Consider the following 72,089-nt stretch of genomic DNA (forward strand, 5'->3'; position numbering starts at 1 on the left):
CCATAGTGTCTCTTCACAGCAATAGAACAGTAACTAAGACAACAAAAAGTAGCTTTCCATGTATGGGGACCTTCAATCTATTATCTTAGACCAGAACGCTTGTGCTACCCACAGTGAGCTCAGAAATTCGAATGGTAACATCTCACTTAAGGGTAGGAATTTTGGAGATGAAGAAGAAATCAAGGACAGTCCTGTGACATCTGGTAAAGGCCTTGCTGCCATTTACTAATGTACAGGTATGCTGGGAAAGAGATGTGCTGGTCATTCCCAGGTAACCTAGATAGCCCCAAATCATGCCTTCTGGTTCAGATCAGACTGTAGAGCCAGGTCTGGATTGAAACCCTTCAAGGAGGCACAGCTCTCCCTCTCTCCTGACTAATCAAATTATGTTTTTGGTTCTTTAAAGAGTAGGTCTTAGATGATAGCTTAGTTATCACAACCAGGCCAAGCACATGCATACCAGCACTGTTCTAGGCATCCCAGCTTAGATGTAACATGTAATCCATATTGGCAAACTCTTCATGTGTTAGCTGCCTTTCTGCTGCTGTGACAGAAAACCCTAACAAAAAGCAACTTTGGGGAGAAAGGATCTGTGTTGGCTTATAGTTCCAAAGGCTTCTACCATGGAAGGGAAGGCATGGAGGTAGGAGTGTGAGCCCTGACTGCTAGTTAGGAAGCAGAAAGATCATTGTGGTGGTTTGAGTGAAAATGACCCCCATAGGCACATAAGGAAGTGGTATTATTAGGAGGTGTAGTCTTGTTAGAGGAAGTGTGTCAGTGGGGCTGGGCTTTGAGGTTTCAGATGTTCAAGTCAGGTCCAGGGTCACTTCTTCTCCAGCACCATGTCTGCCTGCTGTTGCCATGCTTCCCACCATGATGATAAAGGACTAAACTTCTGAACTGTAAGCCAGCCCCAGTGAAATGTTTTCCTTTATAAGAGTTGCGGTGGTCATGGCATTTCTTCACAGCAATAGAAACCCTAACTAAGACAGTCATATTTCACTTGCATAGAAAGGGAGAGTGATGGGGTAGAGTTGGGGTGCAGGCTATAAGTCCTCAAATTCAGAAAAGTGGGAAGAGGCATACTCCTTCAGCAAAGTTCCACCTCCTAAAGGTTCTATAACTTTCTCAAACTGTGCCACCAACTTGGGACCAAGTGTTCAAATACATGAAGTTATAAGGAACCTTCTCATTCAAATAAGGTAGTGACTATAATTAACCGAGTTATACTGATGTGGAAATGGAAATGTAGAGACAGTAGGTGGTTCATAGCATATCCCTCAGCTAGTAAAGAATGGAGCCAGCGTTCGAACACAGACTTTCTCTCTACAGCATATGTATATACTGCTTAACCCTACTTTCCATCACCCTTGGAACTTAAGTTCTTGACCATCACAATGTGCTGAAAAAAACCATGATAAAGGAAACACAAAAGGCACAGCATTGCCTTGGAAGTAGGCACCTCCATTGACTTAGTACCTTTTCATTGTTCAATAGCAACTACACATGTAGAACAACTCATGTCCATAGGAGCTCATCGGCATGTTGGAGATCATTGGAAAAGCTGGCTATCACCTGGCCTGAAAAGCCAGCCTCTCGGACTTGTCCAGCAACACAGCTGCTATTACTTCTTCTAGAATGCCCAAGTAAGCCATTCAGCAAAAATGCCACAGCATCTCTAAGCTTGTTTCTCAAGTTGTAGCAACAAATTGCAGCAGGCCCCACAGCGCCTGTAATTACTGTGGCCACCGACTGTAAACACACCATTCTGTTTTTGTCGGTGCAAATAGACGGCAGTGCACAGGCACACTCGGATCCCTTTGAATATGTAAAGCCTTTTTCTGGGACTTAATGCTGCCCGAATGTCAGAAGAGTTAATGGCAGATGTGGTTGTGGAAACGTTCTGTATTTTTAGACAACCTTTAATTAAAACACTTTGTATGTCTCGGGACCAAATCATATGCTGCCACTTGAAGGCTGTCAGAAGGGAAAAAAAGTATACAAAGCTTCTAAAAGCAGCTTTGCTTATTTTTATCTGAGATGGAGTCTGGGAGCCTCTGCAGGGACAAAGTTATCTCTTGCTTCAAAAGTACGTGACTTTAATACATTGGAGAAAATATGTAAATCATTTAACACTTCCTCTCTAGTGTCTCCAGTCAGGGCAATCTGGGAGATCAGACTGAGGTCAGTGAGCTCAGCCTGGATCCCTTCAAAGGCTTCTGATCTGTAAGACCTTTATAATAAGTAGATGAAATTGCTCACTGGCTCTGGATAAGCAAACATGATTTGCAAAGCTGCACAAATGCAGAGTCATAGATTACCAGGACTGGAAGTCATACTGGTACGTCTGACACATCTGGCTATTTGAAAGCAACTGTGTTAGAACAATATAATAAAAAAAAAACATATAGTAATTCTAGTGCAAATAATGTACTTCACAAAATTCCTTGTCCCCTATCCTCTCTGTGGTGATTTTAAGATATGTTCATATTTGAGAAGCACTCCTGTAAAATGTAAAGTCTCTTTCCATCCCTGTGAGTATGGGCTAGACTTAGTGACTCATTTCTTTTTTTTTTTTTCTTTTTTTGTTTGTAATCTATGTAATTTTTTATTGGATATTTTATTTATTTACAATACAGATGTCATCCCCTTTCCCCATTTCCCCTCCCTAGAATCCCTTATCCCATCCCCCCTCCTCCTTTATGCTTTTCTACCATTTTGATTACATGCGTGTATTAAGGTCAGTTCTAGGCTGAGGGTCTAGCAATACAATAGATGCATATAGTCGAGGAACAAGCAATACAATAAACACAAATAGTCAAAGAACAAGCAAGGAATTAAATCCAATTACGTGGTCACTCCTGTGATCACTGTTTCTAAGGGCTTATCAGGATGACCAAAGTATCTGAGCCAACTTCCCTGTCCTAGCCCAAGGTCATTTTCAAGTCTGAAGCCTACTTCCTTGTTTTAGTCTAAAATTTAGATTCCTTTCTGAAATTGCTTCTTTGTTCTAGCCTAAGATTTAGATTCCTATGTGAAATTACTTCTTTGTTCTAGCCTAATGTCAGATTCCTGCCTGAAGCCTACTTCCTTGTCAACAATATCAACCAACCAGAGCCCCCAGAGCTCCCAGGGACTAAACCACCAACCAAAAAGTACATACACATGGAGGGGCCCATGGCTCTAGCTGCATATGTAGCAGAGGATAGTCTTATTGGGCATCAATGGGCGAAGAGGCCCTTGGTCCTGTAAAGGCTTGATGACCCAGTGTAGGGGAATTTGACCAATGTCATATTCCTGCCAAACAGCCCATTTCCTTGTCCTTGGCCCATGCCAGATTCTTGCCAAGCAGCCCCAAATAGTCTCTGCCTCTCCCCCTTTTTTATTTCATTGGCAAGACTGAGACTGTCTTAGGTCTTTCTGACAAGAATCCCTTCCTTACCCATTATGGAATATGCATTATCCAAAGCAATGCACTTATGTCTTAGGTTGGTAAGGCTCTGTGCAGAATCTTACCCGAGTGACTCATTTAATGACTAGGGTGATGGTGTGATGTTTGTGAGACTAGGTCAAAGAAATTCCTTGTCTTCTTCCCACCCCCCTTTTAAAAATTGAATATTTTCTTTATTTACATTTCAAAAGTTATCCCCTTTCCAGGTTTTTGCCCTCAGAAACCTTTATCCCACCCCCTTGCTTTTATGAGAGTGTTCCACCACCTACCCACCCATTCCCACATGGTATGCCTCTGAATTCCCCTACACTGGGGCATTGAGCCTTTACACGACCAAGGGCCTCTCCTCCCATTGATGTCCAACAAGGCCATCCTCTGCTACATATGCAGCTGGAGCCATGGGCCCCCTCCATGTATATGTACTCCTTGGTTGGTGGTTTAGTCCCTGGGAACTCTGGGGGGTCTGGTTGGTTGATATTGTTGTTCTTCCTATGGAGTTGCAAACCCCTTCAGCTCCTTCAGTCCTTCCTCAAACTCCTGTATTGGGGACCCCATGCTTGGTCCAATGGTTGATTGTGAGCATCCACCTCTATATTTGTCAGGCTTTGGCAGAGCATCTCAGGAGACAGCTATATGAGGCTCTTGTCAGCATGCATTTGTTGGCATCCACAATAGTGTTTGCTTTTTGTGACTGTATGTGGGACAGATCCCCAGGTGGAGCAGTCTTTGGATGGCCTTTCCTTCAGTCTCTGCTCCACAGTTTGTCTCTGTATTTGCTCCTGTGAGTATTTTGTTCTCCCTTCTAAGAAGAACTAAAGCATTCACATTTTGTTCTTCCTTCTTCTTGATATTCATGTGGACTGTGAATTGTATCTTGGGTATTCTGAGCTTTTGGGCTAATATCCACTTATCAGTGAGTGAATATCATGTGTGTTCTTTTGTGATTGGATTACCTCATTCAGGATATTTCCTAGTTCCATCCATTTGCCTAAGAATTTCATGAAGTCATTGTTTTTAATAGCTAAATAGTACTCCATTATGCAAATGTGCCACATTTTCTGTATCCATTCCTCTGTTGAAGGACATATGGGTTCTTTCCAGCTTCTGGCTATTATAAATAAGGCTGCTATGAACATAGTGGAGCATGTGTTCCTGTTGTATGTTGAAACATCTTTTGGGTATATGCCCAGGAGTGGTATAGCTGGGTCCTTAGGTAATACTATGTCCAGTTTTCTGAGGAACCACCAGACTGATTTCCAGAGTGGTTGCACCATTTTGCAATCTTACCAACAATGGAGGAGTGTTCCTCTTTCTCCACATCCTTGTCAGCATCTACTATCACCTGAGTTTTTTATCCTAGCCATTCTGACTGGTGTGAGGTGGAATCTCAGGGTTTTTTGGTTTGCATTTCCCTGATGACTAAGGATGCTGAACACTTCTTTGGGTGCTTTTTGGCTATTCGAGTTTCCCCAGTTGAGAATTCTTTGTTTAGCTCAGTCCCCCATTTTTAATAGGGTTATTTGATTGTCTAGAGTATAATTTCTTGAGTTCTTTGTATATCTTGGATATTAGCCCTCTATCAGATATATGATTGGTAAAGATCTTTTCCCAATCTGTTGGTTGCTGTTTTGTCCTACGGACAGTGTCCTTTGCCTTATAGAAACTTTACAATTTTATAAGATTCCATTTGTTCATTTTTGATCTTAGAGCATAAGCCATTGGTGTTCTGTTCAGGAAAATTTCCCCTGTGCTCATGTGTTCAAGGCTCTTCCCCACTTTCTCTTCTATTAGTTTCAGTATATCTGGTCTTATGTGGAGGTCCTTGATCCACTTATACTTGAGCTTTGTACAAGGAAATAAGTATGGATCAATTTGCATTCTTCTACATGCTGAATGCTAGTTGAACCAGCATCATTTGTTGAAAAATCCGTCTTTTCCCACTGGATGGATTTAGCTCCTTTGTCAAAGATCAAGTAACCATAGATTGGGTTCATTTCTGGGTCATTAATTCTATTCCATTGATCTACCTGCTTGTTTCTGTCTTCTCTTCTTACATTCTTCCTTAAATCAGTCTGGCAGAAGTCAGCTGACACATCACAGGGACACCCAAAGAAGCCTATGGAGAGGCCTTTGTGACACAAAGCATTCTCTTAAGTCTTCTGAGACTAGAGATTCTGTCTCTAGGAGAAAAAATTTAAAGTTGGAGGGATACTTCTCTAGCGTGCCCTAGAATATTTGGAGAAGACTCATCCAGAGTTATGAAACATCTGTTTGTGTGTGTGTGTGTGTGTGTGTGTTTGTTTTCTTGCCCAATAAAAACAAAGATATCCTGAACCCAAAACACAACACTAAAGAAATAACTTGAGAAATGCACACTAACAGATCTGAAAGGATATTTTTTTAACTTATAAATTTCATTTTTAAAAGTTGGTCTTCAAATTCAATTTCCCTCTTCCCCATTCTCCTGAGTTCTCAACAGGAGTAAAACGCATTTCACTTGCTGATTCGGGGAGGCTGATGAGGAAAGTACTGCCATTGTGCTTTCACCAAGGACGCCGAGTAGACCATGCAAAACTTTGATGCTATTAATCTTTAAGCAGAAAAGAACTGAGTGGGGTTCACTATGATCATCAGTGGAACTTTCAAGAAAGTGGGATGGGCCTTGTAGAAACTATAAGCACATCTCGTGTGTGTGTGTGTGTGTGTGTGTGTGTGTGTATGTGTGTGTGTGTGTATGTGCGTTGGTGGGTGACATTCCCTCACTAATGTTAAGTGCTAGCACTGGAGTTTGAAACCTTGCTATGGGGCTAGTTACCTCATGACAATCTAGAAATGAACAGCCCCAATCATACAAACAGCTCAGATGCCTAGCCCTCTGAACAGTGGTACCTGGACTTCACAATGCATCATCAGATCTGCCCTTGATGAGGGCAGTGGAAAGGTGTGAAAGGAGAGCCAGCTCAGAGATGAGGCACAGCTGTGACCCTCAAAACCATGCATCCTTAGAGCGGGCACCTGACAGTAGGAGGAGCCTGGAAGCAAGCAGTGGGGATCATTACCCAGGCATGAGTGATCCACCTATTGCTTATGAATATATAACCAGAGTCAACCTTACACACGACCAAACAAAGTGTTGGTCAAATTATATATCATAGTCACCTTTATATTCTATAAATATAGAATGAGTGTTCTATTGGCTCATTCAAGTTCTGGCAGACTCAAGCAAGACTAGATAAAAAGCCATGTTGACTTGGAGGACACTGGAAATGTATTGCATCAGGCAAAAATAATGAACTTGGCAGCAGCGGGGGGAACAGGAGAGAGTGGGTTGTTGATAATTTGCCTGTAGTTTGGAATGCATAGATGGAGTAAAGGGTGGTAGAGTTGCTTCCCTGCTTTTGGGATAAGATCAAGTGTGGAAATGGTGGTAGAACAGGAAAGGGGTCTGATGTGGTGAAGGGTTTTGAGAAATAGTAAGGCATGTGGGTGTAGCTTTAAAAACATCTGGTAAGTATTGAAGGCCTTTGTCCAGGAAAGTAATGTCACCTATTAGCTAGTTTTTCATCACTATGACAAAATGTCTGACAAAAACAACTCAAGGAAGGTGAGTTCATTCTGTCTCTCAGTCAGAGATAACACAGTCCATCCTGGTAGGGCAGTGGAAGGTGCTGGCTGTATCATGTTCAGAGTCAGGAAGATGGATGCTGGTGGGTCACTGACTTTCTCATTTCAGTCTGGAACCTCAGCCTATGGGATGGGGGTAGCACCCACATTCAGGGTGGGTCTTCCCTCCTCAGTTCAACATTTCCAGAAATTCTCACAATTACTCTGAAAATTGTTGTCTAGGTGATTCTAGATATAGCTAACAACCACGACCAACCCTCACTCCTATAAAGTTGTAAGTCACAGCAGAGGCTGGAGGCCATAGCCCTGATGGTGAGCAGTACCATGTAGGACATAAGAGAGAACCCACTTACATGTGGTAAAATTAACAGAGGGGACTATCCACAGAGGTGACAACTCAGTAGTTGTAGGAGAAGTTAAGAAGGTGCTCAAATCACAGGCCTTAAAGGCTGAGCCAAATGGACTGTGGGGTAGCAGAGGTCAGAACTGGATGCACTGATTTTGAGCCATGGGCAAAGCACTGAGGTGCAGATGCTTAGCAGACTGTGGGAATCTCCAGAGCATGAGGGGAAAAGCTAGGGAATGTGCACAGTCATGGTATGAAAGTAACAGACTGACCCAAGTGACTAGAGGTACCACAGGGCTGGTGGCATGAGAGAGTAAACATCAATGGCATATCAGGCTCTTGAGATGGTTTTAGTGTTCAAGGCAGCTTTGTGAACACAACCTCATGACCATGTTTTGTAGCCAAGAAAACAGGCTCAGGACCACTAACAGCACAGGCAGCAAGCAACATGCCTGAGACTGAAATTTAGGTGGACCTATATACTCCAAATCCTATTTCCCACCCCCAAAATTCTATAAAGTAGAAATAATTTGAGAACCACAAGCTAACCAACCAAACAAAAACAAAAACCAGGGAGGAAAACGGCCCTCAGCATAGAGGAGCCTTTGTTGTTCTTACATTTACATTTTAAAGTCATTCATCTATGAATGAAGGCACTCTCACCTGGGAAATGATGGATGAGTTACAAAGACCATAAAATCTAAAATTTGTTTAGATCCTCTTGCTTCTGAGTTCTAACTGTAACTGCTTGCTAACCACTCTAAACTATCAGAACTCCAGTCTAGTCATGGGAAAATGGTGATCCCAATCACATCTTGTGGGATTCTGTGTGTAACAGCTTCTGTGATGAACTATGTGACCTGGCAGCTAGCATATGAGCTGCCAATAATGTCGACGTTATCTCCTCCTCCTCCTCCTCTTCTTCTTCTCCTCCTCTTCTTCCTCTTCCTCCTCATCCTTCTTCTTCTTCTTCCCTTTTCCCTCCTCCTCCTCCTCCTCCTTCTACTTTCCCCAGTATCAACTGTTAAGAAAGCTGAAAGCTGAAGTATTCCTTCCTAATTACATGAAATTGTTCTCCAGGCTCCAGAGAAGTCAAGAGTAGATGACTGGACTCAATTATGATAGAAACATATTTTTGTGATTGATGTGGAAACAGTACAACAGTGGCTCCCAAGGGTGCTCATGTTCCAATCCTCAAAATCTGTGAGTTTTCCAGGTTGAACTGCAAAGGGTAACAAGCTAAGGTTAGAGATGAAAGGAAAACTGCTCATTAGTTGATGTTCAGATAGGGAGACAGCTGAGTTCTCAGAGTTCATAGTATCACATAGGCATGTTGAACTGGGCAAAGAAATCAGAAGAGAGATCAGAGAGATGGCAGATTGCTGGGAGAGACAAGGGATATTCTGGAACCTAAAAAGAGACAACAAAACAGCTTCTCCTTCCTTAGTCTGTGAGCTCCTAAACAATCTCATCCTTGCTAACAGGACAATCTTGACTCAGTGAGACCCATTTCAGACTTCAAGACATGTGGATGAGAAGTTGTGTTCTTAGGCCATTGAGGGCTTGGCTATGATGAACTATTATAGGAGAAATAGAAAATCACATATAATTATATAATGTGGCTCAGATCATTTGTAATAAAAGCAATCTGTGGCCCAGAGATATGGAGGTACACGGGATAGACACCTGGGAAAGAATAACTGCATCCTGTAGGACTTAGGCCACTGTGTTCGTTGCCTGTGCAGTCCAAAACCTACTGTGCCTGTCAGTTGAGCCCAACTAGGCCAGAAAGGCATTGTTTTGATGATGCTCTTGGGCCTCCTTAACAAAGAACTCATGAGCAAACCCACTCTTTGGAATAACACCCCTCACTTCATTAAATGTTAAGCCCAGTATAATTATCCTCAATAAGTTTCATTTGCTGCACTGATGGGTCTGGTACTAATAGCTAAGAATGTCGCCAGGGAACCAAGGGCAAGTCTAACCAGGTGTGGCTGAGGGAAATGGCTCTCTCCGGGGCCCATTTTGGTTCTTCATTTGGAATGAACCAACCATGAACAGCTCCTGCGCTTTCTCATGAGATCTTACCCATTCCCACACGCTGAAGAGCTTTGTTTCAGACATTTCCTTTTCTTTGAGCTTTAGAACTAGTTCCCAGTTGTTGTTGTTGTTTTTATCTGCATGGACTCAAATCCCTTTCCTCTGCTGAATCTTTACTGGCTATATTTGTTTAATACTTGTATCTGTGTTGTTCTGAATGGGTTCCCTTTAGATCTGAGTGAGTCTGAAACATTAAGGCTTTGAGGATGCTTTTCAAAATGGTAAGGCTCCAAAGATGATTTTCTTTCTTTCCTTCAGTTCCTTGCCAAATCCTAAAGCTGACCATGCCTTTTATGTATGGATTGTCTGATATCACACTGTTGTCTCTCCTGCTTGGACCTGGCCTTCTGCTTCAGTTTTCAGCATCCTGAACTTAGAACACAAAAACCTGTCCATGGCTTGGCTTGGCTTTTAGAGTCATACTACTTGATACAAAATTCCATGAACTACCATGGCTTAACCAACCCAGGCTTCTTCTGTGTCACCGGCAGTACCTACCATGAGTGCCCTTCAAAAGGACTTGTTTATGGGGATGCAGATGTAGCTCTGTTGCTAAAGTGCTCAGTGAACAAGCATGAGAAACTGAGCTTGATCCCAGACACCCAGATGAAAAGCTGAGAATGGTGGTGCATGTGTCTAATATCTGTGTTGGGAAGGCAGAGACAGAAGATCTCTGGGGCTTGCCTAGTCAATCCAGCCAGCACCAGGTCCTGTTGAAAAAACATGTCTCAAAAAGAGGGTGGATGGTTCCTGAAGAGTTAATTAATGTTAACTTCTGGCTCCCATGCACACACATACATGTGAACGGTATACACATGTGTACCCCTGTATACATGTACATCACACACATTCACACACGCACATGGGACTTCCTTAAACTTTTATTTAAAACTGATTTCTGAGGCCCCTCCACATTCGTCTTTTTATCATTTTTTCTATATTTTTACTGCTTAGAAAACAATTTAAATTTAAATATACTTTGCTCATACTCTTTTCCTCCACCAAGACTTTCCAGATGCTCTCCTCTTTTCTACCCATCCAACTTTAAGTTCCTTCTGAAAAACAAACAAGAAGTTAATACAATAACAAGAAACCCCCAAGCCAAGAATACAAAATGCCCCTTCTGCCCTCCTCCAAAACCGACCCACCAAGCTGTAACCAAAGGCACGAACACACACACACACACACACACACACACACACACACACACACATCTGTGGAGTCCATTATATTGGTCAATTATTTCTGAACATGAAGGCTGTCCTAGAGTGGTTTCTATACCCAGTGTCACTCTGTTGGAGAAAACTAATTTTTGGTTTCCCAGCAGGTTTAGTTGAGAGTTCAGTTGCTAACTTTTACCCTAGTGGCTAGATTGTACTTCATTCACTCATTTATTCCAAACTAAAAACAATCACATCAAAGTTGGACAAGACAAACTAACAGAAGGAAAAGAGCCTAAAAGAAGGCACAAGAATCAGAGATCCATTGGTTTACACATTCAGGAATCCCATAGAGACATTAAACTGGAAGTTATAATATTTTTTATTTTTTTTTTGGGACAGGTGTGTGTGTGTGTGTGTGTGTGTGTGTGTGTGTGTGTGTGTGTGTGTTTGTGAGTGTGTGTGTAACCTTGACTGTCTGGACCTCACCTGGTAGAACAGGCTGGCTATGAACTCACAGAGATCCATCTGCCTCTGTTTCCTGAGTTCTAGGATTAAAGGTGTGAGCCAGCACCGCCCAGCTAGGAAGCTATAATATAAACAGAGAGAACCCAATGCTGACTATGCAGGCACTGTGCTTGATGCTTCAGTCTGTCAGCCCATAGGAGCTTTGCTAGTGCTGATGGGTGTCCTCTACCCCCTCTGGCTCTTATACTCTTTCCATCTTTTCTATGGGGTTCTCTGAGCTGTGAAAGGACGGATTTATAGAAACAGTTTTCATGGTCACAGCTGTTTCACAGCTGGCTTGACACCTCTGCATTCCTTCCATTCACTTCCCAACAGGGACAGGCATTGAACTTGCATTATCAGGGTGAGGCGTAGGTCTAGACTTTCTGGAGGTGTGCTGTGGTGCCTGCTGCTGGTAGAGCTCCCTGCCCCAGCACTGTTTGGACTGTGATAAAACCGGGGTGCTCCTCAATGTTTCCACTGTCACTGGATTCCAAGGGGCTTCTCCAAGGATGCTATGATGTGCTTCTGCCCTATAAGGACAGTAGGGGACCAAAATAAGCAATTTAATCAGATGCCATGAGAATGAGTCTTTATTATATATGAGTTTAATAAAAGACATATTATTGGAATGTGAATTTTTAGCCTTAATCACCAAATCCCCTAGTCTCCCTCCTCTGACCTTTCTTCAGTGCACAGGCTGTATGACTTAACAGTATTAAATGGTTTTGTTTTGTCCACTTGAAAAAATGCTCTTGACCATTTTATGTATGTGGATAGTGTATCTATCATGTATTATCATCATTATATTCTCCACTCCCCTCTCAGCCCTTCCCATTCTTGCTGAATTCCTCCTTCTTCCTAACAAATCTCCTTTTCACTTTCTTTTGAGAGCATGGGCCTAAGTGGCACATCTGTGTTGTTGGCCCCAACTTCCAGTTCTGAGGAACCCTGCAGAGCTAAGGGTGGAAAGGAAGGACTGTAAGAGCCAAAGCATGGGATGGAGCGCCGAGAAACTGTCTTCTGGGTATGACATGGCTGCCAAACTTATGAACGCACATCAGTTATGGTTACAAGTCTTGCACCAGGCAGGACTCGTCAGGATTTCTTCAACTGTGGCAAAGACCTCAGTCCATTCTGGAGGAACCACTGGCAGTTAATGGTTGCTGGGCTAAGGGGAGTCTACTTTCTTCAGTAATGTAGCCGGTATGATCCCTATGTGCCACTTAAGAACTCCACCCCCATGCCCATGCAAGCAGCCCCAATTAAACTTGGTGACTCACCAAACAACAACAAACAAGCAAGTGTAAACTGCATGTTCCAAAGATGTAATGTATTTCTCTAATTATTTCATTTTGGTCCCCACCCTTCTTCTGCCTATGTGCACAGGTACTGAAGGCTCTCACTTAACCTGAGAGAAGGAGAAGGCGCTTAGGATCCTTCGAGGAAAAGGGTAGGTGTCCAAGCTACTTTATTCTTCTCCAAGGTGGATTTCCTCCTAGATTTTTCTTTCCTCTCTTTTGTGTCCAGCACCAAGGCAGTAGCTCTGTTGTGTAGCTTTGGAGTCCAGAGGCTTCTAGCTCCTTCCTTCTTGAGGGTGACAATGTGGCATCAAGGGCTATGTCAGACTCTTAACTTTGGAGTGACCTTTGGCTTTTGATTTTGCTTCTTGGTTCTGGGACCATCAGGGGATCTCTAACATTTTTTAGTACTCTGCAAGGGAAAATAGCTAGCAAGGCACACATGCTCTGGGGTCCTCTCAGCTTTGTCTTGTTTCTTTTTTGGGTTAAGAGTGCCCTAAGGGTAAGTGAAGACATGGGGTTAACAAGAGTTAGAAGGGAGGGGGGGGGGGCTATGCAAATGGATGTGTGGCTATTCAATCTCTGGAAGATAAGGAAGTCCTTTTCCCAATACCTGTGGATTTGACCTCATTTGGAAAGACAGTCTTTGCAGATGATGAAACTAAAGTGAAGTCATTTGGGTGGGCCCTGACACCATTTGATTGGCATCCTTAAAAGTGTGGGGGAAGGATATTAAATGGAGCATGACATGCACAGAGAAAAGATATTGTGAATTCAGAGAGAATGCTGTTTCAAAGCCAGGACTGTCTGAATCTGTGAGAACATGGGAGAGCGCAGGGAGCAGACTCACTCACAACCATACAGAAAGAACCATTTCTGCAGACATCTAAGTTCCAGACCTCTAGTCTCTAGAACTGAGAGGTGGTTCATTCCCCTAGTCTAAGGCATCTTGTTACAACCATCCTAGGAAATGAACTCCAAGGCTAAAAGTAAAATAGAGATCCCTCTATTTTAGAGCCCCCACCCCCCAGATGAACAGAAAATATTCTTAGAAAGAAAGAGGTGTAGCTAGGAGCAGAGAGGGAGGCCAGCCACATCTGAATAACAGTGCAGAGTAAAGGCCAGGTCGCCAGCATACATGTTGCAGAGGTGACTGAGAAAGATGCATAGTACATAAAAAGAGAACTCCCTTCCTTATATTGAGCATGACAGGAAACATCTTAAGAGTTACAGCCTATGGACAGGGAAACATGATCCAAATTATGTGACATTTAGTGAGACACATGGAAGGAGTGTTGACATTGGATTGGGGACAACTTCTGCCATAGTCCAAGTGGGAAGTGACTAGACAGTGGTATGGGGGTAATAATTCACCTTGCCATCAATAGGTACTAGACATTAATTAAATGTGGGATCTTAGAATGATTCCCAGATTTTGAACATGAGATACCAAGGGAGGAGCAAGGTGTGTGTGTGTGTGTGTGTGTGTGTGTGTGTGTGTGTGTGTGTGTGAAAGGTGTATCAGGGGAATGGGGTAGGCCCTGACTTCATGTGGATGAGATCATTCCCTCCTCCACACCCCCTCCCCTGCACCTTACGGATGCTTTCTTGAAAGTGAAAATTTCTGGAACCTTTCTAACACTACTGTTAGAGGCATGGAACTGAAAGGAGAGATGTCTTTTAGGTGATGGAGATATTAGGGGCTGGGAGGAATGGGCTAGGCCACTCAGAGGACATAAGTAGAGCACAAAGAGAAGACAGCAGAAGGTAGGACTTGTAATCATAGTGTTTAAGTGCTGGCTAAGGAGAAGAGCCAGGAAATGACTTTGGGCTGGGGTCAGGGTGGGGCGAAACAGGGAGAAATGCAGGTGTGTACAATTTGTATTTCTCATCTAATGATAAAATTTAAGCTGCCATAGTCAAAGGTTTATGTTGCAGAAGACTTGAAAAGCATAAAACTCTGTGTGTGTGTGAGAAAGAGAGAGAGAGAGAGAGAGAGAGAGAGACAGAGAGAGAGAGAGAGAGAGAGAGAGAGAGAGAGAGAGAGAGAGAGAGAAACAAAATTAACTTGGCAGAAAATCTCCAAGTTGGCCAAGCTTAAATCTAGTTATTGGTTATTGGTGCTCAGAAGCAGGGAAGGTTTAGAAGGAAGTGGTGGGATGGAAGCCAGCTAGGGTGTGGAGAGGTGGTAAGGAAGAGAAGGTGGAGCATCTTGCATGGGCTACAGTTTCAATAAACATGGTAGAGTGAAAGTAAGAAAATGCAGCCAGGAGGGAACAGAGAAGGTTCATCACTAGAAGGTCAAAGTGAGTTCAGTGACTCAGAGAAACAGATTCAGGGTCCCACAAAAGGAATGGGGCAGCTGGCACTCTCCACTTTGTCTTTCCCAGTGGTGTTAATGGAGCCAATCTGGACTGGAGAATGCTGATGGGCTCCTGTAACCCCAGTACTCAGGAGGCAGAGGTAGTACAGTCCTGAGTTCAAGGACAGATTGGGATACATGAGGTCTAGTCTCAAAACCTCCAAAATTTATAAATCGAAACCCCAACTTCCCCTTCCCAACTCTTGTTGTTATCAGAATCGTTGCTGTTATTGTTTTACATAAGTAAAACGGCTTCTGATCACATTGGAAGCAGATCCCCTTCTGATTTAGGACTCCCAAATTTGGGCACCTTATCTTGAGTGGCTGTTCATGTCTGTGCTTTCAGTGCAGAGAAAGAACCCAAGTGGCTTGGCAAGGTTGCTGGTAACAATGGGAGAATAAAGTCCCATTTTGATCTGCAGACATTTTCTAGATAATTACAGAGCTACATTGTAGCTGTCGGGATCTTGGCTGGGAGGAGAACAGTGTTGTTTTGATAAATCCTCTACTTCCTATGTGGCATGTTGCTATCCCCTGTACAGAACCCATCTGGTTCACTCCTGGATTATAGGGTTTCACAGAATGAAGGGTGGCCTCGAAAAAATAGGATTTGAACTTAAGGCTTGACATTTTCCCCCTAAATTATCTTCCAACAAATTATTTACATAGCTAGCAATTAGTTCCCAAATTTGACAGCATTAACCCTTGGAGGCAGAGGGCCTTGTCGTCTCGCCCTCACCCTTTCCCTCCTCTATCTTGGAGCTCAATAGAAGGGAAAGTTAAAGTTGGTTATTGAATACCCTAAAAAGTGTGAAATGTTCAGTAAGTGCCCTTACACTCACATGGCTTGTGATGGAGGTTTCTTGCTTTGTTTTGTGTAGATGAAGATATGGTTTTTCAGATAAAGGTCTTATAAAGAAGAAAGTGTGTGTGTGTGTGTGTGGGGGGTGCTAGAGAGATGCTTAGAGGTTGAGAGCACTGGTTGCTCTTCCAAAAGTCCTGAGTTCAATTCCCAGCAACTATATGGTGGCTTACAACCATCTACAGTGAGGGCTGATGCCCTCTTCTGGCATGCAGGCAGAACATTAATCAATCAATCAATCAATCAATCAATCTAGAAGAAGAGGAAGAAGAAGAAGAAGAAGAAGAAGAAGAAGAAGAAGAAGAAGAAGAAGAAGAAGAAGAAGAAGAAGAAGAAAAAGAGGGGGAGGAAGAAGAGGAAAAAGAGGAAGAAGAAGAGGAGGAGGAAGGGGAAAGGGAAGGGGAAGGAGAAGGGGAAGAGGAAGAAGAGGAAGAAAGAAGTGGGGATCCCAGGCAGGTAGTGCCTATCCCTTCTTGTTCTCATTCCCCTACTCCTTGCTCACTAGCTTGCTCACTAGCTTGCAAGATCTGTGCAAAATCCAGGGCAAGGCCACTTTGCATTAGAATGTGTTTCCTATTCCCAACTTCCCATGGAAAGTCGGATTTCATCTGAAATAGCCAGAGAAAACTCTGGAAATGATATATTTCAGGAAGAAGTTGTGTGGTACTCTTATATACCCTGCAGATATCTAGTCAAAGGAGGGCCCAGGGGTCTCCTATGTTCACAAGGACTTCCCTTACGTCATTGTGAAACTTGTGACTTTGGAGGTCAGACATAATGATCTAAGCACCCCCAGCCTTTACCACAGGAGTAGAACCCTGTAGACCAATAGGGTGCAGCCACAGTTCTGTGAGATGGTGAGGAGGCTGGATAATAAAGATGAAAATATCAGGCCATTCATGTTTGGTCCAGTCAGTCAAGAGTGGCTTAAACCCAGTGTGAAAGGCAGCAGGGAGCTGGGAGAGAACATGAACAGGGATTGCCTCCCCCTCCCCCCTCCCCCCCCCCCCCAGTCATCTACCTGACCCACAAGCATGCTGCTTGATAGGCAGAGATAAATCCTGAAGCACGGGTGTCTGAGATTCTCAGAGGACTGAAAGTAAAGAAACCGGAAGGGAAAAATTCAAAAGAAAACATGGAATATTTCTGTATCTGTGTCTTGTTCCTTGCTATCCATTTTTAAAGGTTCTGTCTCTAAAGCTGCCTTCCCCATCAGGCCCTTCTGACTGGCTATGGTTTCTTAACTATAAATTGTGGTTACTTTTGAACACATCCCATCTCTTTAGCTGGATGATGAGCTCAGAGGAGGCAGAAGATGTGAGCAATTTATAAATCTACTTATTCAATAAATAATGTTGGAGTCCAGTAAATAATTTTGAGGCTCTACTTCATGTCAGCATAGGCTGGTTGCTCAGAGTTCAGGGATTTTTGTTGGATGGGATCAGTGTAATGAGATTTCCTGAGGTCTATCCTCAATGTAGGGGTTCATGCACTTCTGATTATGATTAGGTAAAGGAGACATAAGGCTTCAGAGCTAAGTATCCATGGAGGTCGTGTAGCAACGCCAGGACGCTAGAGATACTTGCAGTCGGGATGTTCGATGCCCAGAGGAACACCCTACAGAGGAACCATGTGTTAATTAACTTCCTTGCTACTGAGACCTGATACCTGACAAGAAGGAGCTTAAGGGGTTACCTTGGCTTCTTACTTGAGAGGATAAAGTCCATCTTCGAGGGGAAGGCATGGTGGAAGGCATGGCAGGAACGTTCAGTTAGACCGCCTCACCTCCGTCTTGAAGAAACAGGACGCAGAAAGCTGACAGGAAGTGCTGTCAGGCTGTAAAACTCCAAGCTCCACCCCCATTGACTCACTTCCTCTTTTGAGGGTCTACCTTTTCTTTAGTCTCCCTCAAACAGAACCAGCAACTGGGGACTAAGTATTCAAACATGCAGGCCTATGTGGGGTTGAGGTGTAGGGAGTGCATTTCATATTCGTGGTACAACAACCCCCAGGCCATACTTAGAGGCAATAACACTTGGTATGTTGGACACATGAATAACTTCAGCGCCCTTCTGTGTGAGAATCTCTTCATCCCCAATGCTCGGAGTGGCCCTTTGAACGTGGTGAGCTACACTGCCCAGCCTGTGACTACAGTGTGGAGGAGAGTTAGTTGTGTTAGTACTTTTGAGGTCATGATTCCCCATGGTCTGTTGCTTTTGCAGGCATCCCCCAGTTTCTTTCCCTAAGAAGCCTAGTCTCTGAGTTTATATTTAGTTCACACACTGATAAATTCCTGTTTAATGACTGAAAAATTCCAGGAGAGCCTCTGCAGAGATTAAACAGGTAAAACTGGACGAAAGAGCATCTCTCCCAGGCATCTCTCAACGTACAGTTGCTTTTTTATCTCCTCGGAGTTAGCTACTGAGACAAAAATGGAAACATCCTAACTTCTTAGTCCCCGAGACTGTCAAAATTGCAAATGTTGAAACAGACATCATGAGATTGGAATTTGCTAAAGATGCGTGTGCCGTCGTCCATTAACCACAGTGCCCGTCGTCCATTAACCACAGTTGTGTGACAATTTGGAAACACCTTAAGCAGTTGAAATGATACTTCTTGGATTTGCATTAGCCAACATGCTGCTGCTACTGCTTTTTCCTCTCCCTGGCCCCATTCCCTCCCCGTCCCTCTCTTCTTCCCCCTTCCCCTCCTTCTCTTCCTGCTACTTCTCCTTCTGTTGAACTGGAGAGTGCCTGCTCCCCTATTTGAATGGCAGACCAACATCACACAATATTCATAAAAGTCGCCAATGCTGTGGGTTTCACATTAGCAAGCTTCACACAGGCTCCCCCACTCAACAAATGCATTAGCTCCAGTTTTTCTAAAGCCCCATTTATCTGTCAAGTGCACCTGTCACTAGGTGTCCTCCATCTGCTTAATTGAAGATATTTTTCTGAGGTCATCTGTTTTTCTTCATAAGGTTAAAGGTTCTCCACGATCTTCCCTGTTCAACTCCATCTGTGGAGGTTCTCAGCCTGCCTGCAAAGAAACACTGCAGGCTCTGTTTTAAAGTCTTAGGTGATCTTCCCCCTGGGGTATATACATTGACTTCTTAAGGTCTTGTAATTCACTTGAAAATTCACATTTACTCACAGTAATAAAATTTCCTTCCCGCTATATAGTTCCCGGCATTACATCATCTCATTGAGCATTAGACTCACTCAGGGTTGGATTTCCCCCAAAGATTGTGGGAAATTTTTGACTGGCTCCATGAAATGAGCTCTTATTCTGCCATGCTCTAAAAATAGTCTCACCGCACTGTAAAAACATATTGCAAGTGACTTAGATTAATGTCTTTCTTCTGTACTCAGGAGCCATTAGATGATGGGGTGGGAAGGGGCCTTGGAGATCATCCGAGCAAACCTCGAAGCACACAGATGAGAGAGTCCACGGCATGCCAAGAAGTGATTGGCTTGTGGTTCACTCCGAATCCCTGTTGCTCCAGACCTAGAACTCACAGACCTGGATTCCCTCTTAGAAGGATAAGATATCCAACTTTGATACTTTAGAGTACAGGAGAGTTCTGTTTTCCTACAGACACGAACGAGGATTCTAACTGGTCACTTTGTGCTAGGTTGTCCTTGTGAGATCTAGCATACCACATTCATTCTCTTGTCTCTAAAATGGATGCAATAGTTATAGTCTCCCCATAGAGACTTTATAATAACTGAGCAATACAGTCTGTGCAAAGATACCAGGGCAGCATCTGCTACAAAGAGATGGCTTTCAGAAGTTAGCAGGCATTGTTCTTAGCATTTTAATATCTAACTGTAAGTCTCTGATAGAGATTGGATGTTTTAATCAGTAGGTTGAAGCCTTCTGGGGGAAATGATTGTCTTCTACAAACAAGTTCTTGGGAAAGAAAGAAATCCATCCCCTTTTGCCTCCCTCTCCTCTCCCATCCCCCACAACACTCCTCTCTCTGTGTAAGCTTGACCTGCCATTTTGAATCCACAGACTTGAAGTTACTTTAGGTATCTGGTCCTGCAGTTAAGGCAAGTTGCTATTAAGTGTCAGTGGATTTTTAGCCATGGGTCTGTAGTTTCAGTTATGAAATAGGTAACAAAATAAAAGGTCATCAGAACATGTTTCCAATTATGTCCCTTTAAAAGTGGAGCACATCATCACCACATGCCTATGGTTTGCAACCATATTATGATTGACAGGACTCTGGTGTCAGATATATTTGGGATTGCATCTTTTACTGTATGGATCAATTGGGATTCAGCCTTGTGTGACCAACACCCAGTTGGGGAAACAGAACACCATAGTAACCACACCCCACATGCCTGCTTTGTTTCTTTTGAGCCAGTATGGCCCCTCTTCTCAAGCTAACACTATTATAACATTTTTCCATTGCAGATTTGTTTTGCATGACTTTACTTTGTGTCTATCTTCTGCCTTCTATTGTGGTTTTGAGATTCATCCATATTGCTGTGCAATCATAAAGCACTGGAGTGTAGTATGTTTTAAATGATTTCATAATTTTTTTATCTAGTCTAATATTGATGAATAAATAACAGCACTCACAATATTCTTCTGGAACATACATGCATGCACCTCTTTTGGGTTATACAGGGATAACTTGGCTCAGAAGCTGGAATATATATATATATATATATATATATATATATATATATATATATATATATATAGCTTTAGTACATACTTACAAATAGTTTTATTAAGTGGTTATATTGGTTTGTATTATATCAGTAGTTGTCCACAAGAATTCTAGATTCCCAATTTTTTTAATAATAAGTGATATTATTATATTAAATTTGTGTTTTGAGTCAAGGTCTCACTATATAACTGGCTCGGTTAGATTTTTTTTTATGTGGATCAGGCTGGCTTTGAACTAACAGAGATGCAGCTGCTTTTGCCTGCCAAGGGCTGGAATTAAATGCAAGAACCACCGTGCCTACTTTATGTTAAAAAAGGTTGTAGCTTGCTCACAGAGGAATCTCATTGTAGTTTGATGTGTGTTTGCTTGAGAATTGATGCCATGGGGAACATTTTCATGTATTTGCTAGCCATTTCAATGAACTGTTTTGTGGAGTTCTGTTCACAATGGTTGCCTAGGGCTGAGTAGACACCTGTTGTCTCTCTTCTGACAACTGATATATAGGGAGTATATACGATAATAGATTCTAGATGAAAAATCTCTTCTCTTATTGACACTCATAGTAGTGTCTCTTGATAAACAAAAATTCTTAATTATTCAAGTCTAACTTGCTAATCTTTTCCTTAATGTTTATGTGTCCTGCGTGTATATTTTAACAAAATGGACTGCTCCCAGATGTGTGGATTTTACTGTCTTCTCTATAACTTACTGATCTGAAGTCTTGTTTTACTTTTCCTATGACAATTGCATCTATAATCCATGTGGAATTGCTTTTTTTCTGTTAAGAGACATAGACTAAGCTTCATTTTTACTTTTCTGGATATGAATCAGCCCAGCTCCAGGATGGAGAAGGCCATCCGTTTTGGACTGTGTTCAGAGGTTGTTCTGGCTATCACTCATGTGACTCCCATTCAGCTCCCTTAGTTCCTCTGTCTGGGACCAAGCCAGATGTGTGCATTCTTAAGTCCCAGGGCCTTGTGGGAAGATGGGGCGTCTGCAAGTTAATTTATTAAATCCTTCTATGCCTTCAAGTTCAGTTTGGAAAGTTTTTGTCCTTTTGCGTTTTCAAATGTATTTTAGAATCGTCTTGTCCATTTCTATAGGAGGACCTGCTGAATTTTATTTAAGATTACATTTATACTATAGATTCATTCAGGTAAACTGATATTTGTAGATATTAAGTCCTCAGATGTTAATTATAGTAATAACTCCAATTATCTTAGGTCATTTAAAATTCCTCTCCATCACTTTGGGTTATTTTAACTTACTTGTAGAGTATGCAGGTGTGTGTGTGCATGTCTTTGTATGTGTGTGTATCTGTGTGTGTGAGAGAGAGACAGAGAGACATAGAGACAGAGAAAGAAGAAGAAAGGGAGGGAAGGAAGGAGGAAGAGCAAAACCACCATTTTTAACATTTTGCGCAATCTTTTGAACTCTCATATTTTTTCTTCCTTTCCATTGACTAGAATTTCCAGAACAATGTACAGAAATGGTGACACGGCATCTGTCCCAAGATTAAGTATATGGAGTTCAATCTATTCTATTACTGTTAACTGTGTTATATATTTGTCTTGCGGGTAGCATGAATTAAAAAGATTTCCCTTGCTTTTTAACTTGCTCAAAGTTCACTTAAAACAAAACAGTAACAACAAACAAAACAAAGCAAAAATAATGAACAAGTGATACATTTCCCAAATGTGGCTTTTCTTACCTAAGTCTGGGGATGGGGTGGAGGGAGGGATGGCACTTTGCATAAATTAATGGTTAATATTTTAAATTTTGAATGTTAAACCAAGAGTTCATTTGTGGAGTAAACTCAACTTGAATAAACTTTATTAACTTTTCTTTTTGCATATAACTAAATTTGATTTGCTAATATTTTGATTTTTACTTCCATGTCTATACCCAAGAGGGAGGTCAACTCATGTTCTTCTATAACAGATGTTTGAGTTTATGGTTTTGCTCTCAAGGTGTGTTGGAAGAGAATACGATACTTGGAAATTATTTCTACCTTTAGAGAAGTTTGTAAGCTAGATGTTCTCTTTTCAAATGTTTGAAAGTCATTCACGATGGAAGTTATGCTAACTTGCAGCTTGTTTGGAAGTCACCACAACATGAGGAACTGTATTGGACTGCAGCATTAAGAAGTTGAAAAACACTGGTTTAGAAGAATAGACTACATTTCTTTCATACATAGAAGGATACCGTAACTTTGTATTTCTTCCTTTGTCAGTTCTGGTTAAGTTTTGATGTTTCAAAGACTGAAAGTTTTCATTGGTATATGTGGTGTTCCTGATACAACTATCTTGTTGTCATCAAGACTATTAGCAGGGGTCATATCTCGGTTGGTAGACTGCTTGCCTAACATGCAAAAACATGGGTTTCCCCTCCTTATATGGGAGCCTGTAAACTGAGGATGGTGGTGGTTGAGCATGCTTGTATTCTTACCACCTGAGAAGTGGAGGCAGTAGAATCCGAAGTTCAATAGCATTGTCAGCTACTTACTGAGTTTTAGACCAGCCTGGGCTACATAAAATCCTATCTCAAAACAAAACAATCCTACCTCTATGCCTAAAATTCTCTACTGGTGATCAGCTTTAGAAAACAGAGCTCTATTGTAACTGTCTTTATTTTTGAATTTTCCTCCTTGTATCTGATTTTTATTTTTTGCAGTCTCTATTCTATTGAATATTCTATTTGAATCACATGTCACTAAAGTTAAGCATATTTTTTAAAAAAAAATTCTGCAAGAGGTGTTCAGATTGCAGAATCATAAACTCAGTCTGTACATCATGTTCTCTGCCCACAATGCTTTGGAAACTGGCAATGCCACCTGTCTTCAGTCAGGCTACTTGCTCAAGCAGCACAAATAATGGGCAGACACCATTGAAGATACGAGGAACAATGACAACCAAAACTCAGGCATGCGGGAATAATAGTGACCATTAAATCAATTCAATTTTATCTTACTTTATTTGTTTTTTATGTTATACATATATTTAAATTTCACTTTGGTATACAAACTAATGTTTTTATCATATATACATATATATGCTATTATACTTTGATATTATTTTTTCCCCTCTCCAACTACACAATTCTGTGTCCCCTCTTTCCTCTAAGTGTTTCTCCCTTTTTCTCCAGGTCACTCTGCTTTCCTTTTATCTGTATTCTGTTACTTTCAATTTTTCTTATTTTAAGGATTCCTTTCTCTCTTCTCATGAGCTCCTTTCTGTCATACACATGCACGTACACACACAAATTATTTTATTTATTTGGTTTATTTATTTATTTTTTTTGAGACAGGATTTCACCATGTAGGCCTGGTGGTCTGTAATTTGCTATGTTGACTAGGCTGGCCCCGCTATTCATCTGCTCTTACCTCTTAATTCTGGGATTAAAGAAGGCATGCACAAGCATGCTCAGATGACAATTTTATTTATTTATTTTTAAAGTCTTATCTTTCTTTTTATCTTTCTTTCTTCCTTCGTTTCTTTCTTTCTTTTTTCCTTTCTTTCTTCTTTTCTTCTATGTGTGTGTGTTTGAGCCTGCATGTGTGTATGTCTGTTGAATCATGCGCATGTAGGAACATGTAGAGGTCAGAAAAGGTGTCTGAACCCCTGGAAATGGAATTACAGATCATTGTGAGCTACTATGTGAGTGCTGGGAAGAAAACTCAGGTCCTCTCCAAGAGCAGCCAGTGCTCTTAACTGCTGAGCCATGTAAACAATTTTAAATCTAGGTTTCTTTGCATACAAAGAAAACATCCATAGTTTTTCTTTCAAGTCTAGCTTATTTTGCTAAAGTGATTTCTAGTTATATTAATTTTCCTGCAAATTTTATCATTTGATTTTTTCTTTATAACTGTATAAAATTTCATTATCTATAAGTATTGCATTTTCTTTATCCATCTGATGATGGACCTCTGGGCATACACACACAGGCATGTACACACATGTACACATTTGTATACATATATGCCCAAGGCCTCAATTGCCTTCTCCACAGTCAAAAGGAAAATGTTACTCTCATTTGTTGTGACTCATTTTAGGCAGATTGATCTGTAGCTTGAAGTATTTGGATTACTGCTTTGTGAATTATAATAGGGGGAAATGAAAGATTCTTAATGTGTCCCCTGCCCACTGGCATAAGTTTGGAAATAGAGAAGGGGTTCATATTTCCAGTACAGCTGGAAACTTTTACTTAGTAACTTGCCAGGAACCAGAGACAACTTCTATTTTACAGAACTTAGAGGAAACCCTACATCATAAAGTAAGATAATTCAAGTAAAATAAGACCAAAGGCAGTCCTCTTCCCATTGTAGGATGTCTGTCTGTCTGTCTGTCTGTCTGTCTGTCTGTCTGTCTTTTTCCATCTCTCTATCCTTTGATTCTTGGTCTATGATTACTGGATTATGCTGATGAGGAGTCAACAATATGACAACTGGACAAAAGGCCTTGGCAAGGATGTCAGTAGAGACAGTTTCCAAGTAGAAAGTAGCCAGGCATTCTTCCTCAGGCTGCATCATTGCAAATCCCAGGGAAGTTTGTTGGAATTGGGCAGAGTCATAGGAGGCAGGAAGGGATGCTGATCCAAGCCAAGCCACACATGCTGTTTATGAGCAGCCAGTGAGAGTAAGATTGCTCTCTCCCTGATCAAAGGACCAACCATAGAAAAGAGAGAACACGGGATTCAGGAGGCAGTGAGCAGTATTCCTTGGGAGACATTTCTTTATTATAAGAACCAGTGAAATTGTTGAGAAATATCTGACTGAAATGCAATAAACTCCAGGAAGTCAAAGATGAGATGAAAACACAACTGACTTTGATGAAAAGGGAGATGATTATGATAAGACAAGCTTTTAAGGAAACTAAAATTTAATGACTTTTTAAAATGGTTGATAACAGATCTGAAAGAAAGAACTTACAAAAAATGTACAGCATCTTGAATTCCTTCTCAATTGATGTGGTTCCCAAGGCTGCCTCTCCATCCGGCACCCCTCCCACCTGTGGACAGATGTTTCCAGTCGTTCAGAATATATTTTTGAAATGTGTAATTAGGCAACTTCAGCAAAAAGATCATTGTAAATTTGGGCTTCTTCTCAAGTTTGGCTTTTCAAAGGGAACTACAATCAATGAATTTCAAATGTGCTATCCACATGACAGTAAATCCCAATAAATATGGCCTCTTTATGAACCGTTGCCTTTTTAAAAACCACAAGCTTTCTATTGACAGGTGTGTGGAAGATTGAAGCACAGATTGAAGCACATGACATTGGGAAGGGTAGAAAGGGTACCATATGCAAAACATGAAATCATAGATCTCAAAGCAACATTAGAAGTAGCAAAGACACAAGTCTACCCTGCGAGTAATTTAATCAGAAATGCCATGTTTTTCATATTTCCCACCCTAAGGGCATATGAGGTTTTTCTGAAGCTGGCATTGGGGTGAAGTAAATCAGACAGTATTTAGGGCCTTTTAAAGCCTCATTTCTAGGACAGTGGCTTCTTCTTCCCACCTTTTTCTTAAAAGGGAATTCTTCGATATTTGGCCTTTTTAGCTATTAAAAATAATTATTGAAAACATTGTAAAAATTAAGTCCTTCAATTCTTGTTAAATATGAAACATTTGTATCGTGCAAATAAAGACATCCTTAAATTGGAAAAAAAAAATAATTACTTTGATTCAAGTCATTTCTGATGTTGTACCAAACTGAGAAAGGCTCTCAAAATAGAAGAAAAAAGGGTGAGAGAAGATGAGAAGGAGTTCAGTGTAATGTTAAGACAACATTAGGCAGCAAAGAAAGAAAAAAGAGCAGCAATGACAAAAATGTACAAGACAAGTTGTCAGAAGCCAAAGAAGTATCAAGTGTAATTGATAACAGACAAGAGAAGCTCACTATCTTCTGGTGTTGTGCTATTTTAATAGATAGTGTATTCACACATAAATTTCCATCCACACAAATACCTGAATCTGTATCTATATATCTGTATATGTCGCTTGTAGTTACTCAAGCAGGAGAAAAATCCTATAGATGTTTATTTTATTTAGCTTAAAGCTGGCACTGTACCTCTTCAATTCAATGACTTGATGGGATCAGAGGTGTCCATAAACCACTGTTTTGAAAGATAAATCTTTTTGTCACTTTCAATCTTGTTTTAAAAATAAATTTATTACATCTGTTTATCACTGTCTACCTATCATCTTCTATCTATCTATCTATCTATCTATCTATCTATCTATCTATTATATCACTTATCAATCTATCTATCTATGATGTATCCATCTATCATCTATCTTTGTCTATATGTATATATGTGTGGACAAGCACACGACATGCCACAGTGTGCATGTGGAGGTCAGAGAACAACTTTTAGGAATGGTTCTTTCTTTGTACTGTGTGAGACCTAGGGATTGAACTCAGGTTGTCAGCCTTGGCAGCAGGCTCCTTTACCTATGGTGCTATCTCGCAGGCCCACCTTCAGTCTCATAGCAGCAGAAGGCAAATCAGTGAACCTTTGATCTTTTTCTTATCTGCCTTGGGCGATGGATAGATAAAACCAAAGAGCCCAAGGATATAAAGACAACATCAACAATAATAACAACAGCAGCAGCAACAGTAAAACTTTTTGAACTCTCTCTCAGAAACATTATCCAATAAAACAATTAAGTTGTCTAAGAAATGAATTAGAAGAGACAGAAGTGGGGTTGTTGTACTGCTCAAGAAAAGACTAGGAAAATTAAGTAGCTACATATAATTACTTCCATATGCTCTGAAAACAAAGTGCATCTAACATGACAGTGTAAAATGGACACTTCCATTACACTGGAGTTCTGATTATACTGAGTAGGCCCTACAAGAGACTAGGGAGAGTGAACTCAAGAACAGAGGTGCATTAATTAAGTATGTCCCCTGACCACACAGCTGTTCTAGACATTTTAGCTTTGAGTTTTGATGTTTCAGAAGTCTGTTTTCAAACTTTTGATGGTAAAACTTATGCATAAGACTTTTTGAGGCTTAAGTCTAAAATCAAGAATGTTCGTGGGCATGAAGTTCACCATCAGCCAGTGGTCATATCATTACAGAAACTAACACTGGCAATACAGTGCGAAGTATAAGAAAACAGGGAAAATGTCTCCTGGGACTTCATACCATGAAACAGGCATCAATAAATTCACATTATTCATGACAGTGAACATAAATAGGTTATGATAGTTAAATAAAAATAATTAACTTTACTCTGGGGTTAAAAAGTCCAGAAAATACATTCTAAGTGTAGGTTGTTTCTAAAAGGCACGTTATCTAAAACATAGAGAAAAGAAATAATAATTGTTTTAGAAAAGACACAGAATAAATAAAACCAAAATATTGGGTTTAACGTGCAAACAACTTATTTAAAAATCACAAAGAAAACACTTTTGTAGCAATATATAATTAAGAATGAAAGGCACAAACATAAAAATTGATGTAGGCATATTTTAATTTAATTTGATAACCAATACAAGTTACACTGTAGACAGGAAGAAATATTCACTCAATGAATAACATGTCAACTCTAATGTTATTTTCTTGATGATAAAAGATTATTGCATAATGACCTCAAGAAGAAAAGAATTATAATCTGGAAAAGAATGACTTTAGCCAATCTTTCTACATATTAGAAAGATTAACCAGCCTAAACTAAGAATACAAAGAGTTTGCATAATTATGGATTTTAATTAAATAGACTAAGTTGAAATTTGTATCTTGCAATCGTGAATCAAATTGAGAAATTCAGAAGAGAAGGCCCAAACAAGATTGAAAAACGAAAGCTCTATTTCCAGCAATGTCAAAGCTTGCATTTAAGAAAGAACACAGGGGTCTGTGTAGGTGGTTTTATTTATTAAATATACACAAAACAGAACAAAGAAATATATAGGGATTTTCCTTATTAATTTACTAAGATCCTTAGCAATAGAATTGATGTATTCTATAATACTGCAAGTGCATTTCCACAGTAGAACAACTATTTTGCATATATTAGACCTGGATTCTATACCCAGACTGTAAAAAATAATCATCCAAGTTATGAAAATAAGCAAGTCTTGATCATACTCTGGTAAATTGAGACCAGCCTTCTTGAAGCAGGGTTGAATTTAGAACATTTAGAACATTCCAGGAATGCAATAGTGACTTATTATTAGAAATGTCTCGTGATATGTCCTTGGATCAAAGGAAAATATTCTTGGTGGTAAAATGGCATTTTCTTAAAATTTGAATTCAATTACTAATAAATAATAATGAGCCAAGAATGGAAACTCTGTCTTGACACCATCAAGTTTTTCTCTTGTTTTTTTGTTTCAAGCTGGATTCTAAGTGTTACTGTCATCCAGTTCTAGGCCTCTTAGTGTTAGTAATCCCATGTGAAGTTGGTAGGACCACAAAGCAGAGTTAGCGTGGCATAGACATCTGAACTTCCAATAAGAAGAATATCAGAACAGAATGGAGTCACACAGGCCTGGAGTATTAAGGAAAGCACACATGCCTTTGATAGATTCATTACATCTGTGAGTATCAAGCAAGAAGGTGGGAGATTCATGGGGCTGGCCATATCCACAGAGATGAGGGAAAGATGGAAAATCTATCTGCCTTTTGAGGTCCTGTTGAGTGGTAATGGTTGAGTTCTGTTGACTGACATCAGTTAAAAGAATATTTTCCACAAGAACCTGAAAAACTTCATCTATGGGAATGAATAGAGAAAAAACAAACAAATAAACAACAACAACAAAAAACCAAACCCCGGAAAACCCCAAACAAACAAAACTTGGATTTACCAGTTTCAGCTAGGTTGCTTTTCCCAGGTAGCTTTCTATTTTTCTATGCATGTGGCCACTATTCTTGAGATATAGCTAAGTATTCTCACACACCACTCCAGAAGTATGCAAAAAGAATTTTTTCAATAAACATTGCTGGGTGATCCGTCATACATACAAAAATACCTAAGATATATCTGAGCAGCTTAGTGAATCATAAAATGTACACCCACAGACCCTCCCTCCAGCTGAGGCAGATATTTCCAGCACTCCGCCATGCTAAGCCCTGGTGTAAAATATATCAAGTTTGTCCCCACCCTTCCCCATGGAGTAATTCATGATCCCACATCCATGTTTATTATCCATTTTGGGCTTATCTTTATGTTTCCACTCCTCTTTATAACCCACAAAATAGAACAGTTCGATTTCACCCGCTTTAGAGTTTGCTGACTGTGATACATTCTGTATGGGGTTGTGAGACCACAAGACTTCTGGGCGCCCATCAACACCGGAGCAGAATAGACCAAGAACTCAGGAGCCAAACTCTGAAATCGATAGATGTTTGCATCACACGTTGTTCACTGGAAGTGATGGGATCAGGTGAGGACATGTAAGGCTGACGTGTTTCTTAGGCAGCTCTTTTGTAGGTACACTTTGGAGCAAGGGGTCTCAGAGTCGCCTTTCCTAGACTGCACTGTAACCTATCCTGCTTTGGCCTGCTCTTTCCGGTCTCGATTCCATGAAGTCAGCCTACTCGCAAACTGGAGGCTCTTCTAGACTTTCTCCAGTTCCTGCTACCACCTTCCACAAAGCTATTTTCTCTAAATAAAATCCATGAACACTTAATTCCACTTGGATTTATGTTTCTCAGAAGACTTGAAAACTATACCCTCCAACACTTTTGACCTCTGTCTCTAACTACATTGCACGGAAAGTGTGTGCGCGCGCATGCGCATGTGCACACGTGCACCAGTCAGAGTGCACATGTGGAGGTCAGAGGGCAACTCCCTGAAGTCAGATCTCTGTTTCCACACAGTGGGTCCCTACGGTGAAACTCAGGTTGTCAGGTTCGGAGGCAGAGCCTTTACCAGCTGAGCCATCCCTAAGATTCACATTCGACATATTTCTTACAGTAATGTTTTCTCTTTGGCATTTTACTGATGCTGGTGCGTGAATCTATTCATTTTCTCCACTGTGTAATTTCAGTTGTTTTTAGGTCAAATTTTACTTAGGCCTTTGTCTGTTGGCAGGTAAATTTATTATTTCTTTTTAAAAAAAATTTATACAGTTTAACCAGAGACTTGAAAACAATGTTTCGTGAGCCAATCTGCCTGCTTGTGTGTAAAAAAAAAAACAAAAAAAAAAAACAAAAAAAAAAAAAAAAAAAAGAGAAAACAACTTAAAGAAGGAGGGGTTTATTCTGGCTCACAGTTTAAGGATCCAGTCCAACATCCATTGCAGGGAAGGCTCGGAGGCAGGGGCATGAGACAGCCAGTTACATCATATCATCAGTCAGGCAACTGAGACAGATAAATGCTGACCTGAGCTGGTTCCCCAATCCCCTGGTACTCACTAACTAAAGGATATCAGCCCTGGAAATGACACCCATTTAGAGTGAATTGTACCTCTTCAATTAAACCTGTTGAGAAACACCCTTACAAATACACCAGAGGTGTGTCTCCTAGGAAATTCTTAGTCTAGCCAAGCCAGCAGTGCAGATGAGTTGTTATGGCCCACAACGTAAGAATGATGTATCTTCAAATGATGTGTGAATATGAAATTCAAATTTCATGGTTCATAACAAGTTTTGTTGTATAGAAGATGTTGCTGGATGTCTGCCTCTAGAGGTGTTGCAGGTGTGGCTGCTGTGTCACATGTGTGCCAATAGGTGGCAGAGAGGAGAATGGCTATCCCCATGCTCACTGCTTTGCCCTGGCCTATGAACATCTGAATGATTAGTAGTCTAACAGTTCCTGAAAAAAGTGAGCCTGAGATGACCACTAGTCCATCTCAGTCAGGATCACACAGGCTCTCAGGGAGAGGGGTGAGCTGGAAACTGGAAGAACCCACTGGGAACTGAGAACCCTTGGTGGGAGTTAGCCTGAGACAGATGACCCCTGCATGGAACCACACAGGTGGTCCAAATGAGGAGCAAGCCCAAGATAACCACCAGCTTGGCACCATGGGACCTGGACAGGAAGCTAGCCTGAGATGACTCCCAGTGTTGCTCAGGTCTGGGGGGCTAGGGGGCAGACCATACCTGAGATGGCCCCTGTCTGGTGCCATAATGTATGGGTGGGGCATAGGACTCCCTAGACTACTCCTGAGATGACCCCAGACCCTCAGAGACTTGTGGAGCTAAGTAAGTGGTGGAGAAATGAAAGAGAAAGAGAAGGACATGGACACAATGAAGAGAGGCAGAACTGGAGACTTGAGGAAGTGAGGAACAGCCTGATGTCAGTAGCCAGTGGTGCCACTTGGGGTCACATGTGGGCCCGTGGCCTGCAGCAATAGGCCTCTGTTATCAGCAAAGGCCAGGTGGACATCCCTGGTCTGGGCTGCTGCTCAGAGACATGTCGAGGTCTGAGGGCTGTGCAGAACTGGTTCCACCCTCACCTTAGCATCCTAGGAGAGCTGGCCCTGAGGTCCTGAGAGCAGGAGAGCTGGCCTTGCCCCTAGCCAGCTGTAGTACTCTGGAGAGTGGCCCCACATATTACCCAGGATGTACAATAGAGCTAGCCTGGTTGTGGGAGCTGGCCCTGACGGTATGAGCATGGGAGAGCTGGCCTGCCACTTGTCTCCCATGCAGTGGCCTGGACAAGGAAGAGATACCTTCCTCCCCTATGGCCCTGCCTCTCACCAGCTGTAGCACTTAGGAGAGTGGGCCTTGCATCTCATCTGGGCAGCACAGTAGAGCTGACACTGGTGGCAGAAGCATGGGTGAGCAGACTCTGAGGACATGAGAGACATTGAAGAGTTGCCCTGTCACTTGTTTGTCTTGTGGTGATATGAGTGAGGAAGAGATTCCCCCTCTTGTGCCTTGTCACCTATAAAAGACAAGAGGTTCTGAGGTCAGCAGAGTGGGATAGCTGATCCTGCCCCTCACCTACTGTAGCACCCAGGAAAGTGGACCCTGTGCCTTGCTTAGACTGCACAGTAGAGCTGGCTCTAGCTAGACATGGGAGTTGTGAGTGAGGCAACCTAGAGGATGAAAGCCCAGGAGAGCCAGCATTGACTCTTATCTGCTGTGTGGTGGTGCAGAAGAGAGAGTGAGATGCCTCCTCCCCTCTGTCCCTCATCCTTTGCCATCTATGGCAGATAGGAGAGTTGGCCCCAGGGTCATAAGAGTGGGAGTACTGGCCATGTTCTTCACCAGCCCCAACACTCAGGAAAGAAGGTCCTGCACCTTTCCTGGGCAGCATGGTAGAGCTGGCCCAGGCTTCAGGGGTTGTGGGTGAGCCAGACCCAGGGAGTGAGAGTGAAAAAACTGGCTCTTCCCCTTGCTGGCAGCAGCATTGGATAGTCAAGCCAAAGCAAAGCAAGAGAGGTCTCCCCTGTGGTGTGGGTATGGGAGAGTTAGTGGGCTGACCAGCTCAGATGGCTCTCAGGCCCAGATCCAGGGTTTTGAATTGGCCCACCCCAACATGTACCCCATAGATGAACTGCTGAAGTACATGAGGGGGCAGGTTCTACAGATCCGAAACTACAGAATCTCCATGACATAGGGCAATATCAGGATATCCGAGAGAAGTCACAGTGAGGTTTTAGTATTGATAGAGTAGCAGAAGCCAGAGGCCTCCTACTAGACCAAGAAGTCATTGCAGTGAGCATTTGCAAACAAAGAAATGTGGACAAAAGGGCATACTGTAGGACACACTGAGACACACTACAGCTTCCACGTGGGATTCTTTTCCTCTTTGTTGGAGGGGAGGTTGCAAGGGTGGAGGACAGGTGTGAGGGGAGAGGAGGATGAGTGGGATTGGGGTGCGTGATGTGAATTCACAAAGAACAAAAAAAAGTAAAAAAGAAAAATGATGTTGGATGATCTTCAAAAAGCCAAATATTCGCTATTTGGTCCTCCAGGTAAGGAGTTTGCTAACATTTGCTATAAAGAATACTACAATGGGGCCTTAAGAGATGGCTCATCAGTTAAGAGCACTGGCTGCTCTTCCAGAGGAACTAGGTTCTATTACCAACACCCACATGGTGGCTTATGACCATCTGTAACTTCAGCTTCAGAGGATCTTACGTTGCTGGCCTTCTCAGACACCTGTACTTCTGTACATATAACCACACACAAACACACATATCTCCTGATGTATATGTGTAAATCTTTAGAAGAGAGAGAGCCGTGTCTGAGCTGTAGGGTACATACATACTTCTTTTTATTAGATAGTGTCGAATTGTTTTCCAAAGTGCTTACAGTCACTTTCTCTTCTCTTTGCAATGAATAAAATCACTCTTGATCACAACCTTACGCACAGTTAGAACTGTCTAGCTCTTCAATTCTTGCTGAATGGTGTGAAATGTTTCCTCATTATGATTTTAATAACCATTTTCTTGATTATTAATTAAACTGAATAGATGCTTATAGTTGATCTCTATTTTGTCAATCTTATTCTATTTTAATCTCTTTTCTCTCAAATTCTTATCCTTTTTTCTTGATGAATATACATAGTCTATGAATTCTTTATCTTTAAATTTACTGAATTAAATAATGTCATTTAATTTATGACATTATTATTGTGTCTTGGTCATCAGAAATTCTCTTCTTTCTTTCTTTCTCTCTCTTTCTTTCTTTCTTTCTTTCTTTCTTTCTTTCTTTCTTTCTTTCTTTCTTTCTTTCTTTCTGATGAAGGAAGGGTTTATTTTAGCTAACATCTTGTGAGTCCAATCCACTATGGTGGGGACTCAATGAAACTTGAAGCAATTGGCCTCCTCACATCCAGAGAATACTACCCATGTTTAGCTCACTGTCTTTCTATGCAGTTCAGGATCTCAGCACATAGAATGGTGTGCCAAAACTTAGGGTGAGGCTTCCAACCTTGATATCATAGTCTAAATCATCCCTACAGGCATGCCCAGAAGCTTGTCTCCTTCATAATTCTAGATTTGTCAAGTTGAGAGTAAATGTTAGCCCTCACAAGTGATGCAAGACCCCATGCCTTACTTCATCCTGCATCTCCTCCATCAGAAAGTGCAGAACCTCAGCAACAGAGAACAAACAAAAGAAAGCTGTATGGCCTATGTCAGAATGAGGGGTCACTCAAGGCTTCCATGTCTCTTCCATACCTCCCTCTGTCCTTTTTTTTTTCCTAGCTAGCATGGTCATGAGTAGAGTGTAAATATCAGAATTTCTATCTAGAAGCATTTCTGTGACCATGTAATCGATTGTGTAATGAAAAAGAAAATTCTCATTTATTAAATCACTAAGTATTGGACAAGCCCTTTTTATGAGTTACTGTAGACACTTCTGATTCCTAGGTTCTTCACTAATAACTGTTGAACAAGTATCTCTGGAAGGTTTTCTCCCTTTCAAATTTCATAGTGTTTTAAGAGAAAGAGCCTTACTTAATACATGTGTATATACATGTATACTGCAGTTACAATGTCTATGTTAGTTGCTTTGGCCACAATAAATATTTACAAAAACCCTCTTGTGGCTTAGCAAAAGTCCATGATTTATATATAGTTTCCCACAAAGTCTCATGTGTTGGAAGCCTGGTCCCCAATGTGGTCATACTGAAGTGTAGCACTAATAGAAGTTGATAAGGTACCAGGGAATACTACTAAAGCATTAACACAGTCCTCATGGGATCGTGGCCAGTTACTAAGGGACCAAATTGCTTTATAAAGAGCAAGTCTCTGCCTCCCTGCCTCTGGATGTAACTTCTCTTCTTGACATGGTTCCACTTGCTATGAGATAGACCCTGAAGGTCCTCACCAGAACCCAGGAGATGCTGATGCTAATCTCCTGAGCTCTTTAGACTATGGGGTGAATTATCATACTTCTTTCTGTATTATTCATCTTTAGATGTTTTATTATAGCAAAAGAAAATGGGCTAGGAACAGAAGAGATGTAAAGTAGTTAAGAATTTTTACTGCTCTTGTAGGAGACTTAGCACTAGCGTAGTGGCTCTGAACCATCAGTAACTTAAGTCTCAGGTGGTTCCAAGGCCCTCTTCTGGCCTCCACAGGCACTGCATGCATGTGGTGCACATAAACGTAGATGACAGTCTCATATACATTTTAAAAGTCATTTAAAAATGTTAAAAGACTAAAACTCATAATGAATGTATGTAGCTGAGATTTAGTCAGGGCTAAAGATTTAGTCAGCCTAGAGATTTAGTCAGGGCTCAGCTGGGCAGTTCTTTTGGTCTTGGCTAGGGTTCAGCATCTTCCATTACCTTTTTAGGTGTTTGCTGATCTCTGACGAGTGCAGCCAGGATGAGTAAGCAGCTTGCCTCTGTAGCTGGTGAGGCCAGATTTATTTCACAAGAGCAAACATCTGAGCGAAGAGAGTCTCGGTGTTTACAGTTCTGGCCTCCAACTCTTGCCTCCACGTTTGTACTGTAAGTACTGAGCCATCTCCCCAGCCCAACTTTGTTTTTCTCTTTGTGTTCTAGACTATGACTTGACTTCCTCTTCAGACAGACCCTCTAGGTCTCAGAGTAAACACAAGGCACATTCTCAGGTGTGCTGCTGCCTGCTTACTGCCTGTGAAGCTGGATGTGTCTGAATACCTGGGGCGGGGGGGGGTGGGGTTGGGGGGGAAGGGGAGATTTGAGCTGCAGCTGGTGTGTGTGCTCTGAGGGACCGGGTCCAGTGAGTGCCAGGTCTCTGCTCCCAGCAGGCACAGGTGTGAGCCGGAAGGTGCCCCGTTTCCCCCTCTTCTTTCTTTTTATAAATTACTACTTTATTTTATTTGTATGGATATTTTGTCTAAGTGTGTCTGTGCACCACATATATGCATTACTTGCAGAGGCCAGAAGAGTGTGTCAGATCTCCTAAAACTGAAGTTACAAACAGTTGTGAGTCACCATTTGGGTGCTGGGAATTGAACACAGGTCCCCTGAAAAAGTTCTCAGTGCTCTTATCTGCTGAATCATCTCTCCAGCTCCTCTCTTCTTTCTCTTTTCTCCTCTTTTTGTTTCTTCTTTTCTTCTTTCTTTTCTTACTCTATAGTGTTAGAACTTGAACCAGTGTCTTGTACACGCTAAGGAAGGACTCTACTGCTGAGCTTTGTCCCTTGAACTCTCCCACTTTTAACTTTGACACAGGGTCTGTTCTGGACTGTTTCTGTTGTGGTGATAAAATACTTCAACCAAGAGCAGCTTGAGGAGGAGAGTGTTTGCTTGACTTATACTATTTCCAGGTTGCAGTTTATATAATTAAAGAAAGTCTATGTAGGAACTCCAGGCAGGAACCTCAAGGCTCAAGACAGGAATTGTGGGAAATGCTGCCTTCTGGATTGCTTGTTGGATTAGTCACAGACCTGTGCCCTGTTGACTTGTATATATAACCCAGGCTCATTTGCATAAGGGTTGTATCACCCACAATGGGCTAGTGACTTCCAGGTAAATCATCAATTAAGACAATGCCTCACAGACATGCCCACAGGAAAATCTGATCGAGGCCGTTTCTTAATCTAGTTCTCCCTTCCCAGATGACTTTAGTTTATGTCAAGTTGATAGCTGAAGGTACTCTAGGTACCTAAAGTACTCTATTCCATTGACACACATATATGTCATTTTAACCCATACCCTTTGATTCCTTGTCCCCAAGGTACACAAAGTAGGTCCATTGATTTCACAATTTCCTATATACCAATCCTTCACAGAAGACTAGGAATGAGGAATGGAATAGGTGCTGGCTTCTGCTAGAAAGAGGCAAGCAATGTGTTCAACAGCTACAGCGACCATAATCAAATGCTGAGGTGACTGGGAAGCTAGGCCACAAAAATGGCTGTCATGGAAGGACTTGCTAGGAGGAGGGGCTGTATGGGGCAAAGCCTGAGATGTCCATTAAAAATGGCAGACTTGGAGAATCCGAGCAGTTCTGTGGAATTGGAGTGTGGGACCAGTTTTGGAGCAGAGCTAGGAACAGGACCCAGAAAAATGTGGACAGCCAGATGTTTCTCCCAAACAGATTCCTTTAGCCCAGAGGTGGATAGTGAATGGGACAGTGCAAAGGCTGGCAAGAGAGATACCTAGTTTAAAAAGACTAGGGGATCAGCTAAAGGGGACCAAGATTAACCCAGACCTAGTATACATAAAAATGCCACTAGAAAACTAGTTTCTTCATGTTAATTAATTTTTTTTTAACTGAAGACATTGAGTTCTAAATTTACTTTTCTTCTGGTTAAGTATATTGTAAGGTTATGCAACCTTGAGGATTGTATTGTACTTATGTCAAAATTGCAAATAAAGATAAAAGAAAACGTTGGTGCCAGCTACATTTGTGCAGTGGGCAAAGAAGGAGACATAGAATCTGAAGGTTTCTGTTGAGGTTTGGTCTTTTGCTGTGTATTGTAATGCTAGCTGTGGGCCCCCAAGACCTGCTTGTCCCAAAGATGAGGGAGTCTGCATGTAGACCCAAGTGAGCTATGTGACCTTGCCCCTTAGTTATTTTTGATTGGTGAATAAAGATGCTGACAGCCAATAGCTGGGCAGAAGAGACATGGGTGGATTTTAGGGTTGCCAAGCCTGGGTCAGGGGGAGTCAGGGAAGAACCACAGAGGAAATAAAGGTGAGGAGGAAGAAAAAGTGGTCATGGGTTTGGAGTCAACAAAATATGCCCCAAGGACAGCACAAAATAACGATGTTGTTGTTGTTGATGATGATGATGATAATGTTGTGTCTTTTATTCAGGACCTGAATGACCAATGTGGGTAGAAACCCCAGATTGGGATTAAAAATTTCTACAGCAGGTTTCTGTGTCAACTGCTTTATTATGGCATGCTTGATTAAAGGGATTGATGGTGTCTTGTAGTTATTTCCCCTGGATAGAAACACTACTGGTTTAGGGAGGAGAAGGTTTATAAGACTGAGGAAGTAAACAAAACTCACAAGGGCCCTCCTCAAAGTTCTGTAGTGAGCAAGAGCTGCTGTACAGGGAGCTACAGGGACACAACCTTCCCGAGTTTCTGTGCTGAGGCAGGCATGTTCACGACGCATCTGCTGTGGAGTATCACCTGCTCTCATAAGGGGTCCCCCACCCACTCTCTTGTAAGCAAACTAAATAACTAGCTTGCTGGTACACTATGTCTATGTGGACTTAGCATCTGTCAGTGACCCTCTCTGGGGTGAATACATATTTATTCATATCTACCCAGAAAGTCAAACAACAGATGGTAATGACAATCACTGAGCACTCGGTAAGGACTGGGAAGTCTGTCTGTCTGTGTACATACAGTTTACCATTTAATCTAACAACCACTCTGTTAAGAGTTTAATTATCTCCATTTTCAAATAGGAAATCTAAGGCTCGTGGAGACTGAGTAAATTACATAAGGTCACCCAGTGAATAGCATAATTAGGATTTTAATTGAGAATGCTCATTTCTAAGAACCAGCACTCCTAGCTCTGAGTCAACCTTCGTGTGATGAATGGACTTTGGTGGGATGGGAGAGATGTTTCAATTGTGATACAGTGAGCAAATGCCCTCTCAGTTAACACTACACAGAGAAAATAATGGGGAAATGGCATATTGGGACCTATAGAACTGGGGTGTCATGGGCTTTGTGAGCTGAGTCTAATACCTGCAAATCCTTTTTTAAAACTTAAAACATTGTGGTGATACATGTAATATAAAAGGTGCCAGATTATCTATGTTAGTGTGCAGCCCAGTGGGATTATGCACATCTGCCTTACCGTGATCTATGTTCTGAATTCTTCATTTTGCATAACAGAGACTGGACACTTGTTCAATAGCAGCTCCTGGAGTCCTTACCTGAAGCCCCTGCAGTCAACTTTTTATGTTCTGTCTTTATAAATTGGTTCTGCATAGCTCATCTAACTGGGATCTTGGGGTTTTAAAAGTTACCTTTTATGATAAACACCATGCCCTCCAGGCACAATCATGTTGTGTTAAACATACTGCATTTGCTTACCTGTTTATTGGTTAGTGGATATGGAGGCTGCTTCCTTGGTTTGTCTACTGTGAATAATTTACTGCCAACACAGATGCACAAATATATTTTCAGACTACTTTCAATTACGCCCAGTATATACCCAGAAGTGGAATGGATGAATCATATGGTAGTTTAGGTTAAAACTTTAAAGGGTTTTAGTTTCTCTTGTTTTATTTTCTGTGATTGATCATCTGTTCAGTTGTATATTATATTCCACAAATTGGTGAATCTTCCATTTTTTGTTTTACTGATTTCTAACCTTACCTTCTTGTGGTCTAAAAACGTATTTTGTTTACCAACTATTTTGTGTGTGTGGTGTGTGTAGTATACATGTGTATCATACATACATATGGTGTGTGGGTATAGTCACCTGTATCTACACATAGAGGCCAGATCAAGACTTTGAGTGTCTTTCAGTATCGCTCTCTGCCTTCTTGCCTTAAGACAAGATATCTTATGAAATGGAAAGTCTGCTGTTTTGTTTAGAATGACTGGCCAGTGAACTCTTTGTCTCTGCCTGTCTTTACTTTCCAGTTCTAGAATTGTAGGCATGTATAGCCATAGTCAACTCTTGGTGACTATGGCGATGCAAACGGAAGTCCCCATGTTTGCAGAGCAAGCATAGTCACCTACTGAGCCATCTCTTCATACCTGTTATCTGTCTTTTGAAAATTCTGTTGAGGCTTGTGGTGGTTTATCAGAGTGAGTATCCCATGTCCACTTGGGAAAATAAATATTCTGCTGTTGTGTGTAGCATTTGGTATAAATCTATTAAATCCCATTGGTTCATTGGGCTGGCCAAGTCCCCCACGTCCTTACACATCTTCTGTCTAGTTTTTAATAGCAAATTTGACAATGTTCTGAAATCTCTATAAAATCACCTCCTTCATTTTGGTGGTCTGCTTTTAGTATGTAAATGATCTTGGCATATTGAAACTTTACTAGTGTCCAGTGCCCTTCATTACCTCTTATTATCTTTGTTTAATTCAGTCTATTTTGTCTGACATTAGCACGTCTACGTTCTCTTTGTTACTATCTCCATGGTTCTACTTTCAATCTATTTGTATCTTTTGACGTAAAGTGGATCCAGTGTAGATGAAATGAAATTGGGTCATGTTTGGTCATGTTTCTAAAAATCTGTTCTTCAATATTAGTTCTTTAAGAGTTGTAGTCCGTTTGTGTTTAAAGTGACTGCTGACAAAGAAGGATTTCTGTCGTTTTATTATTTGTGATATACATGACAACCATTTTTTGAACCTTGTTTACTTTAATATTCTGTTCTTTTGTGTTCCCTTGACTTAGACTAGTGAAATGTTTTGTTTATAATTTACTTTTGTGTGTATTCTATAATTATTCTATTTGTAGTTATCATGGATTGCACTTAACGTATAAAATTAGAACACTCTAATTTGAATTTATATCAGCTTAACTTCAATAATATACAATATATCTACTCTGGGCCGAGGGGGAGATGCAGCTCAGTAGGAATGAGTTTGCCTAGCATATGTGAGACTGTGGGTTCTATCTTTAGCACTGCCAAAAAAACATATGCTCCTTTATAGTTCTGAGGCAGGAGTTAGCTCACTGTAGGCAGTAAGGGGGAAAGGCCTGTGGTAAAACTATAAACTAGTCATATACACATGAGAACAAAGAGGACATAATTAACCGCCCGCAGGACACCAGCCAAACAAGGTTGGAGAGCAGCAGGATGAGCAGAGGCCAACAGTTAGCAAAGCTAGTCAGAGGGGGACAGAGAGAGGCTTCAGTGCATGGCTACCCTTTTACTGAGCCAGAGGTAGACAGAGTGTGTTCCTTTCCCTGGTGGGGCCAGGAGCGTGTAGGTCACCCCTACACTGGCTCTATTCATCAAACACCTGGGGAAGCAACCAACCTCAATAGTAATTACCTCAGTTCTTGTCCACTTTTAGCCATCAAGTTCTATAAAAACCCTTATAGCATGGCTGTGTGTTTTCCCCCCTATCCATTCTTGGGATCTCTCCCGCTTTCCGGAGTTTCTTTGAGTTCCTCCTAAATTCCCACCTGTTTTTGATTTTCTTTTCTGGAGCTTGTTTTCACTTTGCTCACCTGTGTGCACCATGTCTTTAACCATCACGGATATGAACTAGGCAACTTGCTGGAGTGCCACTGCCCCTGCTTGAGTTTCGGTGACCATTGACCGCCCAGCACTGGAGTCTTCAGTTCAAGCGCATCTGGATTGAGAAAGCACATCTCCCCCCTTATTTGACTGGTATCCTTCACCTCCACTACGGATTCTGTCAGCCATTAATGTCACAATGTCATTTCTAGAATGCAAGATTACATCTTTATACGTAATGTGTCCCAAACCATAAATTAATAAGTATTCTTAAAATGCACCGGTATCTCAAGTTCTTTAGAATCATAAAGTGGGATTACAAATCAAGGGACCACTACTATATTGGGCTCTAGATTAATGATTATTTTTAATGTTTTCATCTCTTCCTGTTGAAAAGAAAAAAACTACTGTGATACTAACTTTATAAAACCTCTTTACTTAATCTATTAGTAAATTGTTCTGTGCTTTTTAGGTATAAAATAGAAATGCTGTGAGCAAGCCTTTTAATTACGGGTTACAGTGAGAGGCCTAGTGGTGTTGAAGACCCTAGTCTTTGCTTGTTTATGAGAAGTACGACTTTCTCACTTTTGCCAGCTATACGGTTACTGATTGTTATTTATTTATTTATTTTTTTAAATCTTTCAGTCTTTTAATACACAAGCCCATTACCTCTGGACTCATGTAACGCTGCTGAGGAATCCGCTTGTTCCTCTATCGAGGACCACAGCACATGGTGACTTCTCCCTTGCTACTTCTGAGGTTTTCTCAGTCTCTTGACAACCTGACCGCCGTATGTGGTAGGCTCTCTGAGGGCCTCCCTCTCCTGTTGGTTGAGCACTTTAGATTTTTATATGCCTGTCCCTCAGTACATCCGAGGAGTCTCCAGCCATTGTGTCTTTAAGCGATCTCTCTGTTCACTCTTTGTTTTCTCTTTCCGAGACATCTACAAGGCATCCATGTGACTGCGGGGGACCAGCAGCTCCACCCTCTCCTCTCTACGCCCCGCCCCATCTCCACCTTTCGGACTTATCCACTGCTCTCACCTCCAGGCTTCCTGATTCTTCCTTGTGCGCTGTCAGATTTGCCTTTGAATTACTCCATCAAACTCTGTACTTCAGTTTTAGGGTGTTCCGTTTCCAGCCTTCTTTTTATTTCTCTGTATGGATTACTTTCCTGACATCTTACATGTTACCATTTAGGTTTTTGTACATTTTAAAGATGCTTGTTGAAAGTGTTTTCTAGTCAGTAAGTCATTTGACCACTAGGCTTTCTTTGGAAAAGATCTTTTGTTTTGTTTGTTTTAATTTTTGGTTGTCATTATTGAAAAAAAAAAGACTATTTTGACTTAAGAATTTGGTAAATTCAGAAGTTAAATTCTTCTCCTAGTCCAGGAATTTTTTTTTTTTTTTTTACTTGATTTTATTTTTACTGTTAAAGGCTTTCTCTGTGCTAAGAGATGAGCTTCAAGTGTCACCTTAGGGTTCTCTTTGACCTATTCTGCAGTTGATCATGTACTCAGTGATGTTTAGGGACTTACTTCTGTACATGCATTTGCATTATTTTTAAGTTAGTACTCAAATAGTGGGTTCCATTAAAACACACATGTACATGTGTGTGTATATTTGTACCTTGTTCATATTTACTTATGTCACACAGCCTTCCTTATGATGCCTCTACTGGTTCCCTTCCTGTGTGGAAATTGTTCCCAATCTGTTCTCTCTCTCTCTCTCTCTCTCTCTCTCTCTCTCTCTCTCTCTCTCTCTCTCATTTAAATCTGTATTTATATATGAATGTGACCCTTTTTCTCTTCTTTTATGTTAGCCTCTTTTTTGGTCCTCTTTTCATGTCTTCTCCCCTCTCACAGTCCCCTTCTGCTTTCATGTTCTCCCCCCCCCCCCCACCCGTGTAAATCCAGACTCTCCATATATGGGAGACAGTGTATGAGGAACAATCTTTCTGAATCTGGCTTTTTTAAAAAAATGTGTCTGGGTCTGGATGTCTGATATCTAAAGGGAAGAGATAAAGACAGGAGAAAGGAAACACTATTCCCAGCTTTCTGCAAGTGTATGACTGGTCACTCACCTAAGCATCTCCTCTGTGCTCTGAAGCAGCACAGTTTTGATCAGCCATCAATGCTCAGAACACAAGGCTTGGAAGGCAGGTTCTCTATTGCATATCTTTGCTTCTCAAAGCTGCATGGCAGCTGTTCGAGAGACGTGCAGCATTGGAGGGTGTCAAGTGAGTGGCCATGGCTGACTCAAGAGCAGAAAGAGATGGAGCCCAACTGCAGTTTGATATGTGTACCTTCCCCCGGAAGATGCGATGTCTTGACAGACTCCAGTTTTCCGTGGTCACAGCAGACAGGTTCTGTCAGTGAGCCTGTTCTCTGGGAGGAAAGGCAGTTTTCTGGCTCTTTCTTTCCACTGTCTTCCCAGAATCCAGAAGATGTATTCTGATGCATTTTGCATCAACTCTTGGATCCCATGTGAAAGGAAACGGTGAGGGAGTTAGTAAACTGCCAGCCTGTGGGTGGGCAAACTCCCGCAACTCAGAATAGGATTCTCTGGCTTCTGTTGTTTGCTTTTAAATTTCTATCCCCAATACAATTAGTGTGTCATTCTAGCTTCTTTGAAAGGCCTTTTGACATTGGATAAATTCTTATTTGTAGCCACAGAAACAGTCTGAGATGGACGACATCATGAATAACCTCAATGAATATTGCAAAAGCCCCCTTCTCTAAAAGCTGAAGTAGCTTCCAGTAGAATAGTGTGTTTCTGGATGTGTGGCTTCCTCTCTCTTCTTTGCAGTCATTATATTTAAAGCCCAATTTTGAATTCCTTAAAAAGCCAAAAGCCAATGCGCAAATTCCCTCAGATCGCTTATGTATTTCTTCTTTTTCTCGTTTTTTTTTTTTTTTTTCTTTTTTTCTTTCCAAAAAGGAATTGCTTCCTCCCTTGGCTGGGAAAATTAACCAAGGCCCTGTTCATGCCTCTGCTGCCACCAGTAGAGGTGCAATGGGAGAGCCCCTGGGTGCTTGGGGAGCCCCTGCCAGTGCATTTGTGTCTCAAGCTCAGCCAACATGGCTCATTAGCAGCGGAGAGAAGATTGTGAGACTCAGGGTAGCTTTAAAAGCCCCATACCTTATAAAATCCAATTACTATTTAGAGTGAATGGTGATGTTAAATATAGTTGTTCCACTATAAAAGGTATGAAAGCATCCCTTAATGGGAATTGAATGCAGCTTTCAAAAATGCATCTTGATTAGAAAACAACAATAACAACAACCACCCCTGAAAAACAAAACAAAACACCCCCCCACACACACACACAAAACCCAAAAATATCAAGCAAATGAGACTAACTCCCTTAGTTTCTTTGGTCTGTTCATCTGTGTTTCTATCTATAGCTATATCTGAAAGGGCATATTCACAAACACACCTATATGTATTGTTTATGTGGGTCAGAGAAGGGATATTTCGGGTGGAGTTATAATCAATGTGTAATTAAAGGAGAGGCACTACCTGGCCCCAGGTGTTACATTTCATTGTTGCTGCTGTGAACACAGAAGAATAACTTAGAATTAGAAGCTTACAGGCTCTGTGTGGAGCTGTGGATGGGGTGGGGGTCAGGGATTACATGGAGCAAAGGGCCCCCAATCCTCTTTAGGGATGGATGTCAGTGTATTTCCCAAGGCAACCTTCCTCAGTCCCTTCTTATGTAGGTCTGATGCCATTCCTAAGAGTAACTGCTACAGAGCTGGGCCCGTGTTGCTAAGTAGACTGCTTTTCTTGGGATGAACATCTTCCTGGAGATGTCATCTAATTTTAGGTTGCAGGGGATGGGAACAACGCAGCAGACTCTGGCAGGAAGCAGGTGTCAGATCTTCTCCTTTACACTCTGCTTGGAGATGTAGCTGGTGGGGGGGGGCACCGGGAAACTCTGATGCTGACAGGGAAGGTTGAGAAAGGCACAAATCTCCACATGGTCGAGATTTGGATCTCAGCAGGACCAGGACCTGGCTGCATCTGAGCAATTGTCAAGGCATTTCTGCCCAAATCCCATAGGTTCAGAGAACCAGGGAATCAGTCTGCAACAAATGTTGTGTGAGCATCTGCATATGAAGGCACAAGCAAGAGAAAGTACAAGGGAGAAATAGCAGGGAATGGGGAAAGCTTCGTTTATTTTCAATTTCTCTTGGTAAATTTAAGCTTCTATTAGTGAATATGAACTGGAGACTGCACCTCGTGATTCTGGTGCACAGGACAAGGCTATCACAGAAACTGTCTTGAATACATCTTTGTTACGAGACAGCAGTTAGGGCTGGAGAGGTAGCTCAGCTGTTAAGATCACTGGATGCTTCTACAAAGGACCTGAGTTCAATTCCCAGAACCCATATGGTGGTTCAGAAGCATCTGTAACTCCACATCTCGGGGATCTGACACCGGCCTGAATCTGGACTCTCAGGGCACTGAACACATGTGCTGCACAGATATAAATGTAGGCAAAACACCCACACATACAAAATAAAATAATGATGAGATAAAAACCATAAAACAAACCAGTGCCTCTACCTGTTGAGATAGCCCAGCCACTGAAGTGATTGCCATACAAATATGAGGACCCAAATGCAGTTCCCAGAATACATACAAAAATGGGAAAACTGGACATGATGTCATGTGCTTACAATCCCAGCCCTGGGGAGGTGGAGACGGGCAGATTCCTCACTAGTCATCCATCCTGATCCACTTGTTGAACTCCTTCCTAGTCAGTGAGGAACTTCCTGTCTCAAAAGTTGAAGAGAATAAAACCCAAGGTTAACATCTGATTTCCATATGTAATCATACATATGCAAGTACACCCATGCCCACACACAGATACATGCACACAGACACAGACACACAGATGGCCAGAGACACAGACAGACAGGCAGACACACACAGACACATGCACATACACACAGAGAAACAGACACACAGATGGACAGACAGACAGACAGACACATGCACAGACACATGGACACACAGAGACACAAACACACAGACAGACAGATACACACACACACACACACACACACACACACACACACACACACACATTGTTTCTCACTTTGAGGTGAGAGACTACCTGCAGTTTGTCACTAGTTTTGAAAATGCTCTCTTTCTTTGTCCTCCCTCATGCAGTCATATGCTGATGGCCACCCAGACCCCCTCCATCCTGACACTCACTCCTCCACTCTTACATGTTTTCCCAAACATTATTAGCCAAATAGCCTAACTGGGAAAACAAATAAAAGAGAAACACGTCATTTACTTTTCTTTTTTGTAAACTTATTTATCAAAAATGCCTCTATCGATCTTTTGATAGCCTAGAAAAATAACACAAGTTTATTAGAATAAATTTGCAGTGATAAACAGGTATGAAAAATAATGATTACTTTTAACACCACTGTCACGATTACTGTGATATCATAGACCTGGGAACCCAGTGGCCCAGTTCTCAGGCCCTCAGACTCCGTATGTACTTACTCACTGTCAGATGAAGGATGCCCACAGGTGCCATGGCATCTCAGAGCAGCTGCATATCACGTGTGGTGTAGGCATCTCATGTTCAAAGTGAAGAATGAACCTGAAGTCAGAGAGTTTATTTCTCTCTGGGATTCTCATGTTGTAGTCTTGTATTCTTGCCATTTTGACAATCAGAATCCACAATGCCAGCACTGTGTGCTTGGAAAACCCCAAGCCGAACACTCCTTATGCTGAATTTTAAAATTTTACCTGAAATTATTATTATTATTATTATTATTATTATTATTACTTATTATTTAGGCATGAGCGCCGTGGTGAATATGTGGAGGTCAGAGAATGTGGGGTCAGTTCTCTCCTTCCACCTTTAAGTGAGTCCTGGGAATTGAACTCAGGTTGTCAGGTTTAGATTGTTGGACACCAAGTGTCTTTGGCCATTAAGCCATCTTCCCAGGCCCCGGACTGGACTTCTGACTTCTCTTTCTAAGCATTTTCTTTAATCATGGTTTTCTGTCTTACTTCATGCATCTACAAACCATCCAATTGCACAAACAAGTACCCAGCCATTGTTCCTACTGCCTCTCTTTTCATTTCTACCCCCACAGCAGGGCAGATCAGTTTCTCTTCCTGGTCATCTCTGTAGTCTTTACACCTCTCTCTGTCTTTATGACAATCATGTTTATCACCAGTTGAAATATCTTTATAAAGGCTTGTAGGTAGCCTAGCCAGTGTACCCCAGATGAACTCTCAGGTATTCTCCTCCCTGTTGTCAGAGTACTGTGTCAAATACAAATCCTATCCCAAACCATCAACTCATAAGTAACCTGCAGCTTTCTACTTCCCTTGAAGTCAACATGAAGTTTTACAATGTAGGCTTTGAGGTGATTCATGATCCAACTTGTCTCCTGTCTTATACAAAGCCTCTGCATTCAATTTTTTTGTACATTTCCCCTTTTCTTTTTTTCTTTTCTTTGTATTGGATATTTTATTTACATTTCAGATGTTATCCCCATACTCCATTCCCCCGCCCCCAGCCCAGGAATCCCCTATCCCATCCCCCCTCCTGCTTCTATGAGGATGTGCCCCCACCCACCCGCCCACTCCCACCTCCCCACCCTCGAATTCCCCCACACTCAGTGTCCAGCCTTCATGGGACTCAGGATCTCCTCTCTCACCTATGCCTGATAAGGCTATCCTCCCCTACATATACAGCTGGAGACATGGGTCCATCCCTATGTGCTCCTGGACTGGTGGTTTAGACCCTGGGGACTCTGGTTGGGTGGTATTGTTGCTCTCCTTTTGGGGCTACAAACCCTTTCATCTCCTTCTCTCTAAACCCTCCATTGGGAACCCCTTGATCAGTTCAGTGGTTAGTTGTGAGCATCTGCCTCTGAATATGTCAGATTCTGGTAGACCTCTAAGGAGACAGCTATATCTGGCTCCTGTCAGGATGCACTTCCTGATATCCACATCAGCACCTTTGGTGACTGCACATGGGATGGATACCTAGGTGGAATGGTCTCCAGACAACCCCTCCTTCAGTTTCTGTCCCACACTTTGTCTCCATATTTGCTCCCTTGAGTATTTTGTTATTCTTTCTAAGAAGAACTGAAGCACTCACACTTGGTCTTCCTTCTTCATGAGCTTCATGTGGTCTGTGAGTTATATCTTGGGATATTTCGAGCTTCTGGGCTAATATCCAATTATCAGTGAGTGAATACCATGTGTGTTCTTTTGTGATTTGGTTACCTCACTCAGGATGATATTTTCTAGTTCCATCCATTTACCTAAGAATTTCTCGAATTCACTGTTTTTAATAGCTGAGTAATACTCCATTGTGCAAATGTACCACATTTTTTGTATCCATTCCTCTGTTGAAGGATACATGGGTTCTTCCCAGCTTCTGGCTATTATAAATAAGGCTGCTATGAACATAGTGGAGCATCTGTCTTTATTATATGTTGGTGCATCTTCTGGGTATATGCCCAGGAGTGGTATAGGTTGGTCCTCAGGTAATGCTATGTCCAATTTTCTGAGGAACCACCAGACTGATTTCCAGAGTGGTTGTACCATCTTGCAATCCCACCAACAATGGAGGAGTGTTCTTCTTTCTCCACATCCTTGTCAGCATCTACTATCAACTGAGTTTTTGATCTTAGCCATTCTGACTGGTGTGAGGTGGAATCTCTGGTTTGTTTTGGTTTGCATTTCCCTGATAACTAAGGATGCCGAACATTTCTTTAGGTGCTTTTCGGCTATTCGAGTTTCTTCAGTTGAGAATTCTTTGTTTAGCTCTGTACCCCATTTTTAATAGGGTTATTTGGTTGTCTGGAGTCTAATTTTTTGAGTTCTTTGTATATATTAGATATTAGCCCTCTATCAGATATAGGATTGGTAATGGTCTTTTCCCAATCTGCTGGTTGCCGTTTTGTCCTATTGACAGTGTCCTTTGCCTTACAGAAGCTTTGCAATTTTATAAGGTCCCATTTGTCTATTCTTGATCTTAGCGCATAAGCCATTGATGTTCTGTTCAGGAATTTTTCCTCTGTACTCAAGTATTCAAGGTTCTTCCCCACCTCTCTTCTATTAGTTTCAGTGTATCTGGTTTTATGTGAAGGTCATTTATCCACTTGGACTTGAGCTTTGTACAAGGAGGTAAGAATGGGTCAATTTGCATTTCTCTACATGTTGTCCTCCAGTTGAACCAGCACCATTTGTTGAAAATGCTGTTCTTTTTCCACTGGACAGTTTTAGCTCCTTTGTCAAAGATCATTGACTTTTCAATATGTATAAGTTGGATGGTGATTAAGGAAGACACCTGATATCAACCTTACTCAACATGCATATATACAGATGTTCCTGTGAGCCCACACACATGGGCACATTCATACATACATATACATGCACATACCACACACATGAAAATATATTGTAGAGTGAGTATCACACTGTATCTCAGATGTTAGAATGCTTGCCTCCCATGCACGAGACCCTGTGTTTGATTACCAGCACCACATACACCAGGTTTATGGTGGGACAGGCTTGCAATCTCAGTACTCAGGAGGCTGTTTCAGAAGTTCAAGGCCATCCTCAACTAAAGTATGAGATCAAGGCCAGACAGTGCTACTTGAGACACAGTCTCAGGGAAGAGGGAAAGAATAAAGAAAGAGAAAGAGGATGAGGGAGGGAAGGAAGGAGGGAGGGAAGAAGAGAGAGAGAGAGAGAGAGAGAGAGAGAGAGAGAGAGAGAGAGAGAAAGAGAGAGAAAGGGAGGGAGAGGAAAGAAAAGAAAGGAAGAAATAAAGAAAAAATAATTTCTACCCATTTTGAACAGGTATAGGCTTATTTTTCTCATCTATTTCCCAAGCAATTTTATAGAAGAATCATCAATATAACACTCATGCTGTATTACAGGAAATTGTAAAGAATCTGAAAATGATTTAAAATATCTGGGAGGTATTTGTGATATCTACTAAAACACAAGTCCCTTTGGTATGATGGCTTGAGTATTCATGGATCTTGATGTCTCTTGAGACTTATCTCCAGTGAATACTGAGCGCCAAAATAATTTTTCTCCTATTAATTTTACATTTCTATAAATATAGGATTGTTAAATAATTGGTGGATTCTATGATACTATGTTTGTTTTTAATGGAATGAGATTGAGCTTCGTGTGGGGTTAATTTGGGAGACAAAATGTCATATTTATAAAGAGTCTTTTTCTCTGAGATCACATGGTGAAGATTTATAGTTTTCACATAAATTGTATTAATTACCTTTCTTGACCACATTTCATACACAAGAAATTTAAAGGAGAAAGAGTTTATTCTGGCTCAGAATTAAAGGAGAATCATTCAGTCATGATGGGGAAGACAGGATCATAGGCAGAGAAATCACAGCAGCAGGAGGCTAACCAGCCAGTGTGCCTGCACTTAATGAGTAGAGAGTAAAGGAGTGGAATTGGGCTATAAAACCTCAAGTCCTGCCCACACTGACCCACTTTCTCAAGCAAGCCCTACCTCCCAAAGACTCCAAAACTTTCCCAAGCAACACTACCACCTGGAGACCAAATGTTCAAATATATGAGACTAGGAGGGACAGGCAGTTCATGTTCAAATCACAAAGTTGTATTTCTGGTTCCCATACACCCATGGCTATCTCATGATGTAGAATATGTCCATTTCAATTTCAACAGTTCCTCTGATCATTAGCAAGGCTGACACTGTTCAAAGTCCAAAGTCCTTTTGAGACCCTAGGCAATGTCTTCATTTTGAGCTCCTATCAGATAAGAAATGAATGATTTGCCTCCAATATACGGTGACACAGAGTATACATTTCCATTGTGAAAGAGAGGAATGGGAACATAACAGGGAAAGCTTAGACAAAATCAATACTGAAACTAATAGGGAAAACATCAGATTCTGAAGCTCCTTCTTAACTAACATCAGGGGCTCTTGATAGTCTCTAAGTGACTTGGGTAGCACCATTCATCCAACTTTGCTGTCTCTTGGGCTGGCTTCATTCCATGTCTTCATCTTTTCTTGTTGGGCCCCACAGTCCTGGCTTCTATTGAAACTTAAACTTCCTCTTCACAGCTTCTACTCTGTGGCCTCCCAGCATCTTTGCAGTGACTCCGACACTGCCATCCAGTTCTTGGCCTTATGGGTTCTCTGAGACTGTGTAACATCTTATCATCCCCTCCCTGAATCCTGAATCTTTCATACTTGAAAAACTAGTATCACATGGACGATGCTTCCCATTCCTACTGCCTGCTAGGGATGGAGCTTGCTTGAAGGGAGTCATGGCTGGAGTGGTCTCCAAATGCCTAGGTGCTGAAAATGCAAAGCAGTTTCCACAGTAGCAGTAGTTGCTTTTGATCAGGAACCCCTTCAAATGCAGTGCCAGTTCAGGTTTTCTCCTTGCAAACAAATGCACATTTTGCCATATTGGAGCCTTTGATAGGCTAGGCCCTGCCCTCAGGGTGCTTTTCCTATTGTCCCAGTGAAGAGAGTAGGCTTTGTCTACAATGGCACTAATCTTCAACAATCTCTTGATGCTTTGACATGGTCACACTCCTTGTTGGCAACTTAAAGCTTGCTCATTCATCTGTCCTTGGTAACCTCCACATTTTTTTTAACTTTTTGCTGACTTGTCCTTGTTCAGTGGAAATTGAAATAAGAGCAGTGAACAGTAGCCACACCACGGTCTCAATACTATTCTGTCTTAAAGTTTCTTGTATCCAAGAAATACTCCATTGCTAAAAAAAAAAAAAAAAAAACTAAAACAAACAAACAAAAAGTCTCACCCAAGTTCTCAGGACAGGAGCAGAACAAAGGCAGCTTCTTTGCTAGAACATGTTAAGAATGACACCTATCCCAGTTACCAATAGTGCCCTCATTCCACTCTGAAATCTCATGAGGAATAGCTCCATTCTTTATGGTCTCTTGGCTTTCTAGTCTTCTCTCTCTTTCTCTCTCTCTCTCTCTGTCTCTCTCTTTGTCTCTCTCTGTGTGTCTATGTGTCTCTCTGTCTCTGTCTGTCTCTCTCTGTCTCTCTCTGTCTCTGTCTCTGTCTCTGTCTCTCTCTCTCTGTCTCTGTCTCTCTCTCTCTCTCTCTCTCTCTCTCTCTCTCTCTCTCACACACACACACACACACACACACACACATACACACACACACACTCCAGAATGGCCCATTAAACTCTGCTTATGGCATCTTAGGGCTTCTGTTTCATGTGGCTGAAAACTCCCACATTTCTCCCCCAAACAAATTTCAAGGCACACATTCAGGTTTATCACAGCAACATCCCTGTTTCTCAGCACACATTTTGTGTATCAGGTATTTTCCTCATTGTTTGTTGCAACAAGTGGTTTCTGAGTTTGAGGCCAGCCTGGTCTACAGAGTGAGTTCCAGGACAGCCAGGGCTACACAGAGACACCCTGTCTCGAAAAACAAAAAACAAAACAAAACAAAAGTTTGAAAAGAAGGGATTTAAAAGAGAAGAGATTTACCCTGACTTATACATCAAGGGGATCATTTTATGCTGGCAAGGAAGATATGGCAGGAAACAAGGAAGGCATCTGGGTAGGAGGAGGAGACTGGCTCATCCACTGCATCTGCTGTCAGGAAGCAGGCTGAACCTGAGGTGAGACTGGGCTATAATTTCTGAGGACTAGTCCCTAATGATCTACTTCCTTCAAAGTGGCAATAGTGTCATCAGCTGGGGACCAAGTTTTCAAACTCACAGTCCAGTGCCATTGAAGGTAAAGCCTACTCTCTTCACTGGGACACACATCATATAGTAGACATTTCACATTCAAACCACAGTATGGCTATCACAGGAATTCAGTGTTGATCCTAGCTATTTATATTTGTTACTTTTGAGGAGCAACCTACCATACATTGTAACCCCTTAGGCCTCATACACAGGATATACCTGAGTCTTTCAATGTATTCTGTGTTCTTAGTTTAATAGTTATTATGTAATCACTGAGACTGTTACCTCATTGGCTGTATCAATATGTGTTGTGATGCTATAACAGAATACTCCAGATTGAGAAATTGAGCATCTTCTTACTTCATAACCACATGGCAGAAATCAGGAGGGCAAAGAGACAATACCCACTCTGAAGGCCCCTTAGTTAAGGTCTCAAGCTCACTCCTGAGAGGGAAGATTTCACATACCAATCACTTCTTAACACACATATCTCCCAATACCATTCCACTGGCAATTGCATTTCAGCATGAGTTTGAAAGAAGACATTCAATCCATAAGAGTAACTAAGTGCCTCACTTTGGACTTAGAAAAAATGGGAAATCACAGTCTCTGAAAATACCATCTCTCTTCCAATATTTTTAACCTTTTACTGTCTCGTTTCCTCTTCATTTTATCAGATGCCAGAGAGTGCACTCAGTCATTGGATGAGAGTTTCTAACTGACTGCACTAATCTGATGGATTAGTTGAATGGCTCAGGCTGGCAGCCACCGGTGTGGAAGTGGAGAAAGCTAATGACTGTCAGAACTTGGAAGTGAAACCAGTGCATACAGGGAGTCGGAGATGAAGGTGAGGGAGCTGGTGGTTCAGGTCTGAGAACAGAGAGGTGCTAGAACACACATGCACCTGTTGGGAGAGCCTCATTTCTAGGGAACGATGTAGAACTGGTATAGCCAGGTGGAGTCTTTGGCCCATGGGACGCTAAAATAGAGTGTCCAACAGAGCTTTGGCTAATTACAGATTAGGGTAAATCCTTATTTTAGATAAACAGCTGCTCCCTTTGAAACCACTTGTGTTGGCCCTTCATGGTAGCAGGTCTGGGCTGGTGATGGACTGGGCATGAGATCAGTTGATGAAGGAATAGACAGGCAACATCTGTGCTTCTGCAAAGCTGCGGCGCTTAGAGCCAAGGCTCCTCAGCAAGTGAGCACGTGGCACATTTGTCAGCAAATGGTATTTTTCTGGAATTTAGATTTGGAAGATGGGATGGTCAGTGAGGAGGATGATAAAGTGCTTGGCATATAAACATGTATTTTATTTATGTAGTGTGCATGTGTGCTCATATATGTGTGGGTGCATGTGTGTACCAGTGAGCATGGACGTGTGTGTGGATGCATGTGGAAGCCTGAGGTCATCTACCTTGCTTTTTGAGAGGGGCTGGCTTATAGTTTCAGAAGTTTAGCTCATTATCATTCTGGTGGGGGACATGGCATCACACAGACCAGCATGGGGCTGGAGAAGTACTGGAGGTGCTGGAGATGAGAGCTCTTTACATCTGAAAGTCTGACTCTCAGGCTCTCAAGTAGCAAGGAGAGGGAGAGAGAGAGAGAGAGAGAGAGAGAGAGAGAGAGAGAGAGAGAGAGAGAGAGAGAGAGTCTGGCCTGCCATGGGCTTTTGAAACGTCAAAGCCCACCCCAATGGCACACTTCCTTCAACAAGGCCACACTTGTTAATTTAAGCATGCAAATATAAGATTTTATGTGGTGGGGAGCAATCTCATTTAAACCACTACAGGTTCTCTCACTGAGACCGGGGCTCTCTGAGTAGACAAGGCTACGTTATGTGGGTGCTGCGGATTCGACTCAGATCCTTCTGCTAAGATTGCGAACACTTTATTGACTGAGCCATCTTCACAAACTATGAACTTGTATTTTTTTTTACTTCCAAATCTCTATGGTGTTATTAAAGCCACGTTTTCAAAATGTAAGACTGTATTTTCAAGTCTGGGAAAGATGGTGGATGGCAATGGGGGAACAGGGGCAAGGAATGAGTCACTCATAAGTCTTTGGAGCATTCTCTGTTGGGTCAGAACATGAAGATGGTGAAAACTGGTCTGGTCCCCAATAGCCACTGGTAATTTGTCTCCACAGCTCACAGACTGTGGATGTCATCACCTCTGATGTGGTTCCTGCAGACCAGAGAGAAGGTCTGCACATAACTATGTCACAGCCAACACAGAGATTCCCAGCACTGATTTCCAGGGTCTCCAGATGTTTTCTTTGCATCGCTAGTCAAATGAAGACAGATGGCATTTGTAAAATTGGCCTCACTTGCTGTCTGCTGGTTTGATTGCCAGGTGGGACATTTCTGCAACAAGGACTTAAATACACTGACTTAGACACAACCTCAAGGATAATGGGGCTTTACAGCATGGAGTATTTCACATTAAACTTGTCTGAGAGTGGCTAAGAAAGTCAAGATGAGTAGACTGCCATGCTAATTACCTCAGTACCAGGAAGGAATAAACAGGGTCTTCTCCTTTGCTTTCTCTATGCCTCTCATTCTTTCAACTGGTAGCCACACCAGGGCAAATGAAAGAATTCACTTACAAAGAAAATGGGCGTATTAGAGAATTGCCATCATGAGAGGTCATAGTTCCTTTGTGGAGACAAGGAAGTACACAGTACTAGGTTGGAAGCCATTGAAGATACAGTGGGGAGGAGAGGTGTTGGGAGAGAATGGAGGAGTCTAGTGATAGTTGGGTGCTGTGGTCATGTCTGGCTGGGGTACTGTGAGCTGGGCAGCTTCTCGAATGGCAAGAGAAACACACTACTTTGTTAGACATAAAGCTGGGAATGTTAAGAAAAGCTGTTGTATTTGCCAAAGCAGATGGATAATAGTATTTAACTTTTTGCATTTGGCATTGATTGCAAGTCATCCCTTTTTAGCTATTTCTATTTGATTGTAAATGTGTCTTGTTCAAGTAAAAGATGGAAGCTGGTTGTGTTGGTGGCACACAACTGAAGTCTCAGAATTTGGGAGGCTGAAGCAGAAGATCATGAGTTCAAGGCCAGTCCAGGCTGCATACTTATTTACAGGATAATTTGGATATAATGAGACTTGGTGTCAATGAGTTAAATTAAACTTAAAATATGATTTTTCCTCACACAAATTCCTTCTGCCAGTGGTGCATGTTTATTTGCCACTCTGAAGAAAAGCTGAACACCTTTGTGTATCTTTTAGAAAAGCTTGTGCATTTGAGTGTTCACAACAATGCGACAAACTTCCAAATGGAAGCAACCCAGTCAAGAAAGGATGGGCACAAAGTGGTGTATTCATGACGTGGAATACACTTACCAACAGAAGGAATAGTGCACTAACTACATACTGTGACATGGTGGACCTTGGAAATGCTAGTAATCAGATACATAGATCTACACCATGTCAAAAGCTGACAAATCCACAGACATAGAAGGAGATTAGTGTTGCTGGGAGTCTGAAGGGAGGGAGAAGTGGAGAATGGGTTCTTATGGGGTTGTGTTTTGGGGTGATAAACATGTTCCAAAATTGTTGTGACATGGGTTTCACAAGTCTGCGAAGTCTCAAGCAAAATACAGATGACGTTGATCTTGCTATAGAGCTAGTCCAACCTTGAATTCATGATCTTTCTCTCTCTTCTGTGTATACAGATTTATGGTTCCCCTTTGTTCCCCTTCCCTTTCTTTCCCCTTTCATCCCTCCTCTCTCCCAAATAGAATTACAGTTTAAAAACAAAACAAAACAAAAATACATGGAGATGGGGCATGATCAGGTGATCTAGTGAGGAGTGACCTAGTGATCTGGAAACAGATTCAGAGTGCACTGGGCTGTACTTTACCCATCAGTCATAGATTATTTGTGTTTGTTTAAGACTTGCCTCTCTCACCTCTCCTGCTTCATTTGTTCCTTTTAATATTAATCTGTCTCTGTCTCTCCTCTCTCTGCATCTCTCTGTCTTTTGTCTCTGTGTGCACGTGTGTGTGTATCTTTCTCCACCTCTACTTTTCTGCTACTCCCAGGTGCTGTCACAGAAATCTTTGTGTGTGTGTGTGTGTGTGTGTGATGGGATGGGGGACTGATCAGTCTTGTCTAGCTCCTGCACTGAGTAGGGGCTTAGTCCTGTTTAGGAGGGACCACCGAACTCTTCCTTCCTTTGTCAGTGGTTAGAGAGGAGATTTTGAATTCCCTGTGGTAGGAATTGGCTGTAATCACTGTCATAAACAGTCTGAAATTTATATCCTTGGAAACACACACTTTACAAGATCGAAAATGTAAGATATAAGCAAAAGTTACACAGACATGACCAATGTCCTCAGGAAGGTCAAGAGCCAGAATAGCCATGACCATGGTTGTATAAGACACCAATCCTTATACAGCTTTACCCTGGGATTGTGAAACCCCTGGCTGTTTAAAAAAAAAGTTATATTAAGAATGTAGCCAAATACAAAACCAGATACAAAAGAATAATTTTAAGGATGGACCCAAATGGTTGAATAGAGTAAAAGGGAAACAGAACAAGGTTGTAACAATTGAGTAGCATTAGTGTCAACAGTAAAATAATGAAGGAAAACAAAATATAAAGTTGGTAGTTTGGAGATGGAGACTATTCTTGTATTGTATCTGTAGTGGCCATGATCACCCCATCAACATGTGCATAGCCTACACCCAGGGTTTAAGGGGGCGGGGCATAGAAAGGAATCCCTATTTGTTCCCTTTAAGGTCTAGTCTCTTTGTTTCCACATTTGTAGTTATAAAGACAAGATGTTAATATAAATAATGTAAAGCATTTGTATCTTCTTTTAGTTACTCATGTGATAACATTTTAATTAACTTCTTTCCTTTTTTAGCCAGATTGGGAAGGGACTCCTTATCAAAATGTATGTATCTAATGTAAAATTTTATAGCTTAATGAAACTTGCATCTTATGACTCCAGTGAATATTGCTTTATATAAACAAGTAGCACTTTAAGGTTGTATAAAATGTTTACTAGACCCCAAGACACTATTTTAATATGTCTTACGAAGTCAAGAATACCTAAATTTATAAGGTAGTTTGCACTTATCAGACCTTTTAATATATCCCCAAACACGTTTACATACATGAGCACACACTTTTAATGTAGGCATGTCAAAAATAAAATATTTTTAGTAGGCAATGAAATAAATGAATACAAAAGATGTGGCCACAAGTTTTGAGCTTAGTTAGTTGAAGAGTTCGAGGGTCTGACTAGGCTTGATCTCACAATGTCTTAACAGAGATTGATTTATAAACAATCACAGGACTGCAGCTGTGAACACACAAGACAAATACATTAGCTAAGTAGAAAGATTTTATTTTGGAGTAAATGAAGTTTACTTTTTGTGGATCTATGGTAAGGCTCTTTTTGTTTTTCTGTCTGTCTGTCTGTCTGTCTGTCTGTCTGTCTGTCTATGTCAGGGAGTACCTCTAGCCAGGTAATGTAGTTGTATCACAGAGGAGTCCTTTTCTGCAGCTCTCAGTGGTCAGACATCAAGAATGCAGTATCCCCCAGGAGAGCCTGAAGCCTGAGGCCCCTGCATGATCAGACTCTTGGACTAGCATATTTGTTTGAGTTGGTGAGTTAGGCTTTGGGCAGAAAACAACAGCAACAACAGCAATAATAACAACCACCATCAGCACCACCAGAATGTAGCAGGATGGCATTGTTGTGCTGGCACAGAGAATTCAGGATTTTGGAAGTCCCTCAGATACAAGAGAAAATCAGGGTAAGGGACAAATTTAGACATGACCAATTAGTGTTCACTAGCTGCCCAGTAATGTTCAGTGGACCCTTTTTAGTTAGCTAATCTTGGTTACACAAATGCCTGTCCTTTTAGGTTTTTCCACTTCAGGTCCTAAAAGCTAAGATTATTTCCTTTACATTTTATCCTATAATATCCACCCCCAATCCCCACCAAAATACCCTTCCACTAATAGGCAGCTGGGTTCAGAGAAGAGGCTTGCTTCTCAAAAGGCTTTGGCATATTTATCTTTGCTCATGCTATCGAGAGCATCACCACCTTGGCCCGTGTGATCATGGCCCCTTGCCTGTGGTTGGAGGCAGTTCTGCATGGGTGTGAGCCATTGGTCACTGGTGGTGTCTGTGCATCTCTCAGACTGAACGTGAACTGTCACTGGAGTTGGAGTCTGGACTCCATAGATGCCACTATTGTGTTGCTTTTCTTCACGAGTTCCACTAATATTATGTAGGGCACAGAAGAAGCTGCAGGAATGCCCTCAGCCCAGCCTGCAAGTAGCAATGAGGTATGAACAGGTTTAAACTGGATCCCCTAGGCTAGGATCAGGTCTCCCACAGACATCTGCCTGCAGTTTCCAAGTGCTACTGGAAGGAGGGAATGGTAGAGTTCTTTGTACCCTTGATAGGGAAGAGAGCAAAGTTCAGGGGCATTTACTTACCTCTTGCCTGGCTGGCTGTCAATTATTACAGACTTGGATCTGAGTCAGACTTGTACTTGCTGAGGTTTCAGGCTCTTCTCAGAACCATAAGTTGGACTAGGGACACACAGTTAGAAATAGATAACTTGGTTTTTTTTGTTGTTGTTGTTGTTTTGTTTTTATTTTTGTATTTTTTTTTTTTGTTTTTTAAGTAACATATTTCTCATGGTGAACATGGACTAGTAAACTAGAAAGAAAGTACCCCAAAGGCCCAGAGATTTTCATGATAATGAAGAAAGGTACCACATATGGTAGAGCATTGGGGGCTTCAGAACAGTCCTGACATAACATTTATTGAACATGTTCTATCTTCTAGGCATTGTGCTAGGAGGTACACGTATTGTGCCTATATTAGCATACATATGGTAAAAATAACTATACACAGAAATCATGTAAGTGTTCAGCAATGTGTCCTCTCTTTACTAAAAATAGAAAATCAATACCAGAAAGATGGCTCAGCATTTAAGAGCACTGACTGCTAACCCAAAAAATCTGGGTTCAATTCCTAGCACCTACATTGAAGCTCACAGCTGTCTGTAACTTCAGTTCTAGGAGATCTGATGACCTCTTCTGGACTCCATGGGCACTGCATGCAAGTGATGTGCAGACATACATTAAAATCAAAACACCCAAACACAAAGAAAGAAAGGAAGAAAGGAAGGGAGGAGAAAAAGAATATAATGTTAGTGGATCCAAAATTAACTCAACAGCTTGATACCGTAGGTCCTTTTGTATCTGGAAAAAGACTGGGAAATTTCAGCAGCATCAAGAGTCATTGTCGTGATCGGAATGTTTCTACAGTGGAATCCAGACCTTGATGTAGTGGTTTTAAGTAAGAGGCAGTCCCTGGGATGTGAGTGGAATCCATTTTATGCAGCTATTGTGTCATTGCCATTACAGTGATTTCTTGGATATTCAAGCTAGCTCAGTAGAAGTTACTACCGCTGTTTTATGGGTGGGTAAACTAAAGTAGATAGACTGAACAAGCTCTAAATAGAAAACCAAGTTCTAAGCATGTGTGTGTGTGTGTGTGTGTGTGTGTGTGTGTGTGGTGTGGTATGGTGTGTATGTGTGTGTCTAGGTGAGAAGGCTGCATGTATGTCTAAGTATCAGCCCCGCTGGTATGCAGGGGAAAAGCCAGTGACTGGAGCCCTTGTCTGTTCTCATGCAGAATCACAGCCTGTGACCTACTGAGGACACTGGGGAGTATGCAGTTATATGAGAATGCAGCTGCGAGTAGATCTTCTAGGTTCATTTTTCCCTCCAGGGAATGTAGTGTCTATTGCTAGAAAATCTAGAAAGTTTCCAGCCAAGTTTATCTTCTCTAACTTTTCCAGGGTTCCACAGGCCTCAAAAGAAGGTGTTTCTTGACTTTGGGAGGGTAAGGGAGATATCTTACAAAACCAGGTTTTCAATGTATGGGATAGGATGAAAAGGAGATGCCAGCATTGTAAGGTTGATTCCAGCATTTGTCCAGGGGTGGGCCATCAGTCAGAGGGGCAACTGAAGCCTCACGGGGCTGGGACAGGGAGTGCTTCAGAACAGAGGCAGTGGCAGCTCTTGGCTGGGGGCCAGAAGGCAACAAAAGCTAGTCTGGTCCTGCAGGGCCTCCACACCTGGTGCCTGGAGTTGTCATAGGATGATGGAATGCCACAGCTGGAAGGGACTGCAATGGCCATGAGGCCCAGTGGTTTCCTTTCACAGCATTGAGATTGCAGACAGTAATATCTTATGGGGACTGAAAATCTGTTTGTAGCATAAGCCCTTCTAAGGTTGGGTCTCCTTGGGACCCCAATAGCTCTGGGTAGCCTAAGTCACTCTCGTCTCATATGAATCTCCTTGGCCTTGAGACAGAGCACCGAGGGTAGGATTCCTGCCCATGGGGCAGAACTAGGGAGTGCTTGGGTTCTCTGAATTCCAGCATGACGCAGACAACCAGAGCCACCCTGGCCTGTCTACCTTAAGGTGGGCCATGGAAACTGCCCAGTTACTCTGAGAAGCTGTCTATCAGGAGAGAGGCCTCTTCTATAGAAGGTGGTTTTAGTGCTCTGAGCCAAGAGGTGGCAGTAACTACAATTTCCTGGAGCTGGGTGACCTGTGTGTACCCAGGATCAGCTGCATCCTTCCATACAAGATTATCAAGACGTGAAGGCCAGGCTCCCGTCTGATCACATGTTCAGAAGAAGATAGCAATAATCTTATTTTGGGTCAGGTTTCTGAGTCTAAGAGCTGATAGATGGGTGACCCTAAGTGGATGGGCTGGGTACACTTGTTCTCTTCTGGGGAGGATTTAACAGAAGGCAGTGTCAACCATTAGGTGAGCAGTGTGACAAGGGAGAACCCCTGGCTGGTACAGGCACTGGAATATCCTTCAGCTTTGCCTGGAAGAGAAGGGATGAGATGTGTCTGAGTCTCAATGCCAGCCAGCACTCATGCCCTGGACTTCAGCCAAGCTCTGAGCTTATGTGGCCCCAGACTGACTGTGGCCCTGTTCTGTCACAGCCAAGGCTCTACTGAACTGCAAAGAGGCTTGTCCTGGTTGGTTTAATTGTGATTCTCAGGGCATCTGTGTTTACACTTCCTAACTCACTGACTCTTAACTTGATAACTTGAACTTCATATAGTTCAGTGTGTGTGTGTGTGTGTGTGTGTGTGTGTGTGTGTGTGTACTCAAAGCTTTATCATGTTCTTGCTTCTTCAAGCTAAACATAAAGTTCAGCTTGCCAGTCCTTTATACCTTTGCCAAGTACAGGTTCTAGCAACTCATTTGCTTAGGTTCTCTGATGTCCTACTATGGGACCCTTTATGTCACACGGAGTTATAATATATCCTCATATTGACTTCTAAGCTGGCATTAGGTTTTACCAGGGGCACACCTGCTTACACACTCCTCAGTTGCATCTACAGAGACAGTAGAGGGTAGTGCTCTAAGGCAAAACACAAACAGCCTTAGTTCTGTCTTAATTCACCTCTGCTGTGTGGCTTTAGGTGAGGGACACCCTTTCTAAGCCTCGTTCTCATCATTCATAAATGAGGCAACAGAAAATTGCTAGAAGGCAGGTGCCCTGAATAGTCCCTTGCCTGGGATCATGCAGTAGCTGCTGGTGATGCCGTGAACTTCAGGATGGGCAAAGTGTGGATGGCAACAGGAGTTAAGCAAGTGACCAAGGAAAGTGAAAACTCTGATTCTTAGGAAAAGCAAACGGAAAACATCTATATAAATGCTAGTAGCTTAGCAGCTAAAAGATGAGCAGAGGAAGAATGGAGTGAACAACCTAGGGAACCAGGACAGAGGTAGCCAGACAGGGGGGGTAGTAGCACCTCACTGGGCCAGGCTTCCTTAAGGACACTTGAGATGTGTGCTAGCATCCCATCATCTTTCCAGCTAGGTCTCAAGTGTTTTCTCTTTATGCTTGAATGTCATAGCATTACTGCATTCAGAGATCAGAGCCTGTTAGAAGGCTTAGGATCCAGGGCAGAGCATGAGGGTGAGTGGATTCTAATATAGTGTGACAGATTTGGAGGACAGTGAGAGCTGATTAGTGGCGATGTCTGAAAATGACTGCACAGTAACATGCAATGATGAACTTGTGTAAAGTAGTTCATGTCAGGGAGATGATGGAGGGAAAGAGGGAGATAGGGGGAGAGAGGAGAGAGGAGGAGAAGGGAGAGGAGAGAAGAGGGGAGAGGGGAGAGGAGAGAAGGGAGAAGGGAGAGGGGAGAGGAGAGAAGGGAGAAGGGAGAGGGGAGAGGAGAGAAGGGAGAAGGGAGAGGGGAGAGGAGAGAGACCCTAACAGGTTCTCACCAATCCTATTTTCCACATAATGCAATGTCCCTCAGAAGATGGTCCATCCTCTCTTCTTTGGCATTACAGGGATAACAGGAGGCCCAAGTTCCCTCTGCCCTTAGATGTTGTAGGAAAGATAAAGGGTGTAGCTCGGGAACTTGCTGCTCTTTTAAAATATTTCCTGCAACACTTGGACATTCATGTACAGCATGGGTCTTGCAGCCTGGCCACTTCTCTTTGCCTCTCTCTCTCTTGTTCTTTTTTTCCTCTACGATGATTGTGCCCAGTTGACTCCTGTGCTTTCCTAGAGGCCCTTTTGAGGCCTCAAACTTATTTTGTGTGTTAGGCACTTGGACGGAGCTCAGGTTACTGGGGAAAAAACCCAACTATGTGTCTTCCCACTTGGTACCCTGGTCTGTGTTTCTGTTTATGAGGCACTCTGCCTTTTGTCTCCATGGAGTACTTAATTGCATCTTATTCTGGAAAAAATTCCAATGCACATTGCAGAAACCATGCAAAATCATGCGAGAATGTTCTGCTAATTTCTTCCAAACTATTTTATTTATTTGCCTATATTTCCCTGCATGATAGTGAAGGATGGGGGAGGAATTGGGGGGTGGGTGGAGTTTGCTAACGTATTTATTTATTGTTCTGAGCTCACTTCCCACAGAAAACCTTAGAAATTCCTACAGCAGTTTATGTTTAACTCTTTACCTGCCATTTTAAAACAAGACACTTCCCTTGGGCCATTTGCATCATGCCTGGGGTCAAGATAGGAAAAAGTTCAGTCCCAAATTTGCTGACCACAGTCAGGGTAAAGGGATGTAGAGTTACTCCTCATGTACCACAGCAGACTCGGCACTCAAGGTTCATCAGGTTGTGGAAGCCCAGGCGATGTCTTAGTTTCTTGTAAATCAGAAGACCAAAGGTGATGTAGACGGGCTGAGTCCAGACAGGCACCTGTATTGTGCCATTATCTTACCTCACGTGATCTTTCAGCACCGGTAGTTGCTGTGAAATAGATATAAATGTCCCTAACTAATTCGTGTGTCTGGATACTTGGTTCCTAGATGGTGGTGTTGTTTTAGAAGGTTAGGGAACCTTTCAGAGGTAGGGCCTAGCTGAAGGAAGTAAGAATATGGAAGGAAAGGCTTGGGCTTGAGGTTTACAGTGTGTTTTCACTTCCTGCCTTTCCTCTCTGCCTCCTGTTCTACTGAGATGTAAGTGGCCACATCTGCCCACTCATATCACCAGGAACCCTGCAATGCCTTCCTCTCCACGATGGACTGAATCCTTCTCAAATGATCAACCAAGTATATCCTTCCTTAAGTTACTTCTTGTTAGGTATTTGGTCATTTCAATTGGAAAAATAGTTAATGTTATATAGAATTATTCTGTTGCTTCTGCCATGGCCAAAAAGAGAAGAAAGGTCACCGAATGATTCAATGGGAGGGAGGCACAGAGTCAGGTTCCATCATGTCTATGTTATTTTCTGCTATAGAAAAAATGTGAAATAGTTATATGAAAATAGCTTTTTAAAAAAAATGAAGGGGATGACTAGAGAAAGAGAGGGAGGGAGAACTAACTCTGCAAAAATTGCCCCCGTGGCACTCATCGACCCCAGTCACGCAAGCACACTTCTGATAGCTGACCCAGCAAGCAATGGTCCAGCCCAGCCTTGGCCTTGCATTCCAGGGGAGACTCAGGTATGCAGAAGGCTGGAGTCTTATCTAAGTCCCAGGGCTTGCTGGTGTGGAGCCCACCCTGGTCCCCAGTCCCTAAACTTCATGTTCCTAGTCTGCCTTTGCAAAATCTTTTCTTTGGGTTGGCAATTACAATCTTTTGGTGCCTGCTCAGCAGTCACAGGCACATGTATGATAACATTTAGGACAACATTAGGCAGTCACAACTGTATTTGTAAAAACTCCTAACCACAACACTGTAGACTGGGCATCATGTACACACACAGGCCAGGAGCTAGCCATCCTATACACAGATTCTACTTCCTGTTCATAGAGCGAGGGAAGGATTACCTCTTTATGGTCCCTTCCCTTTCCTCCCCTCCCTTTGCCTCCCCTCCCCTTCCTTCCCCTTCTCTCCCCTCGCCTCCTGTTTTGTCCACATCTCCCCTTCCTTCCTCTTTCTCTATGGTTTGTAGATCCTTCCTTCCAGGAGCTTGCACCTTGCATGGTCTGATCCCTGTGATGCAGACTAAGGCTCCATGGGAACGCAACTCATGGAATGATGAGCCAATAAAGCTTTTAAAGCCCTTGAAGAGTGTTTTCAATTATAACTCACATGACTTGGGACTTTGCCCTTTCAGCTTTCAAGTTAGCAGTCTGAAGGCAGTTGCCAGAACCCCAAGCCAGCCAAGGACTGAGGCCTGAAGCTGTTGTCAGTAGTGGGAAACTTAGTAACAAAAATAGGCCATGCCATTGCATAGATTTAAACAAGAAGAAAAATATAAAATTCCACTGTGTAGAGTGAACATTGCATGGTATGTTTATATACTATAGAGTATATATACACATATATAATATTATATACATACATATATACACATATAAATGCATATATGGGAACACACATATACATGAGACACATGTACACACATACTCCTTTAATTCTATGATCTTTGAATTCGTAGAAGTGGTACCGTATTTACATGTGCCCAGCTCCTTTTCTCTGCCTTCCTTGCTTTTTATGCTGTTGTCCTGCTATTAAATCTTCTGCCCTGGGTTTTAGTCCATGCAAAGCTTCCTCATAATGGGTAGAATGTCATGAATTCAGCATCCTCATGCTTCAAACTACTTATCTTATTCCCAAGAGCTTTGCTCTCCTGAACAGCTCTCAAGGACAGTTTGGCAGTTTACTTTTGTCTAGGTGGCTGGTGGATTTGAAAAAGCCTCAGCCCTGTCCTGGCTGCTCTCCTTAGTTTTCACTCCCCTCCATGAGTCCTGAGCCTCTGGGCTCCTTTGTCACAGGGGCTCTGAAGAGGGTTCTTTCTTCCTGGCTTTTGTTCAAATAAATCTCAGTTTATTGAGGGGATTATGCAAAGAACAAAGTGGCCTTTGTCTGGGAGAGGAGTTTGGGGTCTTAGAAGGGAGGGTAAGAGAGGAGGGTTGTGAGCCTGTGGTTGATGATGCCCCAGAGTGGCAGGACCTCCCTGGGATGTGCTGCTAAGGTCTGACCTTGGGTCCTGGATGGCACAACCTTAGAAATGTCCCTGTCTGATGGCAAGGCACAGAAGTAAGGGGGTACTGCCTCTAGGAGGTAAGGTGGCTGCTGTGTACAGCATTTGTAGATTCTAGATACCCCAGGAAGATAAAGGACCCCCTCAAAAGGGCCTTTTCACTTCCCCATTCTGGTGGAATTGAATTGGACCCTTGCTATATTTATTTTTGCTTTAATGCTACAGAGAATGTGAACATTTCTTGTATACCCTGGAATAGACAGTAAGAAAATAGTTCTACCATTACTATACCCACGGTCATCTTTGTGCATATCTAATTATTTATTATTGCATTGGCACACAACCCTAAAAATAAAGTTGTTGAGTTAAAATAGTATAAAATAAAATTTATTGGGCCCATTTACAGGTGTGCAACATGATGTCATAAGATATATGTCTAGTAAACGGGTGACAGCTGAGAAATGAGCTGACACTCATCCTGTTACACACTGACACACTGTTCTCTCCCTGTGGCAAGAGCAGCTGCAATGTCCCTTAGCAAAAAATCTAAACACATGAAGCTTGCTGCTGGGAGCCAGAGGCTTCAAGTTACACAAGAGATCTTTTTCTACATATTTACAATTTTAGATTCTCTGGCTTAGACATGCCTTTTTTCACCTATCTATCTGTCTGTCTATCTATCTATCTATCTATCTATCTATCTATCTATCTATCTATCTATCTATCAAGTTTATGGGCTCCAAAACTAAAACATAACCCAGTTAAAGGAAACCACTCAGACATTTACTGTGTTGTCCCAAACTCTGTATCTTAGTGAACTTCACTTTCACTGTCAATTATGTCTTTATGGCCGTATTCACTCCACCCCAGCCACACACACACAAGGAAAGAGAAGAGATGACTGGAAAAACTGTGAGCTTCACATCCTCTTTTGTGACTCTTGCCTCAATCTGTCCTTCCTCACTCTTAAATCTCAAGTCCAGGACAAAGGGCTGACTAAGGTGCCTATTTAACATATCAAAGGTACCTGCTACAGTATAAGGTTGGCACAACACTTCCCACCCCCATCCCCTTCCTGTCTTCTCCTGAATTCTCCAGTTCCCCAGCCTAGGGGCTGGGCTGCCCTCCTCTCCCCACTGCTGCTCTTCCTGGTACAACCCAGCCATTTCAGCTGTGTGCATTATTTATTTATTTATTAAATTTTTACCCTCCTGGATTCTTAGTCTCTTGCTCTCTTTTCTCTCCCCGCCCCCCCCCCCCCCCCAACTCACTTGGCCAGGTTCAGGCCTGTTCAGTCTGGACTCTCCCACATGTCTCTGCCTCTGGCTATGCCCTCTCTCATATCTACATCAAACCTTTTCCTCCACCAGACCTAGGAACAGTCATGTCTTCCTTTTCTCTTTCTTACGCTTTCTTTCTTTCTTTCTTTCTTTCTTTCTTTCTTTCTGTCTTTCTTTCTTTCTTTCTTTCTTTCTTTTTTCCTCCTCTGTCTCTTCCTCCTCTTCCTCCTCCTACTTCTATTTTATTCACTTGCCATCTAACATTAGCTGCCCTTTCTGGACCCCTTCCTACATGTTATTCTATGCTCACACTTAAACAGCTGTTTATACACAAAGATGCAGACATCGAAGGGTAAGATGTAATATGTGAAAGAGTATGTGTCTTTTGTTTCTTTTCTGAGTTTGGGTGACCTTGCTTAATATTGTACATGCTAAAATCCAACCATTTTCCTGCAAATTTCATCTTCTTTACAATGGATTGATATTCCATTTTATATATTCACCTGATTTTCATTATTCATTCATCTGTTGATGGAAATCTAGGCTGGTTTCCATTTTCTTACTATCATAATTAGATGAGCAGGGAGATAGGTATACAAACATCTCTGGGACAGGGTGTAGAGCTCTGTAGGTGTGTGCCCAAGAGTAGAATAGCTGGGTCATAAGGTAGTTGTACTTTTAATTTTTTGAAGATCTGTTGAGGCCCAAGCTCGTGTCCCTGTTCGGGCGCCAAAATAATGTTGGGGTCCACACTAGCCCCACGTTGCCAAAATAAATGTTGCAGCCCAGGCAAAATGTTGAGGCCCGGGCCGGCCCACGTTTGGGCGGCCACTGTATCCCGGCCCAAGCTGCTGCTCCGGTCTGCGGGTAGGGGTTCAGCAAGAGCGAGGGTGAGGGCAGACTCAAAGAATGGAGACCAGACAGGGTGTGATTCAATCCCGTTTATTCTTCAGTCTCTCTTCCTCTAAGTGTCTCCTGTCTGATTCTCCCTCTATAGTCTCTCTCTACTGTCTGCCTCTGCCTTTTATATGTCTTACTTCTAAGCCATGCCTCTAAGTTACACCTTTAATCATGCCCTTAGGTCTTGTCTCTAACTCTGATCTCTATACTTCTAAGTCATACTCTTAAGTCACACACCTTTAATCTCACGCACCTTTAATCTCAAGGTATATAAACCAAGATTATCAGAGTGTGCTCAGCTGTTGTAGGCTATTGTAATCCAAGTCTCATGTCAGGGTATATGGCTCAAGATGGCTGCAAAGCTGATAGCTGCTTTCTGCTAAAAGTTGGCCCCCAACAAAGATCCTCCAAACTGATTTTCATAAAGGCCCTACTAGCTGACACTCACACAACAGCAGATAAGAATGTCTCTCTCCTCAGCCTCTTCAATGTTCGTTGTTAGATTTCCTGTTGATGGCCATTCTGACAAGGGTGAGGTGGTATTTCAAAGAAGTTTTTATTTGCCTTTTGCTGATGACTAGGGATGCAAGTTATTGGCTTCTTGTGTTTCTTCTTTTGCAAATTGTCTATTCATCCAATTAAACCATTCATTGATTAGCAGTTTTATATTATTGCTAGGTTTATTTCATGTATTAATGTTCTTTAAAGGACCATCACACACATTTATAAATTATACACACACATACACACGCACACACACACGGTAATACACATGGTAATATAGGCATGTAAATATCACATATATTTATTTATTAGACTGTATTTACTAGTCTGGTTCACAGGCTGTGGTAGGAAGAACAGCAATGGCTGGAAGGTTGAGAATCCAGTAGTAGTTCAGTCTTTGAAGCTGGAAGTCTCAGCAGTTCCAATCTGGTGCTGGAGTCCCTGGAAGATTCCTGGAAGGATGCTGGCCTTCAATCTATGTTGGATTTCTGAAGAAATTGAAATTAAGTCTGGATTCAGCGACAGGATCGACAAAACTTGCCAGAGAGAGCAGGATAAGCAATCAAATAGCAAGATATGCTTCTTCCATGTTCTCTTCTGGGCTGATGCCAGGAGGCGTGGCTCAGATATGGAATGGGTCTTCCTGCTTCTAATAATCTAATTAAGAAAATTCCTCACAGGTTTGCCCAGACTCTTGGGTTTTAGTTTATTCTGGACATGGTTAAATCAACAACTAAGGTTATCTATCATAATGTGAATGAGAGTTTTGACTATATATATATATATATATATATATATATATATATATATATATATGTATATATATTTCACTACATGTGTGCCCAGTGCCCTTGAGTATAGAAGAGGGCATCACATGATCTGAAACTGACATTAGGGACAGTTATGGCGTGCTGAGAAATGAACCCTGGTCCTCCACAAGAGCAGCAGGTGCTTGTAGGTGCTGAACCACCTCTCTACCCCGTAATCCAGTGTTTTTGTAAATTCTGGACATTAGCTACCTCTATAACTAGCTGGTGGAGACTCTCCCCTGCTCTGCGGGCTCTGTTCGTTCCTCTGTTGACTCTTGAGGCTAGTTCTGTGGTACTGATACTCTGTTCAGAAAGTTATTGCCAGCCCCAGTGTCTTAAAGGGCATTCCCTGTGTTTTCCTTGAGCAGTTTCAGCACTACAGGTTTTAAATTAAGGTCTTTGATCCAGTACAAACTGATTTTTGTAAAAAGTGAAAGTTATAGATCTAATTTCATTCTCCAGCAGATGGATATCAAGTTTTGTCAGCACCACCCATGGAATAGGCTCTTTTCTAGTACACTGTGTGTTTTTGCTTCTTTTCTCAAAAACTAGGTGGCTGTAACTCTTGTCAGTTTCTAGTTTTCAATTCTGTTCCATAGTCCACCTCTTTATACTGTATATATGCTACATGGTGTTCTTTGACTTAGAGGTGCCTATTACAGAAGCTTTAAAATGATGGGTGGGATGTCAACTTTATTTTCTTAGCCAGCAGTGTGATTTACCAGGATTCATTTGCTACAAAGTAATTGCTTCAGTCCACATCAATATGGGAAACGTACCTTAAGTCTCCATGTGTTGTCAGGAGAGTTTCCTAGCTAGACACTGCTTTAGTCTTTTAGAAGGATTTCTCTGGAAATCTTTCTTGACTGGAATTCCATGGGAGTCCAGAACTAAACAGACAATGATCTCAGGATTTCTAATCATTGGTACCTAGCTACACCCGTGCTAGACATGTGGAATGGGACCCACCATTGCCTGCAAGCTATGCTTTGACTTTCTTTCTCCTGGAAAGTAGAGGTTGGAGAGACTGTTTGCTCTAGAGTCTACCTTCTGGAAGTTAGGGCAGGCACCGAAGCAGAAGCCATGGAAGAACAGTGCTTACTGGCTTGCTCCTCATAGCTTTTCACTTAAAAAAATTTTTTTTCCAATTTTATTTTTTATTGGATATTTTATTTATTTACATTTCAGATGTCATTCTCTTTCCCCATTTCCTCTCCCTAGAAACCCCCTATCCCATCCCCCTCCTCTGGTTTGCTTTTATACCTTTTTAATTACATGCAAGAATTAAGGTCAGTTCTAGGTTGAAGAACTAGCAATACAATAGATGCAAATAGTCAAGGAACAAGCAAGACAATAAACACAAATAGTCAAAGAACAAGCAAGGCAATAAACAAAATTCCGTGAACACTTGTGTGAACACTGTTTCTAAGGGCTTATCAGGGTGACCAGAATATCTGAGCCTACTTCCCTGTCCTAGCCCAAAGTCATTTTCATGTCTGAAGCCTACTTCCTGGTTCTAGCCTAAGATTTAGATTCCTGTCTGAGATTATTTCTTTGTTGTAGCCTAAGATTTAGATTCCTGCCTGAAATTACTTCTTTGTTCTAGCCTAATGTCAGATTCCTGCCTGAAGCCTACTTCCTTGTCCTTGGCCAATGTCATGTTTCTGCCAAGTAGTCCATTTCTTTGTCCTTGGCCCATGTCAGAATCTTGCCAAGCAACCCCAAAGGCTCTCCGCCTCTCCCCCTTTTTTATTTCATAAACAAGACTGAGAGGAGGCTCCTTTTCATCTTCTCCTGCTAGACCACATAGAAGTGGGAGCAGAGATGGTGAGTTTCGGGAGCTAATTTCCTTTCTTGGCCAGCTTCTTGCTCTGGAAACTTGAAGCCCAAGTTTCCTACCTCACACAGTATATTTAGTTCCAGTGTCTTTGGCAATTTGTACCCCTTTT

At 42.0% G+C, this 72,089-nt stretch overlaps 1 non-coding gene across 1 annotated transcript; it reads left to right on the forward strand.

The window, feature by feature from the left end:
• Positions 1–31,024: 31,024 nt before the first annotated feature.
• On the forward strand, positions 31,025–31,161 carry LOC117701582 (small nucleolar RNA SNORA17). Its single transcript, XR_004605773.1, has one exon. It is a non-coding gene; the product is annotated as a small nucleolar RNA SNORA17 (small nucleolar RNA).
• The last annotated feature ends 40,928 nt before the right edge of the window (positions 31,162–72,089 follow it).

The sequence above is a fragment of the Arvicanthis niloticus genome, chromosome 1, assembly GCF_011762505.2.
Source record: "Arvicanthis niloticus isolate mArvNil1 chromosome 1, mArvNil1.pat.X, whole genome shotgun sequence".
Lineage (NCBI taxonomy): Eukaryota > Metazoa > Chordata > Mammalia > Rodentia > Muridae > Arvicanthis > Arvicanthis niloticus.